The sequence below is a fragment of the Dendrobates tinctorius genome, unplaced genomic scaffold, assembly GCF_039654945.1.
Source record: "Dendrobates tinctorius isolate UK_male_01 unplaced genomic scaffold, ASM3965494v1 ptg000103l, whole genome shotgun sequence".
In the NCBI taxonomy this organism is placed as follows: Eukaryota; Metazoa; Chordata; class Amphibia; order Anura; family Dendrobatidae; genus Dendrobates; species Dendrobates tinctorius.
The window spans coordinates 14590011-14662099 of NW_027361771.1; positions in this window are offsets into that span (position 1 = coordinate 14590011).

Below are 72089 nucleotides of genomic sequence, written 5' to 3' on the forward strand. Positions count from 1 at the left end.
GAGGGTAAACTGATAAAATTTGTGATGGCACAAAGCTAGGAGGGATGGTTAATACTAGAGAAGAGAGAGAGAGGATTCAACAAGATATAAATAAACTGGAGCAGTGGGCAGCAACTAACAGAATAGTTTTTAACAGGGAAAAATGCAAAGTACTACATCTGGGCAATAAAAATGAAAAAAGCATATACAGAGTGGGAGGAATAGGGCTAAGCAACAGCACATGTGAATAAGACTTGGGTATACTAATAGATCACAGACTGAATATGAGTCAACAGTGTGATGCAGCAGCAAAAAAGGCAAATGCAATTCTAGGATGTATTAACTGAAGAATACAGTTTAGATTACGTGACGTCATTATTGCCCCCTACTCCTCTTTGGTCAGACCTCATCTGGAATACTGTGTCCAGTTTTGGGCGCCAAATTTTAAAAAAGACATCAACAAACTGGAGCAAGTTCAGAAAAGAGCAACTAGAATGGTGACCGGTCTGCAAACCCTGTCTTATAAGGAAAGGTTGCAGGATTTGTGAATGTTTAGCTTGCAGAAGAGAAGACTAAGAGGAGACTTAATAGCTGTCTACAAATATCTCAAGGGCTGTCACATTGCAGAAGGATCATCTTTAATCTCATTTGCAAAGGAAAGACTAGAAGCAATGGGATGAAACTCAATGGGAGGAGACACAGATTAGATGTTAGAAAAAACTTTTTGACAGTTAGAGTAATCAATGAGTGGAACAGGCTGCCACGAGAGGTAGTAAATCTTTATTTTTATTTAAATCTTTATTTTTATATAGCGCTAACATATTCTGCAGCGCTTTACAGTTTGCACACATTATCATCACTGTCCCCAATGGGGCTCACAATCTAAATAATAGGTAGTGAGTTCTCCTAGAAGTCTTCAAACAGAGCCTGGACAGACATCTGACTGGGATGATTTAGTGAATCCTGCATTGAGCAGGGGGTTGGACCAGATGGCCCTGGAGGTCCCTTCCAACTCTACGATTCTATGATTCTATGATTCATCACTGATCTTCAACAATATCATAATCACTATTGCTCATGAATTATCTAATGTATTGTGAATAACTTTTTTCTCAGCAATTTCAACAGGCCTTCCTTCCTCTGAAGCCACATGAATTGATGGTCAATGGATGATGGATTGTTGGAGGCTGGAGCATACTGCTTACAAATGATGGCTAGCAGCCATAGCCTGCCCCTTGAATACTATGCTTTTTAGTAGGGATACAAAAGCCCAACTAGCAATTCTGCCAATTAATTTGTCTCATGACAATAAAAAGTGAGTGGGTGGATTGAGAACTGGTAAGTAGGTCCTAGGCTCATGACAAAGTACAGGGTGGGCCATTTATATGGATACACCTAAATAAAATGGGAATGGTTGGTGAAATCAACTTCATGTTTCTGGCACATTAGGATATGGGAGAGGGGAAACTTTTCAAGATGGGTGGTGACTAGTGTTGAGCATTCTGATACTGCAAATATCGGCTATCGGCTGATATTCGATGCATCGGAATTCCGATACCGAGTACCAATATTTTTACAATATCGGATAACAAAATCGGAAGTTCCCATAATGAAATGAGCCACTGTTGTGGCTGTGATTGGCTGCTGAAATGATGTCATCATGATGCGCGGTCTGTGCGCATCATGATGCGCGGTCTGTGCGGGCCTGCTGGAGGTCTTACGGGCCTGCCGGGGGTCTGTGCCGGCTGCCGGGGGTCTATACGGACGGCCGGGGGTCTGTGCGGGCCTGCCGGGGATCTGTGCCGGCTGCCGGGGGTCTGTACGGGCCTGCTGGGCGTCTGTGCCGGCTGGCGGGGGGTCTGTGCGGACTGCTGGGGGTCTGTGTGGGCCTGCTGGGGGTCTGTACAGGCCTGCTGGGGGTCTGTGCCAGCTGCCGGGGGTCTGTGCGGACTGCCGGGGGCCTGTACGGGCCTGCCGGGGGTCTGTGCCGGCTGCCGGGGGTCTGTGCAGGCTGCCGGGTGTCATTGTGTCTATGTGCAGGCATCGTCTGATGGGACTACAAGTCCCATCGGGCTATGCCTGCTACAATGACAGTGATTGACACATTAGCCAATGATGGGAGAGTAGTAGCCCCATCATCCGGCTAATGTGTTGAATGTAAAAAAAAAAAATATATATATATATATATATATATACATACTAAATAGATACTACATATATACTACATTCATACAACATACATACATACTACATACATACTTCATATATACTACATTCATACAACATACATACTTACTACACATATACTACATTCATACAACATAAATACATACTACATACATACTACATATATACAACATTCATACAACATGCATACATACTACATACATACTACATATATACTACATTCATACAGCATACATACATACTACATACATACTACATATATACTACATTCATACAACATACATACATACTACATACATACTACATATATACAACATTCATACAACATACATACATACTACATACATACTACATATATACTACATTCATACAGCATACATATATACTACATACATACTACATATATACTACATTCATACAACATACATACATACAACATACATACTACATATACACAACATTCATACAACATACATACATACTACATATATACTACATTCATGCAGCATACATACATACTACATATATACAACATTCATACAACATACATACTACATATATACAACATTCATACAACATACATACATACTACATACGTACTACATATATACTACATTCATACAGCATACATACATACTACATATACAGTATACTACATTCATAAAACATACATACATACTACATATATACTACATTCATACAACATACATACATACTACATACATACTACATATATACAACATTCATACAACATACATACATATTACTTTCATACTTCATATATACTACATTCATACAACATACATGCATGCATACTACATACTACATACATACTACATATATACTACATTCATACAACATACTACATACATACAACATACATACAACATGCTACAGACATACAAAATACATACTACATACTTACTACATACATAGAACATACATACAACATGCTGCAGACATACAAAATACATACTACATACATACTACATACAATACATTCATATATTCATACAATACATACATATAGACTACTACTGCCCCATCATTGGCTAACGTGTCAATCACTGTCATTGTAGCAGGCATAGCCCGATGGGACTTGTAGTCCCATCGGACGATGCCTGCACACAGACACAAGGACCCCTGGCAGCCCGCACAGACCCCCGGCAGGCCTGCACAGACCCCCGGCAGCTGGCACAGACCCCAGGCAGGCCCGTACAGACCCCCGATAGTCTGCACAGACCCCCGGCAGCCGGCACAGACCCCCGGCAGGCCCACACAGACCCCCGGCAGTCCGCACAGACCCCCGGCAGCCAGCACAGACCCCCGGCAGGCCCGTACAGACCGCCGGCAGTCCGCACAGACCCCCAGCAGGCCCATACATACCCCCGGCAGGCCCGTGCAGAACCCCAGGCAGGCCCGTACAGACCCACGGCAAGCCCGCACAGACCCCCGGCAGGCCTGTACAGACCCCAGGCAGTCCGCACAGACCCCCGGCAGCTGGCACAGACCCCCGGCAGGCCCACACAGACCCCCGGCAGCAGGCACAGACCCTCGGCAGTCCGCACAGACCCCCGGCAGCCAGCGCAGACCCCCGGCAGGCCCGTACAGACACCCGGCAGTCCACACAGACCCCCGGCTGGCTCGTACAGACCCCCGGCAGGCCCGTGCAGTCCCCCGGCAGGCCCGCACAGACCCCAGGCAGGCCCGTACAGACCCCCGGCAAGCCCGCACACACAGACGCGCACAGTGTCTGCCCACGCACCGCCCACACTCTTCCCCCCTCCCGAACAGGATGTGCAAGTACAGAAAGGGTTTTTTTTATTCCGATATTTCTGTCCCATTGACTTGAATTGGACTTCCGGTATAGGAATCGGCGATACCCGATACTTTTTGGGTATCGGCCGATCCAATCCGATCCGATATGTCTCAATATCGGATGGTATCGCTTAACACTAGTGGTGACCATGGCGGCCATTTGTAAGTCGGCCATTTTGGATCCAACTTTATTGTTTTCAATGGGAAGAGAGTCATGTGACACATTACTCTTAATGATAATTTCACAAGAAAAACAATGGTGTGCTTGCTTTTAACGTAGCTTTATTTTTTCATGAGTTATTTACAAGTTTATCACCACTTATAAAATGTGTTCAAAGTGCTGCCCATTGTGTTGGATTGTCAATGCAACCCTCTTCTCCCACTCTTGACACACTGATAGCAACACTGCAGAAAAATGCTAGCACAGGCTTCCAGTATCCATTGTTTCAGATGCTGCACATCTCATATCTTCACAGCATAGACACGCCTTCAGATGACCCCAAAGATAAAAGTCTAAGGGGGTCAGATCGGGAGACCTTGGTGGCCATTCAACTGGCCCATGACGACCAATCCACTTTCCAGGAAACTGTTCATGTAGGAATGCTCGGACCTGACACCCACAATTGATGGTATGGTGTGGTATATGGGGTACAAAGATAGTGGGACCATTCTTCATCAATGGATACCTCATTGAAAGTGGATATCTGAAATTGCTACATGATGTGTTCCCTCTATATGCACTGAAGATGGCATGTTCCCTGAGTTTTTCCAGCAAGATGGTGCACCACCTGTTAGGGACTGCGGAACGCACCAAATAACATGAAAGGAGATATGAGATGCGTTCGCAGCCCGGGGTCCACCGTGCAGAGATGGAACCTGCTGCTGAGTAATGGTGGAACAAGATGGTGGCTAAACGCTTGCTCACACGTGGGTTAACTTCACCCAGTGTGAATAAAGGCAAACTCTGTTACTCCACAGAGCTGCTGAAACAAACGCCGGAGCCTGTTGAACTCACAGAGCTTGGCTGAGCGAGCGCTAATTAGGGATCACAGAGCCCTGTCCTAGAGACACCGGACTAGAGCTCCTTTAGACCATCAGCGCTCGGCGCCGCGGCTGTGGTGCCAGCAAAAAGTAATAATATATTTAATCCCACCAAGAGCACACAGTGCCGCTTTGGCGGACGCCACTAACCACCCAGGATGGGAAGGAAAGCGCTAGAGGTGCGCACGGCGTCGCACGGCGGTCACAGCTACCTGGTGCGGTACAACAGTGCCTGTAGCAGGGAGGCATAGTCGGCCGCTAGTGTGCGTAGACTAATGGGGGCACAGTGGCTAGAGCATAGCCACCCATTGGCGCTGACTCTCACTTTGAATCCCTAACCAACATGCGTATCAAAGAGAGGAGAGTCTTAATGAGTCAGTCACCAGTTACATGCATTCATCATCATACACACAAATAAGCATCTATACTAGCGCATGGCCGAGCGGCCATGCAACTCTTTTATAGTGGCGTTCTTCCGGGACCTTCCCTGTGGTGGACCAATCCGAGCAGGAGCGGGACCTGCGCATGTGACCTCCAAAGAGAGGTCGTCCCACGGGCATGCTCAGTACCCAAAAGATAGGACTTAGTCCCAGAAGCGTCTACTTGCTGCTGACTCAGGCATGGAGTTCTAGCAGAGCCAGAAAGAGCAACCAGACGCCTAGCATCAGCCTGGGCAAGACGCCTGGAGCGGTGACCCTGCTGAGCAGGAATCTCTGCGGCTGCAGAGAAATGTGAGACCACAGAGAGCATGGCTCGAGATTCCCCCGTGCAGTGGGCAAAACTTGATGCCTACCACCACCACATTATGGGTGTCAGGTCTGAGCATTCCTATAAGGAATCTGACCCCCTTAGACTAGCATTTCTTCTGCAGTGTTGCTATCAGTGTGTCAAGAGTGGGAGAAGAGGGTTGCTTTGACAATCTAACACAGTGGGCAGCACTTTGAACACATTTTATAAGTGGTCATAAACTGGTAAATAACTCATGGAAGAATAAAGGTATGTTAAAACCAAGCACACCATTGCTTTTCTTATGAAATTCTCAATAAGATTGGTGTGTCACATGACCCTCTTCCCATTGGAAAAAATAAAGTTGTATCCAAAATTGCCAAATTCAAAACGGCTGCCATGGTCACTCACCATCCATCTTGAAGCGTTTCCCCCCTCCCATATACTAATGTGCCACAAGCAAGAAGTTGATATCACCAACCATTCCCATTTTATTTAAGCGTATCCATATAAATGGCCCACCCTGTACATCCAATTTGGTCAATTTCCTGCAATTCTTTTTCTGTTAAAACTAATTCCAAATGATAATAGTATAAGTTGCATTTACAGTGGTACTATAAAAGCCAATGCAATAGTGCCATACACCATACAAAACAATGATTTTTGCCTTAGTGCTTCCGATACTTTTTTCATTATCTAAAATAGTGCCATATAGCATATGGAACAGATCACAAAACGAGGACTAAAAATGAAACTCTACTGATATAATGGGATCTTAGAATGAAGGCAAAAATTAAAACACCCAGAACAAAAAATACTACATCTAATATATTTTATGACCTGCATGATTTTTAAAGACAGCACCAAGTCTTTTAGGCATAGAATTAACAAGTTGGTGACACTTTCATCCTGTTCTTCAGAAATGCTACAGATGTGTGTTTTGGATCAATATCTTCTTGGAAAAGTCACATCTACCAAAAGCACGGAGTGATCTTTTTCAATATATAGCAGTACTTTTATGAATTCATAATACCATCAATGAAATGTAGCTCTCCAACACTAGGAACACTCATGTAGTGAGACATAAGGACCCTGCCATCACCATGTTTAATGGTAAGCATCATGCATTTATAAAAAATGCATGTCTACCAAGGTCAAGGAGTGATGGTAGCACTTTCTATTTAAATATAGAGCAGTATATCTGTGAATTCATAATACCATCAATGAAGTATAGGTCCCCAACACCATCAGCACCCAACCTAGCCCCAAACCTAGAATCTAGGAAGAGAAACTAAATCGTTTGTGGTAATAATGTTGTGCAGCCAGCCACATTTCAGAATCTAATTCCTTTCTGCTAATAGTGTGGTGCATCCAAAAGTCCAAATTTCAGAATCTAAATTGTTTATGCTAATAGTTTGGTCCAGTCAGGAGTAGTGTTGAGCATTCCGATACTGCAAATATCGGGTATCGGCTGATATTCGCGGTATCGGAATTCCGATACTGAGTTCCGATATTTTTAGCATATCGAACACCGGAATCGGTAGTTCCCATAATGCTATGAGCCAGTTTGATTTGATTCAGCCAATGAGGAATCCTAAGAAGTGTGGGCACATCCTGTTAGGCATGTAGGCATGTTAACTAATGGCATGGCTGTGATTGGCTGCTGAAATGATGTCATGATGCACTATAAAAGCCGCCACCGCCATTTTGGGTTCATTCTACTGTGAATTCAGTTAGGGACAGGACGCTGCTCTTCTGACTCTGAGGGATAGTTAGAGATAGCAATTTACTATATTGTGCTTTATCCAGGCTACTGTAGCAACCCCTGTGTGAAGTTTTCTTTTGCCTTGCAGCGCTGTTCACAGCTGTCTGCAAGGTCTGTGTGTGTGAGTGCAGCTCACGGTGTAGTGTGTTCTGCAGCCACCTCTGGCTGTAGGCCGCTCAGCGTGCATTACTGCCTTCCTACATATTTTTTTTTTTTTTATAGCTGCTCATTTTTACTGATTTCTCCTATTATTGTGCATCCATCCGTATGCATCTACATTGGTTGCAAACACTATATAGGAGTAGATAGCGGAGCCTTTCTGCAGCCTTTCATGCTAGTGCACAGTTCTCTGCACTGTGGTGTTCACGGCTGTCTGTGAGGTCTCTGTGGGTGAGTGCAGCTCATGCTGTAGTGTGTTCTGCAGCCACCTCTGGTTGTAGTCCGCTCAGCATGCGTCACTGCCTCATACATTGTCCTTTTTTGCTGTAGTGCTGCTTCTTTTTCCTGAATTTCTCCTATTAGTGTGCTTCCATCCGTATCCAGCTAGATTGGTTGCAAACACAATATAGGAGTAGATAGAGGAGCCTTTTTGCTGGCTTGTGCCCTGCAGCCCCAGCCAGATTAGTATTAGCCTATTTTTTGGAGCCTCATCTATTGCATTGTAGGTTACCTTCCTGCATTGTAATAGCTCCAAAAAGTTTGTGATATTATCGCTTTTACATCTTTGGTCACATCCTTTTTGTTTTTTTGAAAAAAAACACGTAAATAAAGTTCACCAAACACTCCACTTTACAGTTGTGTAGGCCAAATTAGCTCATATTAAAGTGTAGTCCACACACTTTATAAAATTAGTGTTTCTTATATCTGTTAGCAGCTGTTCAGGAATAAGCACACTATGCCCTTAGTACTTTTCTGCCTATCTTTATCAGTCTACCAAGATGAAGAAGGCAGGGAGTAAGGCACGTGGTCGTGGGCGTGGAGTTTCAGCAGGGAGAGGACGTGGGGATTCTGTGCCTGCTGTGGGCACCAGTGACTCAGCATCCTCCAGTTTTAACAGGGAACAGTCCTTTATGCGCAGCTTTGTAGGATCTCGCCGTACCCCACTGCTGCGGGAGGAACAAATTGAAGCCGTTGTCGGATGAATGGCAGCTAATGCATCGACTTAAATTACTTCCATATCCTCTCAGGTCCAGAGCACTGAAGAGCAACCATCTGTCTCTTCACCACCTGAAAAAATGGCCCAGGCAGTCAGAGAGCCCTGGACAGGAGCCATCTCATTCTCTACTTCTGTTCTCTGAATCTGCTGGCTTGGAAAGAGGGGGCCAGCCAAGCAGCATTCTAGAATGTGAAGAAGAGGGAGTATGCAGTGATGCGCAACAGCTTTGTCTCTCTGAATCTGAAGAGGCGGGTGGGCCAGTGCCTATGGTCAGCACACCTCAGTATGCATCTGATGATGAGACTCAGGTGCCACTTTCTGGTGCATACTGTGCTGGTGAGACTACCCAGGAGAAGCAGGTGTTTGAAGAGGGTAGTGTAGATGATGAGGTCCTTGACCCATCATGGCGTGAGAAACAGGAAGGTGGTGGGAGCAGCTCTGAGGAAGAGATTCCCTGAACGGCCAAGACAGGAGAGAGAGGGAGGGGGCAGACTTGATTGCCTGTAGCCTCCACTTCGGCACCAATTAGGAGCATTCCTCTTCCAAAACCCAAAGAACTTGCAGTGCGTGGTCCTTTTTTGTCACAGTTGCAGATGACATTTGCTTTGTCAAATGCAAGCTGTGTAATCAGAAAGTCAAAAGAGGGAAAAGTGTCAGCAACGTCAATACCACAAATATGTGGAAACATGTGCGGACCAAGCACATGGTGGAGTTACAAAGACACACTGAAGACGTAGGCCAACCTACAGCACCACCTACCATCTCTTCAGCTCGTGTTGTAGCCTCTTCCTCCAGCTCACAAACAGCTGGTTCGGCTTCCTCACAGAATCGCCATGGAAGAACCTCTGGCACTGTTGTACAGAGACCCAGTGTCATTACACCCACAGCATCACGTTCCCTGTCAGCCTCACACTCCCAGGCCACTTTACAGCCATCGGAAACACAGGCATGGGAGAAAAGGCGGCCATACTCAGCAAACCATCCCCGAGCACAGGATCTGAATGCTGGCATTGCAAAAATACTGGCCTTTGAAATGCTCTCATTCAGGCTGGTGGAGACTGACACCTTCTGTAACTTCATGGCATTGGCAGTCCCACAATACAATGTGCCCAGCCGCTTTTATTTCAGCAGGCAAGCCGTCCCTGCCCTGCAAAAGCATGTGGAGGGAAAAATTAAACATGCGCTACTAAACGCCGTCAGTAGCAAGGTCCACCTGATCACCGATGCGTGGACCAGTAACCATGGACAGGGACGATACCTTTCCCTCACTGCCCACTGGGTAAATGTTGTGGAGCCGGGTACAGATCTTGAGAGTGGCGCTGTACGTGTTCTGCCAACTCCAAGGATTGCAGGAATCCAGTCTGTACACATTGACTCCTCCTCATACTCCAGTTCCTCAGAATCAGCGCTGCAGGAGCCGTCACGGTTTACCTCCACATGGACCCATGAACACTTACCTGTTACGACCGATATGAGCACCGCCGAGGCCAAACGTCAACAGGCCGTACTGAAATTAATTTCTTTGGGGAATCGAAGCCACACAGCGCAGGAGCTCTGGAATGCCATCAAGCAGGAGAGTGACGTGTGGTTTGTGCCAGTGAATCTCCAGCCAGGCTTGGTAGTGTGTGACAATGGCCGAAATCTGGTGGCAGCTCTGGGCCTAGGCAACCTCACTCACATCCCATGTCTGGCACATGTGCTCAACTTGGTCATGCAGAGTTTTTTGAGGGACTATCCAGATCTTGATGCACTGCTGCACAAGGTCCACATAGAGTGCACTCACTTGCTGCGTTCCAGCATGGCAAGATCATGCATTGCAGCTCTGCAGCGCCGATTCCGCCTTTCGGAACATCGCATCATATGTGACCTACCCACCAGGTGGAATTCAACATTACATATGTTGGAGCAGTTGTGTGAGCAGCAGGCAGCAGTAATGGAGTACCAGCTGCATCAGGCGCAAACATGTTGCACTGCGTGCCGTTCACACTTCACCACCACTGAGTGGGCCTCTATGAAGGAGTGCAGATGATGCACTAGTCAGCATGACTGTCCCCCTTATCTGCCTGCTTCAAAAAACACTGCAAGCACTAAGGGAGGAGGTTTTGGAAGAGGTGGAGGATGAGGAGTCACAAATGCCATCTGCTTCTGGACAGTCTGCGCAACGTGGTTCCTCACAAAGGCCTAGGCAGGGGACACTTTGTGAGGAGGATGAGGAGGAGTCAATGGAGGAGGAAGACATCTCTCCAGAGGAGGGAGGTACACAGTGCTCTAGTAGTCAGTATGTAGAGTGAGGGTGGGGTGATGCAGAGCAGGCAGAGATGACGCCTCAAGCAGGGGACAGCGTTTCTTGGCCAGTTGGGAGTCTGCAGCACATGGTTGATTTCATGCTGCAGTGCCTGATTATTGGGTGTACACCCTCCTAGATCCTCGCTACCGGGACAACTTACAAAGCCTCATAACACCATTGAACCAGGAGCGTAAAATGCGGGAGTACCAAGACACACTGGTGCATTTCATCATGTTCTCCATTCCACCCAAGAGCAGTGCTGCTAGTGCTTTACAAAGCAGCTCTGTGCATCGAGGCAGTGGAGGAAGCTCTGCACAAAGAGGGAGCAGAGGCAGCGCCTCAGCACAAGGCAAGACCAGTATGACCCAAATGTGGCAAAGTTTTATGTGCCCGCCACAAATGTCTACACCATCACAGATGGCTCCAGTCAGCAGGAGGCAACGTTTCCGTCAAATGGTGACAGACTACATGTCTTGCCCTCTCAATGTACTCCCAGACAGCTCTTCCCCCTTCAAGTTTTGGGTCTCTAAGCTGGATACATGGCCAGAGCTTAGCCAGTATGCATTGGAGGTGCTGGCTTGCCCTGCTGCTAGTGTATTATCGGAACGCGTCTTTAGTGCCGCAGGTGGTGTACTAACAGACCGTCGCACACGACTATCCTCCGATAACGTTGACTGGCTTACTTTTCTGAAAATGAACAAGGCCTGGATCTCGCCGGAATTTGCCAGTCCTCTTCCTGATTAAATAATTGGTTGGCAATAGAGTTGAGCGAAACGGGTCGAAAAATTTCAAAAGTCGCTGACTTTTGGCAAAGTCGGGTTTCATGAAATATTCAGTGGGCCTCACACAATCCAAAAGTGTCCAGTGTCCACAAGTGTCTGCAGAAATTCAAAATCTTACTTATCCTCTAGTCACTTTGGTCACAGCTGTGCCATTGAGCCTGTGACATAGCGCTCAGATATTCAGTGGGCCTCACACAATCCAAAAGTGTCCAGTGTCCACAAGTGTCTGCAGAAATTCAAAATCTCACTTATCCTCTAGTCACTTTGGTCACAGCTGTGCCATCGAGCCTGTGACATAGCGCTCAGATATTCAGTGGGCCTCACACAATCCAAAAGTGTCCAGTGTCCACTAGTGTGTGCAGAAATTCAAAATCTCACTTATCCTCTAGTCACTTTGGTCACAGCTGTGCCATTGAGCCTGTGACATAGCGCTCAGATATTCAGTGGGCCTCACACAATCCAAAAGTGTCCAGTGTCCACAAGTGTCTGCAGAAATTCAAAATCTCACTTATCCTCTAGTCACTTTGGTCACAGCTGTGCCATCGAGCCTGTGACATAGCGCTCAGATATTCAGTGGGCCTCACACAATCCAAAAGTGTCCAGTGTCCACTAGTGTGAGCAGACATTCAAAATCTCCCCTGTCCTATAGACACCTTGTAGCTTGTTTTACATTACTATATAGTTTGTTGGATTTTGTCTACATTTCTACCAAAAATGAGGAAGGCTGGTGGAAGAGGCCGTGGAATTGGGCGGGGGTTGGCAGCTGGTAATGATGGTGTTGGTGGTGGATCTGATGGTAGTGGCAAGAGCAAAATATGACCGAATGCAGGAGGTGTTGAGCCTGCGTCATCGTCTGGCTCCATAAGGCTTCGAAGGCTTAGTTTTCTAGGAGTTGGCAAACCGCTTTTAAAGCCAGAGCATCAGGAAAAAGTTTTGTCTTACATTGCTGACTCAGCCTCCAGCTCTATCGCCTCCTCTTCTTCAGTTGTAAAAAGTAAAAGCACTGAGTCGTCATTGGAGGCTCATGTTCATGAACCACACCTTTCCTTGTGTCCTTCACCCCAACCAAGATTGAAGGATGACGCAGGCCATACTACTGATTACTCCATGGAGCTGTTTTCACATACCATGCCTGGATTATCAAGTGAAATGGTGAATTACCCAGGCCAAGATGAATCTGACATGGAGTGCACTGATGCACAGCCGCTGATGGATGATTCTGCTGGTACATTCACTCAGAGCACTACATTGTCCTCGCAGTGTACAGAGCCAGATTCTGACCCTGATGAGACTCAGGTGCCCCTTCCCGCACACTATACCACCATACACGGTGACACAGAGGAAGGTGCACATGACATTGAAGAGGAGGTGATGGATGACCCAGTTGTTGACCCAGATTGGCATCCATTGGGGGAAGAGGGTGCTGCTTCCAATAGCTCAGATGAGGAGCATCCACAGCAGACATCGACATCGCAACAGCTGTTATCTGGCAGGCCCGGAGCACTCCAAAGACAGGTTCCAAAAATCAAAAGAGTTGCTGGACAGCTTGTCCAGAGGGTCAAAAGATCACAGCGTGCTAGGCCGCAAAATGTCTGCCAAAGTAGGAAGAGTGCAGTGTGGCACTTTTTTGAACAAAATCCTCATGATCAGGCCAAGGTTATCTGTAAGAAGTGCGCAAAGACCTTTAGCCGAGGGAAAAATCTGAAAAATTTGAATACCAGTTGCATGCTTAGACATTTAAACACCATGCACTTGCAAGCGTGGACACAACACCAAACCTCAAGTGCCACATGTGCAACTGATCACAACGAAGGTAGTCAGCAACGCTACATTGTTTCCCCCACTGTAAGCCCACCGGTTAGCACAGCAGCAAATGTTGAGGTGTCGTTGCAAGGCCACAGCAGTCAGGGAATCCCACTGTTATATCAACGAAAGGCTGATTCTAGGCCATCAGAAAGAACACCAACTCCATCACCATCATCAACCCTCTCTCAGTCCGCCCTGTCCACCGCTACTTCCACCATATGCAGCTCTCAAGTCCAGCTCACCCTCCCAGACACTATGAGTAGGTCAAGAAAGTACTCAGTCTCTCATCCGCGTACACTGGGTTTGAACGCCCACATTGCCAAACTAATCTCGTTTGAGATGATGCCCTTTCGGTTGGTGGAAAGCGCAGCTTTCCGTGAACTCATGGCCTATGCAGTACCACGCTATGACCTACCCAGTCGCCACTTCTTCTCTCGCAAAGCCATCCCAGCCCTCCACCATCATGTGAAAGACCGCATTGTCCATGCACTCAAGCAGTCAGTGAGCGGAAAGGTGCACCTCACAACTGATGCATGGTCCAGTCGGCATGGCCAGGGCCGTTACGTGTCCATTACTGTGCACTGGGTTAATGTGGTGGATGCAGGGTCCACAGGGGACAGCGGTGGTGGGACAGTGCTGCCTAGCCCACGGTATAGGAAATAGTTGGCTGTAGGCGTTCGACCCTCCTCCTCCTCCTCCTCCTCCAGAAGCGAAAGCTCGTCCACAGAGCGCAGTCGTACGAGCACTCCATCTGCAGCTGCCACTGTTGCACACGAGGTGTCCCCCTATCGAGCAGCTAGTGGAAAGCGTCAGCAGGCTGTGTTGCAGATGATGTGTTTGGGCGACAGACAAACCGCCGAGGTGCTGGCCGAGTACTTGAAGCGACAAACTGAGTCATGGCTGGGCAGTGTACATCTTGAGGCAGGCAAGGTAGTTAGTGATAACGGCCGTAATTTTGTGGCAGCCATAGCCCTTTCAAAACTCAGCCACATACCTTGCTTGGCTCACACCTTGAACCTGGTGGTGCAGTGCTTCCTCAAAAATTATCCGGAGTTAACAGCCCTGCTCCAGAAGGTGCGAAGACTGTGCGCGCACATCCGCCGGTCGCCTGTACACTCCGTTCATATGCAGAAGCTGCAGCGATTCCTCCACCTTCCCAACCACCGCCTCATTATCGACATTGCAACAAGGTGGAACTCCACCCTGCACATGGTGGAGCGGCTGTGCGAGCAGAGGCAGGCCATAATGCATTTGTGGGAGGATACACGGCCAGGCACTTTGAGAGCAGACATGGAGTTGACAGGTGTGCAGTGGTCGAAGCTGAAAGACCTCTGTAAAGTCCTTCAGTGTTTTGAGGAATGCACACGGCTGGTAAGCGCAGACGACGCCATCCTAAGCATGAGCATCCCACTTATGTGTCTGCTCATGCAAACTTTGACGCACCTTAAGGAGCAGGCTTCTGCAGCCAATGTTGACGAGGAGGAAGAGGAGGAGGGAATCCTTGATGACATTCAGCCATTGTCTGCTCAGGGACCTCTCCTGGATGAGGTGGAGGAAGAAGAGGAGGAGGAGGAGGAGGATGATGGGGATGATTACTTAGGGGAGGAGGATGCATCTCGTGGGGCAAGTGAAAATGTTGGCGTGGCAAGGTCTGGTACAGGGTTTGTACGTGACTGGAGGGATGTGGATTTGCCAGAAAGTGCTCCTCCAACCAGCACTCGCAGTGCATCATTGACACCGGGAACATTCGCCCACATGTCAGATTATGCCTTGCAGATCCTAAAAAGGGACCCCCACATTGCCAAAATGATGAACGATGACGACTACTGGTTGGCCAGCATCCTGGATCCACGCTATAAAGGCAAATTACAAAACATCATGCCACAGGAGAACCTTGACCTAATATTGGCTAATAAACAAGCAACTCTGGTAAATCGGTTGCTTGAGGCATTCCCAGCACACAGCAGCGGTGATGGTTCTCACACGAGCCGTACGGGCCGGGGTCAGCTTGGCAGAGGTGTTCGTGGTGCACACAGCAGAAGTGGCGTTGGAGACAGGGGTTTCATGACAATGTTGTGGACTGATTTTTCAAGTACCGCTCACACAACTGGTAATACTGCATCGATGGAAAGTGACAGGAGACAGCAGTTGTCAACTATGGTTACAAACTACTTTTCCTCCCATATCGATGTTCTCCCACACAGGTCATTCCCCTTTGACTATTGGGCCGCTAAACTGGACACCTGGCCTGAATTGGCACAATATGCCTTACAGGAGCTCGCTTGCCCAGCTGCAAGTGTGCTATCGGAAAGAGTCTTCAGTGCAGCTGGATCAATCCTGACAGAAAAAAGGACCCGTCTGTCAACCCAAAATGTGGATGATCTAACCTTCATCAAAATGAACCACGCATGGGTTTCCAAGGATTTTGTCCCACCTTCCCCTGATGACACATAGGGTGACAGAAAAATGGCTTACTTTGGTCCACCTCTTCCTGGGACTTGACCTATTTCACCTTTTGCATCAGCTGAATGTCCAACATCAACATATGCCACTTTCTAAAACTCCCTAACTGTGCTGCCTCCCCCCCCCCCATGGCCGGGGTCACCACCTAGCGCACGACACCGTGCGAGTGCCGTTGCCCTGGACAGGTGGGTAGGCCGACTCTTGGGCGCGGGCACTGGCACAGGGTCCCTCATAGTGCAATCAAGTGTCTCTGACGGTGGTGGTGCACACCCGCCGTCAGACACACCGCTGTACTATGAGGGGCCCAGTGCAAGTACCGACGCCCACGAGTGGGCCTCCCTTGCTTGGGCAGGGCCCCAGCATTTGCAATCTTTACCTCTCCCTGCTCCTCCGCTGTGTAGTCTGGGCCGTCAAATCCATACTGTGCCTGACACCGTTTGAGCCTGCCTCCTGATGTATAGACATATATTTTGAATGTGTACGCTATCCATACATGTTATCTGGGGATACGGTACCCTTTCTCACCTTTGTGCAATCACGTGCAATCCATACTGGGCCTAACACCGTCTGAGCCTGCCTCCTGATGTATAGACATATATTTTGAATGTGTACACTATCCATACATGTTATCTGGGGATACGGTACCCTTTCCCACCTTTGTGCAATCACGTGCAATCCATACTGGGCCTAACACCATCTGAGCCTGCCTCCTGATGTATAGACATATATTTTGAATGTGTACGCTATCCATACATGTTATCTGGGGATACGGTACCCTTTCTAACCTTTGTGCAATCACGTGCAATCCATACTGGGCCTAACACCGTCTGAGCCTGCCTCCTGATGTATAGACATATATTTTGAATGTGTACGCTATCCATACATGTTATCTGGGGATACGGTACCCTTTCTAACCTTTGTGCAATCACTTGCAATCCATACTGGGCCTAACACCGTCTGAGCCTGCCTCCTGATGTATAGACATATATTTTGAATGTGTACGCTATCCATACATGTTACCTGGGGATACGGTACCCTTTCTCACCTTTGTGCAATCACGTGCAATCCATACTGGGCCTAACACCGTCTGAGCCTGCCTCCTGATGTATAGACATATATTTTGAATGTGTACGCTATCCATACATGTTATCTGGGGATACAGTACCCTTTCTCACCTTTGTGCAATCACGTGTAATCCATACTGGGCGTGAGAACGGCTGGCGAGCTGTTAAGCAAGCTACAGCACCTGTGGTTTGCACACGTAAGTTTTTCATTTTTTCAGGAATGACGGTTCGGCCTAATTCCGGAACTGCGGTTGACCTGCACTTACTGAGAAATCGTTGTTCGCGGGTAATAATTGTAATCAGTGATCCCCATCACTAACGTTGTTCAGCGGGTTATCTGCACCTGTAAGCGACAAACGCTGGCCTTTTCAGTGTAGCGCACATGCAGCCACGGACATGTAAGGGCATGACACACCAGTTATTGGCCAATCTCATGTGCCAGAGCCTCACGTGTCCCTCTAGTAAGCCGGACTCGGACCTTGGGGCATGACGGAGTCTCGTTCGTTAACGGAATTAAGCTTGCAATGTGTGCATCTGTTCTGTAGCTGGCATGGTTGAGGTTTCCCAGGTGGAGTCGAATTTAACCGTAGGCTCCACTCCTGGTGGTGCCCTTCTGGACATTCCTTTAAGGTTCAGCTTTGCAACCATACTGCCCACGTAAAACAAACACTTTGGCATCTTTCACACATCAGGTTTTCGCCGTCAGGCGCGATCCGTCGCTTTTGACAGAAACCGGATCCGGCGAAATGCAATGCCGGATCCGGTTTCCCCCCCATTGACTTGCATTTGCGCCGGATCGCGCCGGATGACCATGTGTTTCATCCGGTTTTCGCCGGATCCGGCAATGTGTCGCAATGTGTCGCGATCCGGCGTCTGGAAAAAACGTCTACTGTAACGTTTTTTGTCTCCGGCGAAAAAGCCGTACCCGCCGGATCCGGCGGGTCCGGCTTTTTCACACAATGAAAGCCTATGAGCGCCGCAATGCGCCGGATCCGGCGAAAGCCTGATCCGGCGGCCGGATCCGTTTTTTTTGTCTGAGCATGCTCAGTAGCTCTGCCCACAGGAGATATATAAAAGCAAGACAATGGGACCCTCAGCCACACCCAACATGCCACCCAAGCCAAGAACCAGGAGCAGGAGAAGGCAGCAGACATCTGCAGCAGCAGCACCATCAGCACCACCCCAAATGGAGCAGCATGCTGGACAACGGGAGGGGAGTCCTGAAGCAGATGAGAGACGGTAATTATCAAATCCCCCATTCCTCCAAACTAGGGCCATGGAATATCAAGATATTCGTTGGCCCTTTGTTTCTCTTTATTCAACAGCCGCCAAAGAGATGCAGCAGCAGCAGCAGAAATGGCATCACTGGCAGCAGCAATACCCACAGCCATGGAGTCTGGCCATCAACAGGACAGCACATCTTCCTCTGGGAGCCCTCCCTCGCATCGTCAGCGTTTGACGTTAAGTTTTTATTTCCAAAATCCATCATCTCTGTAATATATGTCTATTCATTGCCTTTTATTTCAAAACAGGAATCACAAGATGAAGAGGAGCTCCCAGAAGAAGAAGGAAGGGGTGGACAGACACCTGGAGTGGGCTCACAATTCGTAAGTTTTTTGCATCAAACGCAGAAACACAACATCACACTACACACAACACATAGAAAACAATGTTCTGCAGACCACACACAGCAAACAAATGCCTACATCCAAACACATAACATTTTTTGTTTTCTTCTCTAGTCTTCCCAATCTGGTGCTCGGCCAAGAGGTCCTCGCAGTGCCTCCCAGGGTCGTCGGCGACAGCAACGCGGCGGTCACCAGCGTGTAAGTATAAATATTTTTGCTTTGTTTTTTTGCACTTTTTATTTCATTTCTTTTGTGGAGGCTAATTATGTTATTTTTGTCTTTTTCTTTAACAGCCTTCACAGCGTGCTCCCGACTCTGACGGTGAGGATGGAGGGATTGATGTGGACCGCCTCATCGATCTCGTCAGAGAAAGGGAGCCGCTCTGGAATATGGCTGACCGCCGCCACGCTGACCTGATTGTTACCCGACGACTCTGGGAGGAAATCTGTTCTCTCCTTGTGGGCCGCTGGGAGGACCTCGAAGCTCGGGCCCAGATTAAAGAGCGTAAGTATATACAGTACCGGTTGCTTGATGTAAACCAGTGTTTCCCGAACTCCAGTCCTCGTGGTCCCCACGGATCATGTGTTCAGGATTTCTATTTACTATGGAAATCCTGAAAACATGACCCCTGGGGACCATGAGGACTGGAGTTTGTGAAACACTGATGTTGTATACTAACCACTCCTTTCTCGTTTCAGGGAACAGAATTGTGAATCGGTGGCGGTCTGTGAGGGATCGTTTCAAGAAGGAGTTCAATAAAGAGATGCGGGCCCCGAGTGGATCTGGAGGACGCAGGAGCAAGTACAAGTACGCAGAAGCCCTGTCGTTCCTCCGGGAAACAATGCTCACCAGAAGGTAAATATTACACACCACATGTGAAAAAAAATGTTAGATGTAACTTTTTTTTCAGCCAGGGCCATACCATGTCAGTATTTTAATTGTTTTTTTTTCTCTTTATTACACAGCACGGTGAGCAGCACTCGGGAGCCTGCACGATTGGACCCTTCTGAGGCGATCCCTGAGGAGACCGGCACCGAGGGACACTTCGACCGCCCCGGTACATCTGCACCTTCCCAGCCTTCCCACACATTCGACCCATCTGTCCCATCCACCAGCACAGGAACATCGTGGCCGCCTACATTACATGAAGCTGCTGGTGAGGAGATCGCTTTCCCTTTACCCCACCCTTCTGCCCCTGCCACCTCTAGTACACCTGCGGGTACTGGGCGGCAGCGGCAGAGGGGTCAGGAAAAGAGTTATGCGCAAGAGTTCTTGCATCTGAATGCATCTTTCCAGAACTGTCTCAAAGTCTTGTCAGAGCAAATCTCCGCAGGCTTTCAGCAGATCAACTCCAGCATTCTGGAGGTGAAGACACTTCTGCAAACCATGCATTCAGAAGCAAGATCTTCGCCAAACCACACCTTTTTCAGGTCTGTTGTGGAGCGCATGGCAACACTATCTCCTACCCAGCAGATGCATGTAATGCATTCGTGCCACGGTGCTCTACAGCAGGTTACCTCCCAACCTCCACCTCCCACCACTGTAGTTCCTCCACCTGCACCCCCTCCAGCCACTTTTCATCCTCCCCCTCCTATTACATCTGCACCCCCTCCAGCCACTTTCCATCCTCCCCCTCCTATTACATCTGCACCCCCTCCAGCCACTTTCCATCCTCCCCCTCCTATTACATACCAGCAACCTCACCAGTACCAGACATCTCCCCACTTCCAGCAACCTGCCCCGTACCAAACTCCTTCCCCGTACCAAACTCCTTCCCCGTACCAAACTCCTTCCCCGTACCAAACTCCTTCCCCATACAACTTTCCATCAACATCATCTGCTCCTACAGTCCCTGCCCAACCCTCCACTCCACCGCCCACCACCTCTTCTGCCTCCCACATGTCCACCCTTTCTGTAGCTTTTTCCACACCTTCACCTCTAACTGTTCCTTCCCCACCACGATCCCAGTCCTCTCTCCACACACCCAGTGTCGAAGTGTCCCGCAGCCCCTCCAGCAGTATTTTCACCCCACAGTATACCGATTTGTAATGTTTTTTTTTTGTAATAAAAATGCCCATTGGGTTTAAAACCTTTATTAAAAAAGTTTTTTGCACTTTAAAAACAAAAAAAAAAAAAAAATTTAAATAAAAGTTAAATTATCGTTTCACAATGGTTGTCTGTCATTTCTTTCTGCGGCGAACTATGTTTTAAAAAAAGGTTACATACAGGGTATTTCAAAGGTAAAAAGGTATTCAAAACCAGGTATATAACTGTGGGTAAATTTTAGCTTTTTGCCACAGTTGTGTTCCTGGTTGTGTTTGAAGCAAAGTATTTCACCTAAAAAGTTGTGTTTATTGTTGCTGATTTCCTACCAATGTACACAACTTTTGTTAAAAGGTGAAATACTTTGCATAAAACACAACCAGGTACACACCTGTGGCCTAAAGGTAAAAATAGTAAGACCATGACAGGATAGCCAACTTTGGTTGGCAAAGGTATATACTGTTGGTCCAGAAGGTACACAAGTTTGGTTAGGGCACAAATCTTTCACACTCTGTCATCCCAGTGTACTCTGCCTTGAGGTGACATAAAGTATAGTGGAAAATTGTCCCTGAAACCGTCACAGAACTTCTAGTGGTAATATTTCCAATGGCAACATCCATCTTCGCCAGTAACTTGCTCTTCTCTCCAACCTGCACTTTCTTCTCTACAACCTGTCAAAGAAGGGCTGTAGGAACATGCTATATCTAGTTTTCCAATAGCCAATCCCGTTCGGAAGGCCACAAGGGTCAATTTTAAAAACCGGATCCGGCGAAAAAACGGATAGAAAAACGGATGAACCGGATGAGACGGATCCGGTTTTGTCTGTCAAGAACAAGACGGATCCGGCAGAAAACCGGATCCGGCACTTCAGGTTTTACAAAACATTTGCCGGATCCGGCATTCCGGCACGACGCCGGATCGCGCCTGACGCCGAAAACCTGATGTGTGAAAGTAGCCTTTGCCTTCATGAACGCTGTTTGGAGGGTCATGACTCGTGGGAATAACGCCGCCCAATCAGTTAACCTGCTAGAGAGATCGTTCGTTGCTCCCAAGCATGACATCACACTCCCTAGGAAGAAGGTAATGCCACTGTGGCGACTGTACTCCTGGGGGCGACACAAGTGCACTGATGCCCAGCCACTGCTCGATGAATCTGCTGGTACATTGACCCAGACCACTACATTCCCCTCGCATGCTACACGGCCTGAATCTGACCCTGATGAAACTCAGGTTACCCTTCCCATATACAGTTCCATCTTACACGGTGACAAAGAGGAAGCTGCAGATGAAAGTGCAGGTTCGGCCCACCCGCCATCAGACACACCACCGTACTATCAGGGGCCCTGTGCCAGTGCCGTCGCCAATGAGTGGGCCCCCCCTGCTTGCTCAGAATCACAGCACTTGCAAAGTTGAAATACTGTGCAGTGAGATGGAAGATGGGGACGACGAGGAGTCCAGACAAGTACAGGGATTCCCTAGCGAGACTTATTTGATTGTTTTCAATGTTGGGACAGCAATTTTTGGGGAGCACTATACTCTGGAGAATGATAGATGGGGCCCACCATACACTGGAACATTCCAAAGGTGGACATCAGACACTGGAGCAGCATTTACAGGGCCCATTATACACTAGAGCATTAGAAATGGGGCCCATTATGTTTGGAGCATTATTTGGGCCCATAAGAGAGTGGAGCTTCATCCATGGGGACCAACATATACTGTAGCATTATGTGGAGCTCATCATATACTGTTTCAAACATTCTGTATGGAGAAATAGATGGGCCTCGTCATGAGATGTAAAAAGTGAAGTATTTTTCATTGTACTATACCGCTATTTCTCTGCCGTATCGGAGCATGATGAGTTGTGGTATGTGTTAAAGGGGCGCTCTTTCACCCAGGGCACATGAAAACCTGGAGCCAGCCCTCCCCCCCCACAACTGTAGCCAAATAACCCCCATTTTTCAGTGCGTAACTTGTATTATGAAGTTAATTAAGGTTGACAAGCTTAAGTAAGAAGAATTGATGCTTTTGCCATTCAAATGGGCACTGTTGGTGTGTTTCCTGTCCTCCTCTCACTGCCGACTTTTATTCCCCATTGACTTACATTGGGTTTCGTGTTTCGGGACGACCCCGACTTTTCCCTATAACCGGACGATCTTGCTCGACCCGACTTTTGGAAAAGTCGGGTTTCACGAAACGAAACGCGACCCTAAAAAACCAAAAGTCGCTCAACTCTAGTTGGCAACAGTATCCAGGTCTCCTGTTGTGTTCATGTTTCTACCACCTGAACTGTAATCCCTGTGCTCCAACACCGCCAGTTGCTGCTCAGAAGTGCCATCTGCACAGAGAAAAACTAGCTCCTGTGTTAGTGGGGTTCAGTAACGTCAGCTGCTCCCCTGCTTTGTGTACGGCAATATCTCCTGCTCCCTCCACATTCATCCCAACATCAGATATTAAACTTGCTCCAAATAGGCCTCAGCCTACACGATGATTGACCCTGTGCTAGAACACCGCCAGTTGTTGCTCAGAAGTGCCATCTGCACAGAGAAAAACACTAGCTCCTGTGTTAGTGGGGTTCGGTAACGTCAGCTGCTCCCCTGCTGTGTGTCCGGCAATATCTCCTGCTCCGTCCACATTCACACAACATCAGACATTAAACTTGCTCCAATTAGGCCTCAGCCTACACCCTAACTGACCCTGCGCTCCAACATCGCCAGTTGTTGTAAAGAAGTGACATCTGCACAGAGAAAAACACTAGCTCCTGTGTTAGTGGGGTTCAGTAAAGGGCCGGTCACACTAAGCGATATCACTAGCAATATCGCTATAACGTCACTGGCTTTTGTGACTTAGCAGCGATATTACTAGCGATATCGCTGTGTCTGATACTTACCTCCGACCGCTCCCCCGCTGATTATCGCTGATCACGCGAGAACATCCTGGACTGTTTCTCGTCGTCAGCTTCCTGCTGGGCTTCCTGTGGCACCGACGAGTGGATGCGGGCGGGAGGACGCAGGATCACCTCGTCTGACAGGTAAGTAGCGACCCCCGACCCCTGCGATGTCGCTGGTGAGATCTACCTGTGTGGCAGCTCACTAGCGACCACTTAGCGATGCACCAGCGATCCTGACCGCGTCATATTGCTGGTCGGGATCGCTGGTGCATCGCTAAGTGTGACAGTACCTTAACACCAGCTGCTCCCCTGCTGTGAGTCCGGCAACATCTCCTGCTCCCTCCACATTCACACATCAGATTATAAATTTGCTCCAATTAGGCCTCAGCCTACTCCATGATTGACCCTGGGCTCCAACACTGCCAGTTGCTGCTCAGAAGTGCCGTCTGCACAGAGAAAAACACTAGTTCCTGTGTAAGTGGGGTTCAGTAATGCCAGCTCCTCCCCTGCTGTGTGTATGGCAACATCTCCTGCTCCCTCCACATTCACACAACATCAGATATTAAACTTGCTCCAATTAGGCCTCAGCCTACTCCATGATTGACCTTGGGCTCCAACACTGCCATTTGCTGCTCAGAAGTGCCGTCTGCACAGAGAAAAACACTAGCTCCTGTGTTAGTGGGGTTCAGTAACGCCAGCTGCTCCCCTGCTGTGTGTCCGGCAACATCTCCTGCTCCCTCCACATTCACACAACATCAGATATTAAACTTGCTCCAATTAGGCCTCAGCCTACTCCATGATAGACCCTGGGCTCCAACACTGCCAGTTGCTGCTCAGAAGTGCCGTCTGCACAGAGAAAAACACTAGTTCCTGTGTAAGTGAGGTTCAGTAATGCCTGCTCCTCCCCTGCTGTGTGTACGGCAACATCTCCTGCTCCCTCCACATTCACACAACATCAGATATTAAACTTGCTCCAATTAGGCCTCAGCCTACTCCATGATTGACCCTTGGCTCCAACACCGCCAGTTGCTGCTCAGAAGTGCCGTCTGCACAGAGAAAAACACTAGCTCCTGTGTTAGTGGGGTTCAGTAACGTCAGCTGCTCCCCTGCTGTGTGTACGGCAATATCTCCTGCACTGTCCACATTCACGCAACATCAGATATTAAACTTGCTCCAATTAGGCCTCAGCCTACACCCTGATTGACCCTGTGCTCCAATACCGCCAGTTGTTGCTCAGAAGTGCCGTCTGCACAGAGAAAAACACTAGCTCCTGTGTTAGTGGGGTTCACTAACGCCAGCTGCTCCCCTGCTGTGTGTCCAGCAACATCTCCTGCTCCCTCCACATTCACACAACATAAGATATTAAACTTGCTCCAATTAGGCCTCAGCCTACTCCATGATTGACCCGGGGCTCCAACACTGCCAGTTGCTGCTCAGAAGTGCTGTCTGCACAGAGAAAAACACTAGTTCCTGTGTATGTGGGGTTCAGTAATGCCAGCTGCTCCCCTGCTGTGTGTACGGCAACATCTCATGCTCCCTCCACATTCACACAACATAAGATATTAAACTTGCTCCAATTAGGCCTCAGCCTACACCCTGATTGACCCTGTGCTCCAACACCGCCAGTTGTTGCTCAGAAGTGCCGTCTACACAGAGAAAAACACTAGCTCCTGTGTTAGTGAGGTTCAGTAACGCCAGCTGCTCCCCTGCTGTGTGTCCGGCAATATCTCCTGCTCCGTCCACATTCACACAACATCAGATATTAAACTTGCTCCAATTAGGCCTCAGCCTACACCCTGATTGACCCTGTGCTCCAACACTGCCAGTTGTTGCTCAGAAGTGCCGTCTGCACAGAGAAATACACTAGTTCCTGTGTTAGTGGGGTTCAGTAACGTCAGCTGCTCCCCTGCTGTGTGTATGGCAACATCTCCTGCTCCCTCCATATTCATCCAAACATCAGATAATAAACTTGCTCCAAATAGGCCTCAGCCTACTCCATGATTGACCCTGGGCTCCAACACCACCAGTTGCTGCTCAGATGTGCCATCTGCACAGAGAAAAACACTAGCTCCTGTGTTAGTGGGGATCAGTAATGCCAGCTGCACCCCTGCTGTGTGTCCGGCAACATCTCCTGTTCCCTACACATTCACACAACATCAGATATTAAACTTGTTCCAATTAGGCCTCTGGCTCCACTCTGTCTCTAGTATTTACCCTGGGCTCCAACGCCGCCAGTTGCTGCTCAGAAGTGCCGTCTGCACAATCAACATTTGCTCCCATGTTACTGGGGTTCAGTAACATCAGCTGATCCCCGGCTGTGTGTCCGGCAATTTCTCCTGCTCTGTCCACAGTAGTGGGAATGTGGACAGAGCAGGAGAAATTGCCGGACTAACAGCAGGGGATCAGCAGACATTACTGAACCCCAATAACACAGGAGCAAGTGTTGACTGTGCAGACGGCACTTCTGAGCAGCAACTGGCGGTGTTGGAGACCAGGGTAAATACTTGAAGCCAAAGGCCTAATTGGAGCAAGTTTAAAATCAGTAGTAGTCTACAACAGATATTAATCTTGATCCAATTAGGCCTCTGTCTCCACTCTGTTTGTACTATTGACCCTGGGCTCCAACACCGCCAGTTGCTGCTCAGAAGTGCCATCTGCACAGTCAACATATGCTCCAGTGTAAAGCCCCCATTACACACGGCGATATCGCTAGCAATATCGCTGTAAAGTCACCGATTTTGTGACGTTGCAGCGATATTGCTAGCGATATCGCTGCATGTGATACTTACCTCCGACCGGCTCCCCCGCTGCTCATCATTGATCGCGCGAGAAGCTCCTGGATCATTTCTCGTCGGCCACTTCCTGCTGGGCTTCCTGTGGCGCCGATGAGCGATGCGTGGAGCCGGGCAGGAGGACGTGAGGATCGCCGCGTCTGACAGGTAAGTAGCGACCCCCGTCCCCTGCTATGTCGCTGGTGAGATCTGCCTGTGTGGCAGCTCACTAGCGACCACCTAGCAATGCACCAGCGATCCTGACCGCGTCATATCGCTAGTCGGGATCGCTGGTGCATCGCTAGGTGTAACGGTACCCTTATTGGGGTTCAGTAATGTCAGCTGATCCCCAGCTGTGTGTCCGGCAATTTCTCCTGCTCTGTCCACACTCACACAACTACAGATTTTAAACATGCTCCAATTAGGCCTCTGTCTCCACTCTGTTTGTAGTATTTACCCTGGGTTCCAGCACTGCCAGCTGGTTCCCAGCAGTGTCTTTGGCATGGGTACTCCCTCCTGCCCTGCCTGGTTCCAGCACGCCAGCTGTTTCCGGGTAGTGTCAACGTCACTTTGCCTCCAAAACTTTGTCCTGTCGTGTTGCGGTCGGGTTAGCCGACTCTATGGTGCCTGCAGTTTAGATGCTTCCTATGTGGGCTGCGGGATCTGGCAATTAAGGCTGGTTCTGTAGTGCCAATAGGACAAGCACCCCCTGTAGGACTATTGGGTTTCGGTAACTGCGGCCGGCTCGCGGCCTTGCAATGTTGTTTTTCAGGGGTACTTTCTGCTACCCATCCGGGTTCCAGCACCATCAGCTGGTTCTCGGCAGTGCCATTGGCTCTTGTTCCTTCTGCTGACCCTCTGGGTTCCAGCACCGTCAGCTGGTCCTCGGTAGTTCCATTAGCTCTTGTAGCTTCTGCTACCCATCTGGGTCCCAGTACCGTCAGCTGGTTGTCAGCAGTGCCTTTGGCTTAGGTGCCTCCATCTTGGTATTCGAGTTCCAGCAATATCTGCTGGTCCTTGGTAGTGCTTTCTGGCACAGGTACCTCCTGCTTAGTAGCCGTGTTCCAGCACCGTCAGCTGGTCCACGGTAGTGCCATTGGCTCTTGTTCCTTCTGCTGCCCCTCCAGGTTCCAGCACTGTCAGCTGGTCCTCGGTAGTTCCATTAGCTCTTGTAGCTTCTGCTACCCATCAGGGTTCCAGTACCATCAGCTGGTTCTCGGCAGTGCCTTTGGCTTAGGTTCCTTCTTCTCGGTATCCGAGTTCCAGCAACATCTGCTGGTCCTTGGTAGTGCTTTCTGGCACAGGTACCTCCTGCTTTGTAACCGTGTTCCAACACCGTCAGCTGGTCCTCGGTAGTGCCATTGGCTCTTGTTCCTTCTGCTGCCCCTCCGGTTTCCAGCACCGTCAGCTGGTTCTCGGCAGTGTCTTTGGCACAGATACTCACTTTTGCCCAGCCTGGTTCCAGCATGCCAGCTGTTTCCAGGAAGTGTCAACGTCACTTTGGCACCAATACGTTGTCCTGTCGTGTTGCGGTCGGGTTAGCCGACTCTATGGTGCCTGCAGTTTAGATGCTTCCTATGTGGGCTGCGGGATCTGGCAATTAAGGCTGGTTCTGTAGTGCCAATAGGACAAGCACCCCCTGTAGGACTATTGGGTTTCGGTAACTGCGGCCGGCTCGCGGCCTTGCAATGTTGTTTTTCAGGGGTACTTTCTGCTACCCATTCGGGTTCCAGCACCGTCAGCTGGTTCTCGGCAGTGCCATTGGCTCTTGTTCCTTCTGCTGACCCTCTAGGTTCCAGCACCGTCAGCTGGTCCTCGGTAGTTCCATTAGCTCTTGTAGCTTCTGCTACCCATCTGGGTCCCAGTACCGTCAGCTGGTTGTCGGCAGTGCCTTTGGCTTAGGTGCCTCCATCTTGGTATTCGAGTTCCAGCAATATCTGCTGGTCCTTGGTAGTGCTTTCTGGCACAGGTACCTCCTGCTTAGTAGCCGTGTTCCAGCACCGTCAGCTGGTCCACGGTAGTGCCATTGGCTCTTGGTCCTTCTGCTGCCCCTCCAGGTTCCAGCACTGTCAGCTGGTCCTCGGTAGTTCCATTAGCTCTTGTAGCTTCTGCTACCCATCAGGGTTCCAGTACCATCAGCTGGTTCTCGGCAGTGCCTTTGGCTTAGGTTCCTTCTTCTCGGTATCCGAGTTCCAGCAACATCTGCTGGTCCTTGGTAGTGCTTTCTGGCACAGGTACCTCCTGCTTTGTAACCGTGTTCCAACACCGTCAGCTGGTCCTCGGTAGTGCCATTGGCTCTTGTTCCTTCTGCTGCCCCTCCGGTTTCCAGCACCGTCAGCTGGTTCTCGGCAGTGTCTTTGGCACAGATACTCACTTTTGCCCAGCCTGGTTCCAGCATGCCAGCTGTTTCCAGGAAGTGTCAACGTCACTTTGGCACCAATACGTTGTCCTGTCGCATTGCGGTCGGGTTAGCCGACTCTATGGTGCCTGCAGTTTAGGTCCTTCCTATGTGGGCTGCGGAATCTGGCAATAAAGGCTGTTTCCGTAGTGCCAATAGGACAAGTACCCCCTGTAGGACTGTGGGTTTCAATAACTGCGGCTGGCTAGTGGCCTTGCAACATTGTTTTTCAGGGGTACTTTCTGCTACCCATCCGGGTTCCTGCACCGTCAGCTGGTTCTCGGCAGTGCCTTTGGCTTAGGTGCCTCCATCTCGGTATCCGAGTTCCAGCAACGTCTGCTGGTCCTTGGTAGTGCTTTCTAGCACAGGTACCTCCTGCTTAGTAACCGGGTTCCAGTACCGTCAGCTGGTCCTCGGTAGTGCCATTGGCTCTGGTTCCTTCTGCTGCCCCTCCGGGTTCCAGCACCGTCAGCTGGTCCTCGGTAGTTCCATTAGCTCTTGTAGCTTCTGCTACCCATCCGGATTCCAGTACCGTCAGCTGGTTCTCGGCAGTGACTTTGGCTTTGGTGCCTCCATCTCGGTATCTGAGTTCCAGCAACGTCTCCTGGTTCTTGGTAGTGCTTTCTGGCACAGGTACCTCCTGCTTAGTAACCGGGTTTCAGTACCGTAAGCTGGTCCTCGGTAGTGCCATTGGCTCTTGTTCATTCTGCTGCCCCTCCGGTTTCCAGCACCGTCAGCTGGTTCTCGGCAGTGTCTTTGGCATGGTTACTCCCTTCTGCCCAGCTTGCTTCCAGCACGCCAGCTGTTTCCGGGAAGTATCAACGTCACTTTGGCACCAATACGTTGTCCTGTCGTGTTGCGGTCGGGTTAGCCAACTCTATGGTGCCTGCAGTTTTGGTACTTCCTATGTGGGCTGCAGGATCTGGCAATTAAGGCTGGTTCCGTAGTCCCAATAGGACAAGCACCCCCTGTAGGTCTGTTGGGTTTCAATAACTGCGGCTGGCTCGCGACCTTGCAACTTTGTTTTTCATGGGTACCTTCTGCTACCCATCCGGGTTCTAGTACCGTCAGCTGGTTCTCGGCAGTGCTTTTGGCTTAGGTGCCTCCATCTTGTTATCTGAGTTCCAGCAACGTCTGCTGGTCCTTGGTAGTGCTTTCTGGCACAGGTACCTCCTGCTTAGTAACCGTGTTCCAGCACCGTCAGCTGGTCCTCGGTAGTGCCATTGGCTCTTGTTCCTTCTGCTGCCCCTCCGGTTTCCAGCACCGTCAGCTGTTTCTCGGCAGTGCCTTTGGCTTAGGTGCCTCCATCTCGGTATCCGAGTTCCAGCAACGTCTGCTGGTCCTTGGTAGTGCTTTCTAGCACAGGTACCTCCAGCTTAGTAACCGGGTTCCAGTACCGTCAGCTGGTCCTCGGTAGTGCCATTGGCTCTTGTTCCTTCTGCTGCCCCTCTAGTTTCCAGCACCGTCAGCTGGTTCTCGGCAGTGTCTTTGGCATGGGTACTCCCTCCTGCCCAACCTGGTTCCAGCACGCCAGCTGTTTCCGGGAAGTGTCAACGTCACTTTGGCACCAATACGTTGTCATATCGTGTTGCGGTCGGGTTAGCTGACTCTATGGTGCCTGCAGTTTAGGTGCTTCCTATGTGGGCTGTGGGATCTGGCAACAAAAGGCTGTTTCCATAGTGCCAATAGGACAAGTACCCCCTGTAGGACTGTTGGTTTCGGTAACTGCGGCCGTCTCGCGGCCTTGCAACGTTGTTTTTCAGGGGTACTTTCTGCTACCCATCCAGGTTCCAGAACCGTCAGCTGGTTCTCGGCAGTGCCTTTGGCTTAGGTGCCTCCATCTCGGTATCCGAGTTCCAGCAACATCTGCTGGTCCTTGGTAGTGCTTTCTAGCACAGGTACCTCCTGTTTAGTAACTGGGTTCCAGTACCGTCAGCTGGTCCTCGGTAGCGCCATTGGCTCTTGTTCCTTCTGCTACCCATCTGGGTTCCAGTACCGTCAGCTGGTTCTCGGCAGTGCCTCAGCCTTCTTGTACCTTCTGCTACATTTCCAAGTTCAAGCATTTTGAAATGGTTTTTGGTAATCACTCTGGTTCTCCCTGACGGCGACCCTGAAGACCACCCCAAAGAAGACCAAAAAGATGACCCTGAAGAAGATGACCAAGAGGACAAAGAACATGAAGACAACCACCAAGATACAGAACAACAAGAGACAGAAGACCAAGAAGCAGAAGAACAAAAAGCAGAAGAACATTAAGCATAAGACTAAAATTCAGAGCAAAAGATATTATCTAAATTATAAGCAGAAGAAGAATAAGCTGTGTATGGGGGTGAGTCCGTTCCTCCTCGTGGTGCCCCTGGAAAATGCCTGCTGCTGCAGGCCAAACTGAACTCGGACAAATCCTGTTGTAAATCTTTTGTGACAGGCAGAACGGAAGGTGTAATCTTCAAACTTTTATAGATAACAACTACAGGAATGCCTGTCACAAATAAGAATATGATGAAGAAGAAGAATAGGAAGAAGATGAAGAAGTAGAATATGAAGAAGAATAATAGTTGAAGAAGAAGAATATGAAGAATGTAAAAAAAAGAATAATTGGAAGAAGGTGAAGAAGAAGAAGATGAATAAGATGAAGAAGAAACTTATGAAAACGATGCTGCTGCTGCTGCTGCTGAGGATCATGAAGAAGAAAGTGTGGGAGAGTAAAAAAGGTGAAGAGCATGGAAGTAGTGAAACATACATACAGTATCTGACAAAATATAAAAAAGGTTTACATAGTCAATATCTTTGTAACTCCGAACGTCTTAAAAAAAAAATAATTCCTGCTATTCCATTTGATTGGGCTAAACCTCTATGCCTTTAATGTCTCCTCCACCTCCCCCAATACATTCTACATTATTCTTAGTTGTTTTTCTTCATGTAGAATTAACCTACCAGGAAAGAAAGGGTTTATTTTAATTCCGATATTTCTGTCCCATTGACTTGCATTGGTTTCCGGTATTGGAATCGGCGATATCCGATACTTTTTGGGTATTGGTCCGATCCAATCCGATCCGATATTTCACGATATCGGAAAGTATCGCTCAACACTAGTCAGGAGTCCACATTTCATAATCTAAATCCTTTGTACAAATTGTGTGGTCCAAACATCAGTCCACATTTCAGCATCTAAATCTGTTTTGCTAATTTTGTGGTCAAGCCATACTGTCTCATAAAATAAATAAATATTGTTAATTTACTGACAGGTGACGGCCTAAGGTTGTGAAACAGCTGGTTAAGAGAGGGGAAGAGTACATCCAACATGAGTGGAAAAAGCAAGGTTGCAGTGGAAGGGGGAATAGGCTTCGTGTTCGAGGTGTACGTCGGGTAGGTGGTAATGTTACTGAAAGCTTGGAGCAAACACTGGCTCGTCCTATACAAAAACAACTGACAACGTCTTTTACTGGACGAGCTACACCACTCTCCTTCTTTGGCAGCCGCACAGCGGTAAGCCTTGTAGATGAGGGCCAGAAAGAGCATGTGCTCCAGTGGATAGCAAGTACTGCAGCAATTGGCCTCTCCTCCTCTTTAACATCACACACAGTACAGTCCTCAGAAGTGGCACCTGAATTCCTCTTTTTTTCCCCACATCACAACTCTCCACCTGCCCAATTGACTCAGACTACAAATAACATAATTGCGCAGCATGGATGCAAGGGACAGGACCTGGGACAGGGCATTGACCAACATTTATATCTTAAACATTGATGAGTAACAGGTGGATGAGTGACAGGTGTAGGCCTGGTGCTCTGAGAGCCCTGCCAAATTCGCGTAACACACATGAAGGAGAAACAACTTGGAGTCCAAACATTTTTTAAAAATATTGCCATACATCACTAAAGTGGCATCAGTTTTCTCATGGTAAAAACAGTATAATTGCACAGCATTTTGACAACTTCTGTTACTGGATGGGCTACTCGACTCCCCTTCTTTGGCAGGAAAAGGGTATACATAATAAAAACAAGTACAATAATCTTAAACAATATAAGTCACCAACTGGTACATGGAGGAGAGAGGAACTTGCCCGTGAAGGTTCACAGTCTACAAGGGAAGGGTGACAATACAGTAGGTTCAGTACAGTAGAACTGAACTTTGTTTCACTACAAACACATTTGCAGTTTTCCACTCATTTTGCTTCAGCTTCCATATTAGAGACCACCAGTGTAGGGGGAGGGGCAATATAGCAGAACTTGCAGCAATGTGTGAGGACAACTGAAAATGTGTTTGTAATGAGTCAGCTCTGCTATACTGTGTTGGTTATGATGAGGCACTGTTCTGGAGCTGAGCTCAAAGCACTGTGAAAGGACAACTACTGCTGCAAATGTGTTTATAATAAGACAAATCCCAGCTCTTCTATACTATGTTACTTGTAATCAAACATAGCACTGCAGTAAGATCAGGAAAGCAAACTGTCAGCCATTACATGCTTCACACTGGTAACAACACCTTTTATTTAAAATAAGCTCTGGAGGCAGATTCTTAAGAAGATCTACAGTGGTGAAAATAAATATTTGATACACTGACGAATTTGCAAGTTTTCCCACCTACTAAGCATGGAGAGGTCTTTAATTATTATCATAGGTACACTTCAGCTGTGAAAGACAGAATTTTAAAATGAAATCCAGAATATCACATTGTATGATTTTTGCATAATTAGTGTGCATTTTACTGAATGAAATAAGTATTTGATACAAAAGAAAAACACAGCTTAATATTTGGTACATAAACCTTTGTTTGCAATTACAGAGGTCAGATGTCTCCTGTAGTTCTTGACCAATGTGCCGGGACTGTTGCTGCCCAACACTGATTATCAACTCCGTCCAAAGATTTTCTATTGTGTTCAGGTCTTGGCCACTCCAGGACCTTGAAAAGCTTTTTAATACACCATGCCTTTGTTGCCCTGGCTGTGTGTTTTGAGTCATTGTCATGCTGAAAGACCCAGCCACGATACAACTTCAATGCTCTTACTGAGGGAAAGAGCTTTTTGGGCAAAATCTTGATACATGACCTCATCCGTCCTCCCTTCAATACAGCGCAGTCATCCTGTCTCCTTTGCAGGAAAGCATCTCCAAACTATGATGTTTCCTCCACCATGGTTCATGGTTTGGATGGTGTTCTTTGGCTTGTACTCATCCTTCTTCTTCCTCCAAACATGGCAAGTGGAGTTGATACCAAAAAATTCTATTTTGGTCTCAACTGACGACATGACCTTTTTCCCATGCTTCCTCTTGATCTTATAGATGGTCATTGATTAACTTCAAATGGGCCTTGACATGTGCTGGTGTGATCATTGGGACCTTGTGTACTTTGCAAAATTTTAATCCATGACGGCATAGTGTGTTACTAACGGTAATATTTGAGACTGTGGTACCAGCTCTCATCAGGTCATTGACCAGGTCCTCCCATGTAGTTCTGGGCTGATTCCTCACCGTTATCAGAATCATCCTTACCTCATGAGGCAAGATCTTGAGACCTGTCATTGAGTTCCAAAACAAGGAAGATTAACAGTCATCTTGTATTTCTTCCATTTTCTAATAATTGAGCTAGCAGTTGTTGCCTGTTGTCCTTTAGCCCATCCCAGCCTTGTGCAGTTCTACCAGGCCCGGATTTAGGGCCCTGGGCCACCCACCAAGAGGGGGCCTCCCACCAATATAGGGATAAATATCTCAAAACATGTAAAATACACGTCTCTTTGCTTTGAACCGTTTCTAATGATAGGCAACATTTAACAAAAGAGAAACTATTGAAAGTGTAGGGACCTGTCTAAGGTCCTACATCTCAGTGGCTGGCGCAGAGCGGCAGAGTCATGGCACACCTGCGACAGCATCCACTGACCTGGCTAGCCTGACTTCCTTAGTACCCTGTACCTAATGCTTAGCTTATGGCATGCGGCAGCCTTCTACGATCCCAACAGAAGCTTCTAGGCACTACCTATTCAGCTATATGATCGCTTCCTCGGATTAGATCAGATGAGAGTTTGTTCAGCTACCTTCTAAGAAGGAGGCAGAGCCACAATGTCGGCGTGAGAAGAGGATTCTCCACAGCGAATTGCGGCAGGACTTCACTCTGGAATGGATCTTCAGTCCCTGAAGATCCAGAGGTGAAGTGGTTCAGTCTTCCCAGTGTCATGGGTGGGTGAGTATGATCTCTGTCTGTCCATGTGTGTGTGTCTGTCTGTGTATCTTTCTTGCAGCTCCTGTCCTACAGAGTGCCATACTGTATATACAGGTCCACACTATATCCTGCATTACAGTGTATCTGTGTATACTGTATGTATATAGTGTGGCCTTGTTTACAGTATAGTGCTGTGTATACACTTTATACAGCCTCTATTCTATATACAGCCAGCACAGCAACAGCCTCTGATATATACAGGTAAACAGCCTCTGATATATACAGCTCAGCATCAGCATCTAATATATACAGCCCAGCAGCAGCCCCTCATATACTGTATATATACAGCCCAGCAGCAGCCCCTCATATATATACCGCCCAGTAGAAGCCTCTCATACATATACAGCCCAGCAGAAGCCTCTCATACATATACAGCCCAGCAGCAGCCTCTGACATATAGAGCCCAGCAGCAGTCTTTGATATAGACAGCCCAAATTTCTACAATATAAATACATACATATATACAAATTTTAATCTTTAACTCCCTTTCAGGACTTCAAGGGATGACAAGGTCATTTTGTTACTTTTAGATTACCATCATGGACAATCGTGAAGGAGATAGGCACAGACATGGAACACGAATTTGGGAGTCTGGGGCTTCTAAAAGACTTAAGGCAAAAGAAGCAACAATGAAATAAACAGAAGAGATAGCAGAGACAAGAAAATTGGATGAGTTCTTCACTGTTCATTCAAGGCAAGTGTCAGAAAGGAGTATTGACCTTGTAGAATCTGATCAACCTGACAATGCTTCAGTGGAAATGGTTGTTGATCCTGGCTGCAAAGAAAAGGCTGAAGTAGTAACGTGTACAACTGAAGAACACAAAGAAAAGGAGACTGATAGTGGCACATCTTATGAAGAAGGTGAAGTTGAGGGCCCACCAGGGGGCGATGACATTGGACTTTTGACTTCCATTATTTCGGAACAGATGCGAGATTACTGGCTGAAAATGAGTGTATCAACAATCCAGCACTGTGATGAAAGTTTTTCATTGCACACTCGGTTCAGCAACCTAGAAAGGACTGCAATATTCCAAGAATGTGCACACTTGTGCTTTTTCATCATCAAAATCATAATGGAGAAGTCATAACGAGGAATTGGTTATGCTTCTCTTCCTCTAAAGGATGCATTTACTGCTTCACATGCAGATTGATGATGTGCTTTATTACAGCATCTGAGTCTTCTCAGCTATCGTCTAATGGATTCTTTGATTGGAAACATTCACAAGAACGTATAAAAAGTCATGAGCAGTCAGCTGAGCATCTGAACTCTACAATTGCTTTCAATATGAGGTTAAAAGCGATTGAGCGTATTGATACGGAGCTAACAAAACAGGTCGAGGCTCAGGAGCATTATTGGAGGTCAGTATTAAAAGGAGTAGTAAATGTTATTCAGTTTATTGCTGAGCGTGGCTTAGCATTTAGAGGATAATGAATTGGTTGGATCACCTAGAAATGGAAATTTTCTTGGCATTCTTGAACTCATCGCCCAGTACGACGACTTTCTTGCACAGCATATCAAAACTCAAGCCAATCGCGGCAAGCGTCTTTCAAACTACCTGTCATCTACCATTATGGAAGAAATTATCAATGTAATGGGCGAACAAGTCCTCAGAGCAATTATTTCTCGAGTTAACAAATCAAAATACTACTCGATCTCTTTGGACTCCACACCAGATGCAGGTCATGTTGACCAACTAACCCTTGTATTGAGGTATATGGAGAAAGAAGGCCCTGTGGAACGCTTTGTAACATTCATGGCAAGCAAAGGCCATGGCGCTCAAGACATGTTCAATGCCTTGTTGGAATTTTTGAAGAGACATGACCTAGACCTGGGAAATTGCCGAGGTCAAAGTTATGACAATGCATCTGCACTGAGTGGCAAATACATCGGCCTGCAAGCCAAAGTGAGAGAGCAGAACAATCTTGCATCCTTGATTCCTTGTACGGCACACTCTTTAAATCTGGTTGCTTAAAATGCTGTAGAAAGCTGCTTGAGCGCTGTACATTTTTTGACTTCCTTGAAAAGCTGTTCCTCTTCTTCACAGTTTCAACACATCGCATCAGCTCCTGACTGAGGCTTTGAAAAATATTGACTCAGCAACAGCATTGACTCTCAAACATGTCACAACGCATTGGTCCTGCAGAGCTGACGCTGCTAAGGCCCTTAAGCATGACTATCAGCAGATTAAAGATGTGCTTAAACAGATTGCTGATGACTTTGAAGAAAAAAGCTGTGTACGGTGTGAAGGAGAAGGACTGTTAAGACAAATGAATCATCTTGAAATTAGTATTAACACCACCTTCTGGAATGATATCCTGCAAAGAACAGATGCTACTAGTAAAAATCTACAACACGCAAAACTCGATCTAAACACTGCTGTGGCGTCACTGACCAGCTTAATAAACTATGTCGCATCAAAACTCCTTCAAAATTTATGAGAAGCAAGGCGAAGAGCTGTCTGGTTCATCTGAGTATGTTCAGACGATAACTCGACACAGGCTTTGAAATGTGTGTCTCAATCCATTAGATTATGGCCTTACGGAAGAAGTACAACTCAGCCCTTCTGAAAAATACAGAACAGAAACTTTCTTGCCTATCATTGATCAGTTTATCACTTCTCTTGACCAACGTCTTCAAGCATATAAAGATATATCAAGCAAATTTAGCTTTTTCAGCCATCTGAAAGAACTGTCTTCAGACGAGTTTAAGGCCACAGCAGAGCAACTCGTTAGGCCTTATTTAGATGACTTACACTTACATTTATCGATGAACTGTGTCAGTTTGTAACAATTGCCAATTTATTCAGAGACGAGGAGACAAAAGATATCAGCACTGAACTTTTCATGTACAAGCTTATCATGGAAAAGGGTGTGCAGGACACTTTCCCAAATATTGAGATAGCTCTAAGGATATATCAAATTTTGATGGTAAACTGCAGTGGTGAGCGTTCCTTCTCAAAACTCAAATTAGTTGAAAACCGATTAAGGACATCCATGAAGCAGGAACAACTTGTAAATTTGGCTAACATGAGCATCAAGTCAGATATACTGCGTGAATTGGAATTTAATGACATCATTAGTTATTTTGCAGCACAAAAATCAAGGAAAGTGCCTGGATTGTAAAAAATGAATGATTTTACCTGAATTACTCTGCTTAAATGATTTTTGTAAATAAACTTGCGTTCGTTTCATTTTGTGTTTTTTGCATTGCATATTGCAACACCTTGAAAAATGGGTCTCCCTCCAAAATGGGCCCCAGGCCACCCATCTCTTAAATCCGGCCCTGAGTTCTGCAATAAAATTCAAATGAATTATGTAAAAATCATACAATGTGATTTTAGGTCTCTCACAGTTAAAAGGTATCTACGATAATAAATACAGAACTATCCATTTTTTGTAGGTAGGAAAACTTGCAAAATGGGCAGTGTATCAAATACTTATTTCTCCAACTGTAATTGCGCCAATAGTTGTTGCCTTCTCACCAAGCTGCTTGCCTATTGTCCTGTAGCTCCTCCCAGCCTTGTGCAGGTTTACATTTCTGTCACTGGTGTCCTTAGACAGCTATTTGGTCTTGGCCATGGTGAAGAGATTAGTATAATATTGATTGAGTGTGTGGTCAGGTGTCTTTTATACAGGTAACACGTTCAAGCAGGTACTATTAATATACTTAATGAATGAGGAGTAGGAGGCCTCTTACAGAAAAACATTTTGTTGGAGGAAAACAAAATTTGGTGGCAGCAAAATGGTGCCACGGCATTGCTTGCGCAGTAGCATCTATTCGCAAGCAATAGATGCTACTGCGCATGCGCCGTCACTGGTGCCATTTTGCTAAAGTTAAATTTTTCGTTTTCAAAGCCAACACTCTTTTATGCAAGCGATAAATGCTACTGCACATGCACCGGCGCCATTTTGCTGAAGTTAAATTTTTTTTCAAAGCCAACACTATTATAAGCAGTATGTAAAATACTGTCATAAGCCCATAAGGATGAATAAGTGAACAAAGCACCAAATAAAGACCCGCCCACAGACGGCCCCAGAGCACGAGAATCTCATTAACTAAAAGCTGCAAATACAGATTAGACAACCACAAGACAGATTTCATCCATCAAGGTATCATTTTAATCAGTATAACAGCACCAACCTGACAGTGTATGTAGTTTACTTAGCAAAACTCTGCTGACAGGTTTGCTTTAATTATTCAAAAATCAAACAATGTGATTTTCTGTTTTTTTTTATTGTTAGATTCTGTCTCTCACGGTTGAAGTGTACCTACAATAAAAATTGCAGACCTCTCCATTCTTTGTAGGTGGGAAAACTTGGAAAATTGTCAGTGTGTCAAATACTTATATTCCCCACTGTGTTCTGTCCTCACTAAATGAGGCAGGCTCATGTATCTATGCAGGCAGATAAACCGCTATACCAGGGTCCAATAAGGAGATTGTGGTTGAGTCTGTGCTTTTATTGAACGTAGCTGTAAACAATCATAAGGCATACAATCAGTGTATGATACAGCAGAAATACATATAATACAAATTATACATTGTGCATGAAGGTTTACAAACTAGTAGCTGACCCAATGATACGATTGACTAAGCTAGGCTAACATTAGAGCAGAAATTAACTATACAAAGCATAAATACATACCGGCAATGCAATTGCAAGGGGAATGTGATAGAGGTCCTTCTTCTTGGATACAGGATGGAGGAGAATCAAGGGAAATGGAGGCTGAGCTACCATAATGCATTGCAAAAAGGGGAGGAGAATCAGACACAAGAAATGGAAAATAGGATCGTAAACATGACTCTGGCTGCTAGAGGGAGCCAAAACACTACAGACAAAGTAAACTCCTGAATATGCAAGTTTCTTATATTCGTACTAATGAATAACTGCAGCATTATGCAAACAATTAATCAGGGACAACAAATTAGATGTCGGAGACAGAACACACTGTATGTCCGAACCATAGCTCTAAACCGCTCAGTTACATATTAAGAAAAATAATATCACAGCAAAGGTATATAACAGCATATTATAATTAAATTTCCGTAAACATGTGCTGTTTAATAATGGACAATTACGGATCAGTCATTATCTAACAGAGAACCGGGGTGTGGAAAGCCACACAATTCACGACTTCCAGATCCAAATATTGCAACAAAGATAACTTTATTAAAGACCACATACAGGTAAGGAACAATGGGGGAACATGTGCAGGGGACAATAAAGTGCAACAGTGCTGAAAGACGCGCCAAGACTGAAAAAATCGCACCAAACTCTATCAATGAATCAATTGCTGAAAACAGACTATAAATGTAAATAGTGCCACATTGATATAATAACCGGTAATGTTCATATATGCATTCTCATAATTATGACAATACCCATGAAACAAACTCTAAAGAACTTAGCCCATAAGGTTGTCCATTTTTGGGTGTCCCTTAAAATTAAGGTAACCCCTCTGAGGATAATAAAGCTAATTAACATAATATTAATGCTGACCTAAATAAGGGACAAGAGGGTGATATAGAATTCACCTAACTCAGAATGTAACCATCATGACATCAATTTTCCACATTGTATCACCAGAGAATAGTAATTAGGAGCACATAGCTATATGTGAGACATGCGCTGACTCCGTAGGTGAGAGTACATAATGTACTCCCACAAGACATTACCAGGTGGAAGGAAAGAAAGTAGAGGTATCGATGTTTTACCTGTATGGGCACTGGTGCGGTCAGACAGGCCGGCGGCGTGTCTACCCGACGCGTGTTTCGGAGCGAGGCTCCTTCGTCAGGGTGCGAAAAGGGACATAACTTTTTAAAAACTGTGATAAGCTTTAGCCAACATTAAGTAGCTTTCAATGTTGGAGGTCTAAGTCTTGAAACTCTTATGATCACTGAACTGAAAGGGCAGAAGGGCTTAGTTAATTATTATTGTTATTACTGTAGTGTGAGAAGAGTGCAATATAAATGAGTAAAATAAATTTGTCTGTATATAACGTTGTTTTTATTCCAAAGGCCAACACCGATGTTCTGGCCTGAATTTAAAATGTTATTCCCATGATTAAACGGTATCATCTATCGAAATGAAATATGTGATAACTTGGGGATCTGTATTGGTCCAACTGCTGGGACCACCACCAATTATGAGAATGAGAGTCTATGAATGGACAGTAAGCAGTAGCTATGTAGGAGAAACACCATTCATTATCTAGGGGCTTACCAAGATTAGCTATATATGGCAGTCCCACATAAAATACATTAACAGTGTTACGCTTTTAGAGCCAATGCTCAATTCTGCCAGAGCCTTTCTACTTGAGATCCCAGCAGTTGGACACCCAACAATCCACAGTTTTCACCATATCCTTCATACAGGCGATAACGTTGGAAAATGATGGGGAAAACCCTTTAAGAAATCCTCTTTAATTTAAACTACTGTTTAGTCGCTATAACATATAAAAGTTTTTTCAAAGTTTAGTTCACTAGTCTTCATCTCAAAAGAGTTGTCCGCTACTCAGACAACCCCTTCTCAATTACTTTTCTCCCCCTTAGAATATAACAACAGCCTATACTCTCTTCCTGTACCGGCGTTGTTCCACAGATGATGGCTCTGGATCTGGTGGGGCTCGCATGCCATTATGTCACATGAGTCCTTCAACCAATCAGAGCTGCATTACTCTCACTTCTTTCTGATGTAACTGACAGCGGCTCTCACTTTTTTGGGGGGTCAGTTTAGTCTGAAGGAATTGAGAGTAAAGCGGCCTCTGATCAGCTGTAGGGTTCATGTGTATTACAGCGTCACGTGAGCTCCATGAGAGACAGTGGAATAATAGCTGGAACACTGTCGGCACCAAGAGTGAGTATAGGCTGTTTTTATTTTACACAGGAGAATATATAATAAGGGGTTGTCCAAGTAATTGACTTTATATTTTAATATTGTAGTTAAAGCACAAGTCCAGAAAATAAACTAAAAATAAAACTGAAAAACATAGAGAACATTATACATTTTTGTATTATTTTTTATTGTAATTTTAAAAAAACTTCATATAACTCTATTAAGTGAGGGTTATACATTCAGATAGACCCTGCAATATAGTAAAAAAGGAAAAGGATTGCTTATATAGTATGCAGTACGTCAAATACAGCGCCTAAATTAGATAAATGGACAATCGTTGAACGTTTTTCCTAGAAAAAAAAGGGTAATCTTCAACATAATATGTTCAGTTTAAGAGCAAGAGACCACAAGGTCAAGGCTGCCACACTTAGCAAGTGTCTGTGGCAATAACTTCTGGGCAACTATTTCAAAATGAAAGTATTTTTCTTTAAAACGCACAAAGCGCTGTTTGTTTGCTCTGAACTGTACACACTTAGTTGCAGAGAGGTGAGAAAGTTGGCCCGGAGGTAGTGAAGACTCTTTAACCAATCAGAGGTTTATAAATATAGGTATGAATAACTGCTGTATGATTCCATGATTAATTGAGCAATGATGAGTTGTTAAAATGAATGAACAGACAGGAGAAAAGCTTTGCAGGATTGTAGACTGATTTTCAGCAGCCAGAATTCCTAATGTGTAACTTCATTCTGACCCACTATGAAGTGTTACATGAGTTAATCTGACTCTACATGCTACAATATTAGTGTCAGTAAAGGTATCATGTTCCCAAGGAGCTAAAGAGAAGGCAACTCGACTTCAGTTTGAAAGTGTCAAAATTTCTAATTGTTCCCTATGAATTGATAGAAAACTAAAGGTGACGTAACACTTGATTGCAAAAAATCTATGCACAAATGCAAATGTTTCCTCAACTATTTTAATGGTGTGGGTGGTCCTGAGGAGGATTTTGTGTGTGCACGCTCCCATCAGCTCACTTCTGTGCCTGTGTTTTTCATACTCATGGACAGCCATTGCATGTTATCTTGGCTACTCTCAACTAGTTTTTTATTACATGCCAGTAAAGTTTTTTTTTTAAAGGAAAAATATACCTTTGTACCTTCAAAACCTATTGATAGTAAAATATTAAAAATTGAGAGTTATCAGGGGTTGATACCTTTAATGGCTAACTGAATAGATGGTAACAAATAGCACGCTTTCAAGACTGCTCAAGTCTCCTCCTCAGACATAACTAAACCTAATGAAGAGGCCTAAGAAGTCTTGAAAGCTCAGTATTTGCTACCATCTCTTTAGTTAGCCATTAAAAGGTATAAACACCTGAGGACTCTCAATTTTGAATATGTTAATACTTTACTAAAGTATTTTTTGCTCCTGAGGGTCACATATTGTCAAGTGGCTGTGGGCACCAACCCGATCTCTTAAACTAGGGGCACCCTAGTCTAACCTTGTCCCCCAGATTACTCCTGAATAGTGATTGGCGGGTTCGCCCAAGTTTTTTTGTTAAGTTTGAGTTCGGGGCCGGAGATGATGCGAACTTGGACTTTACAGATATGGAATGGGGCGGGGGGACTGTAAAAAAAAGCATAACATTAATAATAAACATTATAATTATACTTACCTGTCCAGTGACACATCCTTCCATCCCGCTGTCTCCCGGCAGCATCTGCTTCCGGGGCCGCTCATTAATTTCCGACGATATTCACTTCGCTTGGCAGTTTTCTGATTTTTCCGGCAGTATTCGTGAGGTGACAGCAGGATGGGAGGACATGTCGCTGGACAGGTAAGTATAATTCTAATGTTTATTATTAATGGTATGCTTTTTCTACAGCTGGTCCTGGACCCAAACTGGACCCGAACTGTAACACGGGTTTCCCATGGAAACCCCATGTTCGGGACCTTGTGACCAAACACTATGTGCTCGGTACGGGTTCCCTAACTTTACAGTTTGGGTTTGCCCTCCTTACTCTTGAAGGTGTAGACACCGTGTTCTCATTCTTATCTATGCTCCTAACTTAACCTTAATCTGATTCCTCCACTACCCGTGGAGTTGAGGGGCTGAAGTGTATAGGAAAACACCAACCATACAGACAGGGTTAACAGACAGGGATAAAAGAAAGCTATAATCATACAAATATACTCACAAAACAGCAGAGTGGGAAACAGAGGATGTATAAGAAGGAGAAAACTAAATATGAGAGCATAAGGAAAAACACGCAAACCAACTCCTAGCAGCTATGCCCAGAAAAATGCTCCAACTGCCATGTCCAAACATTGATCTTTCTCCTTTACTACCAAACCAGAAAGTAGAACTATCACTTACAACTTACAACTTCCAAATACCAGTTGCGAGCATATATACCAGGGGCGAGTATCCAACACTAATAGCTGAGACAATTCAAAATAGAGAGCTCCAGGAGATCAACTGAACTGATTAACCTTTGCCACAACAGGAAGCCTACACTGTTTAATAGGATGGTGAAACAGTTTTAATAAGTGCGGGAGTTTGTGTAACCAGATGCCGTGATCTTCTGGCCCATCTCTGTTACGAAATCCACGTGACAGTACCCCCCTCAAAGAAGAGACCTCCAGAACCTCAGAACAAGGTTTACCTGGATGTGAATCATGAACAGACCAGATCAACTTAATTGCTGGTACCCAGATTCTCTCTTCAGGACCGTAACCCTTCCAATGAACCAAATATTGACGAAATAGGCGTACGAAGCAAGAATCAATAATCTTTGCTATCTGGAATTCCAGATTCAGTCAAGAATAATTGGGGAATGTGATGGTGGAGATGGTTAAGAGGAAGCAAGACCCTCTGGTGTATTAAAAGCAGTCTTCCACTCATCCCCCTCCTTTATATGGATACGATTATATGCTCCCTTGATGTCCATTTTAAAAAAGCAACTAGCTCCAAAGATCTAGTTAAAGAGGTCTGGAATGAGAGGAAGAGAATAAAGATCCTGACTCGTGATCCAATTAATTGAAATCTAGGCAGGGGCGTATTTCCCATCTTTTTTCTTAACAAAAGCAAAATCCTGCTGCAGAGGGAGATGAGGAAGTTCAGATATGACGCCTAGCAAAACATTCTGAGAAGTCCGTTGGAGCGCCCTCACTCGCCAGGGCCGTGGGGTACTTGGTACTGGGCCGGTTGATCTTCACAACGGGGGTTGTCACGGCGGCGGTGACCCAGTCCGTGGCCCTGGGGCTCCATTACAAAAGGGGTTGTTTCAGTGTGCTTATGGTGGTTTATGTGACTCATGACGCCACCTTTGGTGTTCAGCAATAGAGATGTAAGCCGACGCTGCAGACAGAACCTCTGGGACAGATGGTGTGGTGCAGCAGTGATGTTATAGCCCTCCACAGGCAGGGCTGTAGTCCCAGGGCAATGTAGGTGAAGTGACAAGTAGATGGTGTAGTGTCAGGCGCAAGGGATGTAGCAGTGCTGGGCAGGTTGGCGCAGGAATAAGTGGAGGACACCAGGGCATGTAGTTCCAAAGCTTTACTCACAGTCTGTTGCAGGTACAGGTGCCTGCATCCATGTCGTGTCCTCCGGGTCAGGAGCTCAGCCAACTTCCAGGCAAGATGAAGTACTCCTTTCCAACACTCCGCCAACATATGTGCCTTTTCTGAACGTCTCCTCTTATAGCGCCTTTGAATGAAGTACTCCTACTGTGTTACACTGGTGTTCCTCCTGTCAGATGTTCCTATGAACTCTACTTGTACGGCAGACAGCTGTAGCCTGCTTCGGGGACTCCTTGCTACTAAGTCCCGGCTCACTAATATGTTGCTGTTGTGCCCCCAAGTCTTGTGTGGGAATAAAGTGGTCACCACTTCTATTCCTCTGGTGTCTGCTGACCATTAGTATCCGTACAACCTCAGGGACCGGACCCCGGCCTTGCGCTTAGAACTTGAAAAGGGTTCTCCTCTAACCCTGGTCCTTGTTCTCTTATTCTCCTCACGTTCTGTGCTAATCCTTCTTCCCAATGGAGAATCAAGCTTCCTTTCTCTGTCTCTTTCCCGTGCCAGCAGACCCAGAGCACTGTGGCCTGCTGCAGCACTTCCTTCTTCCATCCCTCTCCCGGGGATCTTCTCTGTCTCACACTCTGTCCTTCTACATCCTCACTCACTGACTGAGTGAAAGACTCACTGACTGATTCAACTCTTCCCGCTCTTTTGTGCGAACTAAACTCCACCCACCTCCCAGCACGTTTCGCGTTCCAAGCAGGGAGCCACCAAGGGGTGCTATGCTACACTCCAAGCAGGGAGCCGCTGAAGGTGCTTTGCTACACTACTTTGTGGTGTGGGGTGCAGGTGTTGGAGTATGGTCAGGTGTCTCCACCTTACCTGGATGGTGGGGTACCACACCTCAGGAGGAGGTGCAGTACCTCTGTGGCGACTGAACCCTCAGGGGCGCCACAACTTCATGGCCTGCCTTTCCTCACTTGAAAAATTATACAACCTGCTCTTAGGTAATTTGACCCCAGAAATTAAATTTAATGGAGCAATCATAAGGATGATGAGGAGGAAGTTACTGACAACCCTGTTCTGAGAACACATCATCAAAATCAGACAGGTATTTCTGCAGGGATCAGATATCAACCCTGGCTAGACGGGTGCCCAAGCCATGACTTTGGCAGTATTCACTCCACCTTACTACCTCCTGAGTCTGTCAGTCCACCACGGGATTGTGCAACATAAGCCAAGGTAGTCAAGAACCATAGAACATGTAACAAATGACTGATCCCAAGTCCATAGTCCCGACCTGCAGATGTATCCCTTGAATGACCTGAGTAAAATACCCCTAGTGCAAGGGTGCAGAATCAATAGCGATTCTAGTAATTTATCTAGACGATTTGTGAGGATTGAGACCCTGGTCCTGGACGAACCGAGGGTCAATCAGATTAAACCCCACCCCACTGTTCAAAAAAGCTGAAATAACCACCCCTCCAACCTGGATTTCTTAGTTTTCTGGTGGCTGTTTGTCCCCTGAAGCCCCCAAAAATAGAGGTGGCTCTTTATCTCTCTGACATAGAAGACTGTCAACTCAGATAGCTAGAGAGATGGCCATTTCCAGGGAAACTGGGGCATCCTTTAATCTCTCAGAAAGCCCCTGAGAGAAGTGACTGCAGAGTGCAGGGTCATTCCACCTAGTATTCATAAACCACCAGCAAAACTCAGCCAGAGAAACATGGTCTGGCTTGTCATAGATAAGACCTAGAGCCAGAAAAAATTTCTTGATCGTCTAAAGCGACTGGGAATCAAACTGGGAGAGAGAATTCCCAGGACTGAGGGTCACCCTGGAAAAGAGAGATTACAATCCCCACACGTTGCTCCTCAATACCCGAAGAATGAGAACGCAATCTAAAATAAAGTTTCTAGGTTTCCCTGAAAACCACAAACTTATCCCAACCACCAAAGAACCGATCAAGCAAAGCGATCTTGAGGGGTTGCCCGGAAGTAGTGGGTCCTAAGCATGGAGTCGATGGGCACTGTAAAGCCACGGAGTGCAAGTCTGCCACCTCCAAGCAGAGTTGTTGTAGATGCCCTGCCAGAGCAGCCACAGGATCCATAATGGATGAAAAAGGTTGGGCCAGCGATAATGTCAGGTATTGTCAAGGGACTACCCAATCCCTCCAACAAGTCTATCCCTGTCCCCTGGATTACTCCTGAAGGTGGAGACGCCGGGTTCTCATACCTATCTATGTTCCTAACTGATCCCTTACCAGTGAAGGAAATAATTATTTGATTCCTTACTGATTTTGTAAGTTTGCCTACTGACAAAGACATGAACAGTCTATGATTTTAAGGGTAGGTTAATTTTAAAATTGAAAAATAGAATATCAAAAATAAAACCAGAAAATCACAGCATAAATTATATAAATGTATTTGCATTTTGCAGTGAGAAATAAGTATTTGATCCCTCTGGCAAACAAGACTTATTACTTGGTGGCAAAACCCTTGTTGGCAAGCATAGCAGTCAGACGTTTTTAATAGTTGATGATGAGGTTTGCACACATGTCAGGAGGAATTTTGGTTCACTCCTCTTTGCAGATTATCTCTGCCATCCAATCCAAACAGGCAAAGAAATCAAACCATAGATGTCCATAAATTAAGTTATGTGTAATAATGAGAAATGACACAGTGAAAAAGTATTGAACACATGAAGAGAGGTGCAAAAGGCTATGGAAAATCATGACACCAGCTGCATCTATAAGTAATTACAAAGCAATCCTATCACTTAGTGAAAAATAATATCAGTTAATTTAACTGATGGTCTATAAAAAAGGTGTATCATTACCAAGGTGCCACACAAGAACATCTCATGATGGTTCAAACCAGTGAGCTGTCTAAAGACCTTTGCAACCTACCTGCAAAATATACTGATGGCGATAGTTACAGAAAAATTTCTAAACTACTGAAGGTTCCAGTGAGTACTGTTGGGACAATACTCTGGAGGTGGAAAGAACATAATTTCATCATAAACCATCCATGACCAGAATCTCCCCACAAGATTTCAGACAGAGAAGTGAAAAGAATTATCAGAAGAGTTGTCCTAGAGCCAAGTGCCACCTGTGGAGAGCTACAGAAAGAACTGGAACCAGCAGGTACAAATGTTTCAAAGAAAACAATAAGTAATACACTCAACCTCAATGGCCTGTGTGCACGCTTACCATGCAAGACTCTATTGCTGAACAAACAACATCCACCAGGATGATGAAGATGGACTATGGTGAAAAGTTCATCAAAATAATGATCCCAAACACACAGCCAAGGAAACTTAAAATTGGTTTCAGAGGAAGAAAATAAAGCTGCTGGAATGACCCAGCAATTACCTGACCTAAATCCAATAGAAAATTTATGGAAGGAACTAAAGCTCAGAGTTCTTAAAAGAAGCCCACGGATCTTTCAGGATTGTGTGGAAGAATGGGCCAAAATAACACCTGAGTAATGCATGCGATTAGTTTCTCCATACATTAGGCTTCTTGAAGCTGTCATAACCAACAAAAGTTTTTGTGCAAAATATTAAATATCAGTAAGCATGTTCAAAACATTTTCCTGTTTCTTTGGTTTGATTTCTTTGCCTGTGTGGATTGGATAGGTTTATACTGACATCTGGTGAGAATTTATTGACAATAAAATCGTTAGAAATATACTTACTTAGAAAATTGATGATGTGTTCAATACTTATTTTTCCACCTGTATATTATCATTTTTAAAGATTATTACTTTAATCCCTTAACAACCGCCGATGCGCCTTTTAACGGCGGCAATTAAGGGTATTTATTCCTCAGCGCTGCTTTTTAACGGCAATAAGGGTATAGCACCCCCAGTGTCAGAAAGTCTCTGGGGTCTCGGCTACTGGGTCTAGCTGAGACCCTAGAGAATATCATCAGGGACAGTTTTTACCGTCCCCTGTCATGTGATCGCCATTATGATCAGGGTTAATAATATTATTGAATGTAGTTTTGCGCACCTTGAGGGGTGCAGTTTTTAGAATGGTGTCACTTTTGGGTACTTTCTGTCATATAGACCTCTCAAAGCTACTTCAAATGTGATGTTGGACCTAAAAAAAAATGGTTCTGTAAATTTTGTTGGAAAAATGAGAAATCGTTGGTTACCTCGTCTTAACCCTTATAACTTCCATGCAAAAAAAATTATGTTTCTAAAACTGTGCTGATGTAAAGTAGACATGTGGGAAATGCTATTTATAAACTATTTTGTATGACATAACTGATTTAAGGGTAAATTGCTAAATTTTCAAAATTTTTGCCAAAGTTCCATTTTTTTCATAAATAAACACAAGTCATATCGAAGAAATTTTACAACTAATATCAAGTACAATATGTCACAGAAAAGCAGTATATCAATAATTGGGATCCATTGAAACGTTCCAGAGTTATTACCACATAAAGTGACAGTTATCAGAATTAGAAAAATTGGCTTGGACACTAAGGTGTTAAAATATCAATTACTTTCACCAATTAAATCCAATTTACTCAAATTCACCAATCTTCAGCATTGGAAATATCTTCATTTTTCTACACATAAATGGACAGTTTTGCACAGTGTACCATAAGGCTGTGTTGACGTTTTTATCTCAGGAATTAAGAGGAGATATTTCTCCTTGTGGAGAGTGCAAAGCTGGGGGAAGAGGACTTATAGGCCATGTAATGCTCATCTGTGAATTCAAATATGCAAAGGACTTGAACTCCACCTACTGGATCTAGTAATCTTATAAAACATTATTGACTCTTTAATGAGCACATGACTTAGGATTAGTGATGAGCGAACGTGCTCGCCACTACTCGTTACTGACCCGAGTATCACTGCACTCGGTGTACTCGGCGAGCACCGAGCAATTCTGAGATTACTTGGCGGGAACTCGTGTCTCCACCCAGTTTTTTTGGCGGACTTTAGAGACCCAATCACGCTGCAGGGATTGTCTGCCAGGCTATGAAATGCCGCAGCCATCTTTGTTGTGGTTGTGCAGTGATTGGCTGGCCGCACAGCATCATCAGGGGTATAAGAGACTGGATGCCGCTCTGCTCGGTGCATTCAGCTCTGGATTGAGAGAGAGTAGGGAGAGCGGCTGCCTTGATAGGGTCAGAATTAAAGATTTATTAGTTAGTGTGGGGTCTACCATCCTAAATACTCACATCCAGCTAAACCAACAGTCCTTCTAAGGACTAATTCCGGAGTATATAGGTTCCAGTATTAGGTAGGCAGGGTAGTGTACGTCGCTCTATACACATCAGTGCAAGGCCTGCAGGCACAGTATGTGTGTATATAGATCATTGCATACATCAAGAGGGTCCATTACTTTCCTGTGTTTTCTTTTGATGCTGCTGCTACCTGTGGGATATATTAGCCATATATAGCTAGGCCCAGGTGTAATTGGAATACAGGTCACACATTTTTTGGTGTGGTATCTCGGTGCCAGCTCATATCTGTGTGTGCTCAAAGTTTGGCAAGTTTACGGCTGGTTTCTTTTTTTTTGCCTGGCTGTAATTTTTGGTTAAAGACAGCAGTATTTAGCCAAAAAAAAATACAGGAATACAGGCCACACATTTGTTGTAGTGGTATTGTTTCTCTTATTCATTCTCGTCTCGACTATTGTAACTCTCTTCTAATCGGTCTCCCTCTTAACAAACTCTCCCCTCTCCAATCTGTCTTGAATGCTGCAGCTAGGATCATATTCCTCACCAATCGTTACACCGATGGCTCTACCTTGTGCCATTACACTGGCTACCCATCCACTCCAGAATTCAGTATAAACTTATTAGGCCGGGGTCACACTAACCGACGCAAAATACGGTCCGTATTTTACATGCGTAATACGGATGAATGACCCCTAAATAGTGCTCCGTATGTCATCCGTAAGTAAGGTGTGGTATTTTGCGCATGTCAGCATCCGTATGTAATCTGTATGGCATTCGTATGGCGAGATTTTCACGCAGGCTTGCAAAATGGACATATAATGGAGCCCTATGACAGGGTTTCTAACAGAAACCAAAGAATAGATATAGACACATAGAATGCATATACAGTGGGGAAAAAAAGTATTTAGTCAGTCAGCAATAGTGCAAGTTCCACCACTTAAAAAGATGAGAGGCGTCTGTAATTTACATCATAGGTAGACCTCAACTATGGGAGACAAACTGAGAAAAAAAAATCCAGAAAATCACATTGTCTGTTTTTTTTTCATTTTATTTGCATATTATGGTGGAAAATAAGTATTTGGTCAGAAACAAGCAATCAAGATTTCTGGCTCTCACAGACCTGTAACTTCTTCTTTAAGAGTCTCCTCTTTCCTCCACTCATTACCTGTAGTAATGGCACCTGTTTAAACTTGTTATCAGTATAAAAAGACACCTGTGCACACCCTCAAACAGTCTGACTCCAAACTCCACTATGGTGAAGACCAAAGAGCTGTCAAAGGACACCAGAAACAAAATTGTAGCCCTGCACCAGGCTGGGAAGACTGAATCTGCAATAGCCAACCAGCTTGGAGTGAAGAAATCAACTGTGGGAGCAATAATTAGAAAATGGAAGACATACAAGACCACTGATAATCTCCCTCGATCTGGTGCTCCACGCAAAATCCCACCCCATGGGGTCAGAATGATCACAAGAACGGTGAGCAAAAATCCCAGAACCACGCGGGGGGACCTAGTGAATGAACTGCAGAGAGCTGGGACCAATGTAACAAGGCCTACCATAAGTAACACACTACGCCACCATGGACTCAGATCCTGCAGTGCCAGACGTGTCCCACTGCTTAAGCCTGTACATGTCCGGGCCCGTCTGAAGTTTGCTAGAGAGCATTTGGATGATCCAGAGGAGTTTTGGGAGAATGTCCTATGGTCTGATGAAACCAAACTGGAACTGTTTGGCAGAAACACAACTTGTCGTGTTTGGAGGAAAAAGAATACTGAGTTGCATCCATCAAACACCATACCTACTGTAAAGCATGGTGGTGGAAACATCATGCTTTGGGGCTGTTTCTCTGCAAAGGGGCCAGGACGACTGATCCGGGTACATGAAAGAATGAATGGGGCCATGTATCGTGAGATTTTGAGTGCAAACCTCCTTCCATCAGCAAGGGCATTGAAGATGAAACGTGGCTGGGTCTTTCAACATGACAATGATCCAAAGCACACCGCCAGGGCAACGAAGGAGTGGCTTCGTAAGAAGCATTTCAAGGTCCTGGAGTGGCCTAGCCAGTCTCCAGATCTCAACCCTATAGAAAACCTTTGGAGGGAGTTGAAAGTCCGTGTTGCCAAGCGAAAAGCCAAAAACATCACTGCTCTAGAGGAGATCTGCATGGAGGAATGGGCCAACATACCAACAACAGTGTGTGGCAACCTTGTGAAGACTTACAGAAAACGTTTGACCTCTGTCATTGCCAACAAAGGATATATCACAAAGTATTGCGATGAAATTTTGTTTCTGACCAAATACTTATTTTCCACCACAATATGCAAATAAAATGAAAAAAAAACAGACAATGTGATTTTCTGGATTTTTTTTTCTCAGTTTGTCTCCCATAGTTGAGGTCTACCTATGATGTAAATTACAGACGCCTCTCATCTTTTTAAGTGGTGGAACTTGCACTATTGCTGACTGACTAAATACGTTTTTTCCCCACTGTATATATACTAGCTGAAGAGCCCGGCGCTGCCCGGGCATAGTAACTAACTGTGGTTAGTTATAACAAATTATAATTATCCTCCATCCTAGGACGCTCTCGGGGTCCTGATGTGTGACTGTGCCAAATTTTGTGGCTGTAGCTGCGACGGTGCGGATGCCAATCCCGGACATACATACATACATACACACACTTGAGCTTTATATAATAGATATATATATATATTTACATTTCATAGAGTTCTACTTAGTAGAATAGCCACTAAATCAATTGTCGGCTTCTGTAAAATCATTACAAAGCCCGACATGAAATGACACATGGTTTACATACAGCAAACCATTTCATTTCATTTAGTTTTTTATATGTCTTTGACTAATAATTAGATTAGGTATGTGTGTAAAATTTAGGTGTTAAATTGAGGGGTTAATTCGTTGAAAAAAATTGCGTGGGCTCCCGCTGTAATTTCTCCACCAAAGAGGGAAAGCCAGTGAGTGAGGGCAGATATTAATAGCCTAGAGAGGGATAATTGTTTTTGCCCCCCCTGCTAAAAAAATCTGCCCCCAGTCACCCCAGAGAAGGTGCATCTATAAGCCACTCTATTCTCATTGCCCTGTAGCGGTGGTTAATGGGTTAATAAGAATGGGTTAATGTCACCTTGCTATTGAAAGGTGACATTAAGCCGGGTTAAAAATGGAGAGGTACTCGCTCATCCCTATTGATGATTGCTGTGTACCTGCAGACAGGCAGATCTTAGTAACCTCTTGTCACGACAATGGAAAATATGTATGATTTTCCCTATTATCACACCTTCCGGAACATTCCAGAATCTTCTATTCAAATACTGAACTCTGCTATACCAGTTGTGAGGGTTTGACCCCCCTTCCTTTCCTCTGCCTGCATCTTCACTCACAGCCTGTAACATGAGACTACAGCTCTCCTCACTCCTTCCTGGCTCCCTCCTCCCCCCTCAGGAATGTTAATTACCCAGAGCAGTCTTTGTCCAAAAGAAGCCATGTGCTCCATATATATATATATATATAGCTGAAGAGCCCGGCGCTGCCCGGGCATAGCAACTAACTGTGGTTAGTTATAGAAAATTATAATTATCCTCCATCCCATAGTCCCGTGCCCATATACCCATCATACATATCCACGATCCCATAGGCCCGTGCCCATATACCCATCATACATATCCTCCATCCCATAGTCGAGTGCCCATATACCCATCACACATCCTTCATCTCATAGTCCCATGCCCATATACCCATCATACATATCCTCCATCCCATAGTCCCGTGCCCATATACCCATCATACATATCCGCCATCTCATAGTCCCGTGCCCATATACCCATCATACATATCCTCCATCCCATAGTCCAGTGCCCATATACCCATCACACATCCTCCATCCCATAGTCCCGTGCCCATATACATATCCGCCATTCCATAGTCCCGTTCCCATATACCCGTCAAATATATGCTCCATCCCATAGTCCAGTGCCCATATACCCATCACACATCCTCCATCCCATAGTCCCGTGCCCATATACATATCCGCCATCCCATAGTCCCGTGCCCATATACCCATCAAACATATCCTCCATCCCATAGTCCAGTGCCCATATACCCATCACACATCCTCCATCCCATAGTCCCGTGCCCATATACATATCTGCCATCCCATAGTCCCATGCTCATATACCCATCATACATACCCTCAATCCCATAGTCCCGTGCCCATATACCCATCACATATCCTCCATCCCATAGTCCGGTGCCCATATACTCATCACACATCCTCCATTCCATAGTCAACCATTATGACATCATAATGAGCGGCGGCGGGGCTTGCAACCTATGATGACATCAGCGTCGCCATGACAACCATTGTGACATCATAATGAGGGGCGGGGCTTGACGCGCACACACTGCTTCCCCAGTATGCAAATAGGGGCATTGTGACATCATAATGAGGGGCGGGGCTTGACGCGCACACACTTTTCCCCCCAGTATGTAGATAGGGGCAAAATTGTTTGGTGAATTGGAACGTGCGGGGTTAAAATTTCGCCTCACAACATAGCTTAGGACGCTCTCGGGGTCCAGATGTGTGACTGTGCCAAATTTTGTGGCTGTAGCTGCGACGGTGCGGATGCCTATCCCAGACATACACACATACACACACACATACATACATACACACATACATACACACTTTGAGCTTTATATATTAGATATATATATATATAGGAGATAGTAAAGCGGGCATAACTTGGGCCCTGTCAGTAACAGAAATATGAAAATGACATATTTAGGATGTGCATCGACGAAGCTCCATAGCCCGTGTTTTTCCCGGTTCCAGCGCCAACAGAACCAGAGAAATGGATTTCTCTTGAACAGGGTGGAATAGCTAGTCCGTGTCTGGAGTCCTTGGAAAGCTAATTTCAATATAAGATGAGTGATGTGTCTGCCATTACTCTGCTAAGTTCTCAAGCCAAGTAATGATTATTAGAAGTTTTCAGAACCAAATCTCTACTCTGGAAAAAGGGGAGGGTGGTGGTAACTCAACCCACTTTGGTGATGTCACAGCCTTCAAGTATAAGTTACTGCTAGTCAGCCCAATTCATAGTTGCTGCATGGACGCTGTTGTCTCATGACCCCACATGCATTGGGATGTGTCGCCCATCCCCCCAGCCTGGTTTGCCTGAGATGATCTAAGCAATATGTGAGTGTTTTTTCTTCTTTAACTCTGTTTTATTTGTAATTGGTTTGTACATATTTTAATTGTCTCATATTGTAAAATCTTTTTATACCTTCTGTAAACACTGCCTACCTTTTACAGTAAAATATAAAATTATTAGTTCATCTCCATGTTCTATGCCGAATCTTCACGTGCCTAAAGTTAATTACACTACTAATTTGGGTTGGCTTCGGACCATCTTTATTAATTTTAAATATTAATAGAGAAATCGGAAGCTGATAGCAGCGAAGTGTGCTCTGGGCTAAGTGGGCATGCTGGCAGTGATGGAAGGGGTTTTATAAGCTGATTGTCTAGCTGCGGCCAGAGCCTTTATAATTCCCTCGCTGCAGTGGGCCTAATAGCCAGTGCACAACAGTGGCCCATCTGGCGACTAATTATCCTAGATGCAGTTCCCAGACTGACCTGAGGGTAAAGGGGGCGCCGGAGAGCTGCAAATTCCAAAGCGGATCCAAAAGTTGGATATACATAAATCCTGGCAGTGTGTAACACAGTGTTGGCAGTGATGGGATAACTAAAATAAGCCCCCCTGTGGTAAATTGATAGGTCAAGACTAGCTTGCTGTATTTCATCACATTGTGCACATGTGATAGCCGTTTGCGGCCAAAGGTCATAATCCCCTATCGTGACACCTCTAGTTTTATTAAGTCTGAATATCTCTTCTTCAGGACTGTGCTGTGTTTCTGCCCTGAGGTAATTCTTCCTCCTAGAGGTGCAATGGTAGTCTTCCTCATATGAAGACTATTAACTCCTCTATTCGTGCCAGTCCCCTTTTTAAGCAAAGCCAAAAAGGAGAAAGTAGGTAATTCATTCACCTACAAAGTAACTTCCTCTTCTCAAGATGTCCATCCACCAACTACTACTTCAAATTTAAAACTCTCCCCCAGGACTTGGCTCCTCCCCCTTCTATGTGAATGTAGAGCTGCAGTCATTGGCTGACTACCCTAAGTCATTTTTCCAGAACAGAGCTGGGTCACCTGATCAAGCCGGGGAGGAGAAGATTAACCCTTTTTGTGCTGCCTGTCAGCAGGTCTCACAATGTATTTAAAATGCACAGTCCACTTAAAAATACACAGCATTTATATGAAAACACACTATATATACGGTATCCTATAGAAATGGCCGCTTTGTGAGATACCACAGTAGCACACTGCAAAAACAGTTCAATGTAGGCCTGAAATGCCACAATTGTTAGCCCACAGATTGATGAGGCGTGTGACATACATACTACACTGTAATATATGTGGCCTGTATTTTTATAGCAAAATAATGTCAAGAACAAGGGTAACACTGTAAGGGATGGGATTTTTCTGCTGCACATGATAGATCCCAAGCCTTGTCTGGTGCTGTGGTTGCCCATTCAGGCTCAGCCACTGGGATGACTGCTCATCATAGACAGTAGACCCAGTGCCTTGCCCAGGATCATGCTGCAAGGGTAGTTGCTGCTGGCTCTCCAGCTAAGCCTATGGGGACTACTGGTTTACACATGCAATGCTGTTATCTGGAGCCTAAGTCCAGATTTCATCATACTGAGCATGTCCAGTATGTGGCACATTGTCATTGGTGCTCGGACATCACCTGCTCTGGTTATGTGGTAGCTTCTTATTGGTCCACAGGCAAGGTTCTGTCTAGACTTGAGCTGTATGTATAAATGGTCCTCTGTTGCGCACACCTGTGTGCTAGTATCATGTGTGTTTGGTGTGTTGGTGGCTACTTTACCATCCTGTGCGCACTTGCACTGCGAGTGTTTGTTTAGACAGGCAGTGTAGAGTGGGATCTCCTGCATGAACTTAGCATCTGCACCTGGTGTACTCAGGTGGGTGTGCTAAAGCACAACTGTGTGTCAGAGCAGGTTCAACCACCATCTTTGTCTTCTCTGGGGGGGGGGTTAAGTTATAGGGACACCAAGTAGTATTTTATTTTCTATACTCCTGGGCAGTCTAACAAGGTATAGTCCTTTGTGCGTTGTTTTATAGTACCGCTCTGTGGTGTAACAGAGCTTGGTACTTTGTGCTCTGTGCACAGTGAGTGACATTTAACTCAGTGTGCTTAAAGTATTTTCTCGCAGCCTTGCTCCGTCATTGTGCTAGCTGTGGTTTCTCCATCACCACAGGGTGGACCCCGGGTTGCGAACGCACCTTATTATTATTTCTTATTTGGTGTGTTCCGCCAATCCTAACAAACACACAGCAAAAACAGTTGAATGGAGGCCTCAAATACCACAATTTGTAGCCCACAGATAGATGAGGCATGTGACGGAGATACCACATTGCAAAATATGTGGCTGGTATTTTTATTTTTTTACAGCAAAATAGTGTCTAGGGTAGCACACAGCAAAAACAGCTGAATGTAGGCCTGAAATGCCACCTTTTTTAGCCCACAGATAGATTAGTCGTGTGGCGTAGATACAACACTGTGAAATATGTGGCCTGTATTATTATTTTTTTAAAGGAAAATAGTTGCAAGAACTAGGTAGCACAGAGCAAAAACAGTTGAATGGAGGCATAAAATGGGACAATTTGTAGCCCACAGATAGATGAGGCGTGTGACGTACAAACCACACTGTAAAATATGTGGCCTGTATTTTTTTTACAGCAAAATAGTGTCACTAACTAGGGTAGCACGCACCAAAAACAGTTCAATGTAGGCCTGAAATGCCACAATTTTTAGCCCACAGATAAATGAGGCATGTGGCAGAGATACCACACTGTAAAAAATGTGGCCTGTATTATTATTTTTTTACAGGAAAATTGTGTCAAGAACTAGTGTAGCACACAGCAACAACAGTTCAATGTACGCCTGAAATGCCAATATTTTTAGCCCACAGATAGATGAAGCGTGTGACGGAGATACAACACTGTAAAATATGTGGCCTGTATTTTTATTTTTTTACAGGAAAATTGTGTAAAGAGCTAGGGTTATGTATTTGTTGCACTATTTTTTCAGAGTGCAGGCAAGCCCAAAAACGTCTTGTATAGCATGAGGGGTGTTGACACTGGGATGCATTGAGAGTGTGCTGGCCAGCCCGCCTAATCGAAAAGTAGGGGCATGACTAATAGACTGTGAACCAGACACTATGCAGTACCCTTTTTTGAACAGCACCCTATGCGGGCCTTTATTGTGCAATTGCATACTGGGCAGTCACCCCCTCCAGGAATGGGTAGGTGGAGAGTGGCTGTTGATCAAGCATTTTGTGCCTGTGTTGCTAACATCTTGCTATATTGGCTGGCTGCACCCAGTAGTGCATTTGTTCTAAGATCTGAGCAGGTAAGCCGTGCTGCCTTTTTTCTGCTGCTTAATATGAATTTTTGGAGGTTTTTAGCTTTCTTTTGTGGCTTTGCTAATAGTTTAGTGTTAGGGACTTGTAAGCATGGGGACCCTAGACAAGGGTTACGAGCTTATGTATTTTGGCCAAAATATCGACCAATACCCAACTATTTATGTATTTTTTGCACTATTTTTTCAGGGTGTAGCCAAGTCCAAACACGTCTGGTCTCGCATGAGGGGTGATCACACTGGAATACATTGAGAGTGTGCTGGCCAGTCCGCCTAATCGAAAAGAAGGTGTGTGACTAATAGGCTGTGAACCACACACTATGCAGTACCCTTATGTGAACAGCACCCTATGCAATTGCATACTGGGCAGTCACCCCCTCCAAGAATGTGTGGGTGGAGAGTGACTGCTGATCCATTATTATTGTGCCTGTGTTGCTAACATCATGCTATATGGACTGGCTGCACCATGTACTGCATTTGTTCTAAGATCTGGGCAGGTAAGCGGTGCTGCCTTTGTTCTGCTGTTTAATAAGAACTAGGGTAACACACAGCAAAAACGGTTGAATGGAGGCCTCAAACACCACAATTTGTAGCCCACAGATAGATGAAACGTGTGATGGAGAAACCACACTGTAAAATATGTGGCCTGTATTTTTATTATTTTACAGCAAAACAGTGTCACTAGCTAGGGTGGCACACAGCAAGAGAGTTCAATGTAGGCCTGAAATGCCACAATTTTTAGCCCACAGATAGATGAGGCGTTGTCACAGTCCAATTCTTGGATCTGTGTCAGATTCTGGATTCCCTCATTTAAACCTTTTTTTTCCTTTCAGGCCTTTGGGGCCTTAATATGGTTTTTTGCCTCCAGTGGCCACAGGTGTTATTACATGTCTGATAGTTTTCTTTGCTTTACCTTTTGCGCCCGGTGGTCACTGGGGTTATTACATGTCTTACCTGCTGATGTGACCACTCCTCCTTTGCTATATAAGGTCCCATGTTGTATCAGCTGGGGTTGGTGATAGCAGGTCCCTGGTGGATTTCCACCACGGTGAAGTTAGCAGCTGGCTCTGAGGTGTTTAGCCACTGCTGAAAGCTGATCTGGTGCTGAAATCTGCTGCCCGGTGACTGCAGCAGAGAAAGATAAGGAAGGTAGCAGCTGGGACTTAGGTGTCGAGCAACTGCTGAAAGCAAAGATGGTGAAGGTAGCAGCTGGCTGTTACTCAGGGTACCGCACTAGGCAGAGCGGAGTTCTCCGGAGTGGACCCTCTGGGCCGTGGCACCGAGGGACCCCGAACGAGCAACCAGGTGTGGCTGACCCCTATACAGGGACCGTTAGGCGCAGGTCCGGGGGTTCGAATGCCACGGTAGCCGCAACCAAGAGGGGCGGCTCGGACTGGATCCGGTAGACTGGACTGGAGCAGGACAGCGAGCTGGAACCCGGGTTGGTATGGCTTGTGATGGACAGCAGGTACGGAGTCGGGTAGGCAGTGCTGGAGCAGGTACGGAGACTGGGCCGGAACAGGTACAGACCCAGGACTGGAGCTGGTACGGACCCAGGACAGGGACAGGTGCGAACATGGAACAGGAGCAGGTGCGGAGACAGGACTGGAACCGGTACGACCACAGGACTGGAACAGGTACGGACACAGGTCCGGAACAGGAACGGACACAGGACTGGAACTGGTGCGGACACAGGACTGGAGCAGGAACGGACACAGGACTGGAGCAGGAACGGACACAGGACTGGAACAGGAAGGGACACAGGACTGGAACAGGAACGGGCACAGGACTGGAACTGGTGTGGACACAGGGCTGGAGCAGGATCGGACACAGGACTGGAACTGGAGGAGACAAGATAGATTAGCGCAAGGAGCCTGATGACAGGCGAGCGCATGGACCCAAAAGTGCTGAATGAACAACAGCGGTCAGGCGCCTCCATTAAGGGAGGATGACCTGATATAGCAGCCGCTGCGCTCCCATTGGCCCGGCGGTGCTATCAGGGCCGGGCGCCGCCGGAGGCTGGGTCAGATGGGCAGAGCCGACCGCGGCCTATGGCGCATGCGCGAGGCCCGCGGTGATGTCACCAGCCGCGGGCCGCACAGAGAAGGAAGCCGACGTTGGGGCTGGGAGGAGCGCGGCTGCTGGACGCGATATGGCCGCGCGCGCTGGGACACCTGACGGGGAGCGTGGCAGGGGACCCGGGGGCCGAAATGGCAGGGCCAGGGGCCGTGACAGTACCCTCCCCCTCATGCCGCCCCCTACTGCGATTGGCAAAAAATCTCCTGAGAATGCGGGGGGCGTTGATGTTCTCCCGGGGCTCCCAGGATCTCTACTCAGGACCAAAACCCTCCCAGTCAACAAGGAAAAAGGTTCTCCCTCTAACTCTCCTCATGGCAAGAATATCCCTTACCTCGAAGGTGTCATCCGAACCCACCGGCAGAGGAGCTGGAGCAGGAGCAGGGTGAAACTGATTTAGGACCACAGGTTTCAGGAGAGAGACGTGGAAGGTGTTCGGGATACGGAGCGAAGCAGGCAACCTCAACATGTAGGCGACTTCGTTGACACGTTCCAGGATCTCAAAAGGACCAATGTACCGGGGACCCAGCTTGTAAGAGGGTAGTTTCAGTCGGATGTACTTGGACGAAAGCCAGACCTTATCCCCAATGTGAAACGGTGGGGGGGTCCAGCCTTCTCTTGTCTGCGTGTCTCTTCATTCGCTCGCTGGCTCTCTTGAGGGCAGCGTTGCTTTCGGACCAGATCTCAGAGAATTCCTGGAACTGGGAATTGGCTGCCGGTACCTCGGAGGCTGGGGTGACAGGAAGAGGTACAGTTATGGCCAAAAGTATTGACACCCCTGCAATTCTGTCAGATAATACTCAGTTTCTTCCTGAAAATGATTGCAAACACAAAATCTTTGGTATTATTATCTTCATTTAATTTGTCTTAAATGAAAAAACACAAAAGAGAATGAAGCAAAAAGCAAAACATTGATCATTTCACACAAAACTCCATAAATGGGCCAGACAAAAGTATTGGCACCCTCAGCCTAATACTTGGTTGCACAACCTTTAGCCAAAATAACTGCGACCAGCCGCTTCCGGTAACCATCAATGAGTTTCTTACAATGCTCTGCTGGAATTTTAGACCATTCTTCTTTGGCAAACTGCTCCAGGTCCCTGATATTTGAAGGGTGCCTTCTCCAAACTGCCATTTTTAGATCTCTCCACAGGTGTTCTATGAGATTCAGGTCTGGACTCATTGCTGGCCACCTTAGAAGTGCTTTCTCTCAAACCATTTTCTAGTGCTTTTTGAAGTGTGTTTTGGGTCATTGTCCTGCTGGAAGACCCATGACCTCTGAGGGAGACCCAGCTTTCTCATACTGGGCCCTACATTATGCTGCAAAATTTGTTGGTAGTCTTCTGACTTCATAATGCCATGCACACGGTCAAGCAGTCCAGTGCCAGAGGCAGCAAAGCAACCCCAAAACATCAGGGAACCTCCGCCATGTTTGACTGTAGGGACCGTGTTCTTTTCTTTGAATGCCTCTTTTTTTCTCCTGTAAACTCTATGTTGATGCCTTTGCCCAAAAAGCTCTACTTTTGTCTCATCTGACCAGAGAACATTCTTCCAAAATGTTTTAGGCTTTTTCAGGTAAGTTTTGGCAAACTCCAGCCTGGCTTTTTTATGTCTCTGGGTAAGAAGTGGGGTCTTCCTGGGTCTCCTACCATACAGTCCCTTTTCATTCAGATGCCGACGGATAGTACGGGTTGACACTGTTGTACCCTCGGACTGCAGGGCAGCTTGAACTTGTTTGGATGTTAGTCGAGGTTCTTTATCCAACATCCGCACAATCTTGCCTTGAAATCTCTTGTCAATTTTTCTTTTCCATCCACATCTAGGGAGGTTAGCCACAGTGCCATGGGCTTTAAACTTCTTGATGACACTGCGCACGGTAGACACAGGAACATTCAGGTCTTTGGACATGGACTTGTAGCCTTGAGATTGCTCATGCTTCCTCACAATTTGGTTTCTCAAGTCCTCAGACAGTTCTTTGGTCTTCTTTCTTTTCTCCATGCTCAATGTGGTACACACAAGGACAAAGGACAGAGGTTGAGTCAACCTTAATCCATGTCAACTGGCTGCAAGTGTGATTTAGTTATTGCCAACACCTGTTAGGTGCCACAGGTAAGTTACAGGTGCTGTTAATTACACAAATTAGAGAAGCATCACATGATTTTTCGAACAGTGCCAATACTTTTGTCCACCCTCTTTTTTTATGTTTGGTGTGGAATTATATCCAATTTGGCTTTAGGACAATTCTTTTTGTGTTTTTTCATTTAAGACAAATTAAATGAAGATAATAATACCAAAGAATTTGTGTTTGCAATCATTTTCAGGAAGAAACTGAGTATTAACTGACAGAATTGCAGGGATGTCAATACTTTTGGCCACAACTGTATGTTAGGATGTTTGCCAAATACTAGGAAAAAAGGTGATTTGGTAGAGGATTCGCCGGCATGATTATTATAGGCGAGCTCCGCCCATGGAAGCAGCTCAACCCAGTCATCTTGATGGGCGTTGGAGAAATGCCGAAGGTATGCAGTCAGCGTCTGGTTAGTTCGTTCCACTTGCCCATTGGTCTGCGGATGATAGGCAGATGAAAAATCCAAGGAAATGTCCAGAAGTTTGCAAATCGCCCTCCAAAATTTAGCCGTAAACTGTACTCCACGATCGGACACAATTCGTTGAGGAAGGCCGTGTAATCTAAAAATCTGATGAACGAAGATCTTGGCTAAACCAGGTGCGGAAGGAAGGCCACTTAACGGAAGGAAATGCGCCATCTTAGAAAAGCGGTCCACGGCCACAAGGATCACCGTACAGCCAGACGAGCGGGGCAGATCGGTGATAAAATCCATGGCAATACTTTCCCAAGGAGACTTCGGTATCGGTAACGGAAGCAGCAGGCCGAAAGGAGAACAACGCGGTGTCTTATTCCTTGCACAAGAAGAACAGGAGGCGACGAAGTCCGCCACATCCTGACGGAGAGTGGACCACCAGTAATACCGTGTTATGAGGGCCAGAGTTTTCCTAATTCCGGCATGGCCAGCCACTTTGGAGGAATGACCCCACAGAACAACTCTCCTCCTGACGTTCTCTGGCACAAGAGTTTTGCCCAGGGGTGGAGACAGCAGCGTCAGCGGAGCCACTGTGATTATCTTCGTGGGCTCGATAACATGGGAAGGTTCCTCCCCAGATTCAGACGGCTGAAAGACCCTGGATAGGGAATCGGCTTTAGTGTTCCTGTCTCCGGGGCGAAAGTGCAGCTCGAAATCAAAACGAGCAAAAAACAAGGACCATCTAGCCTGTCGAGGATTGAGTCTCTGGGCGGACTGGAGGTAGGCTAGATTCTTGTGGTCAGAATAAACAACAAATGGATGGACGGCTCCCTCCAGAAGGTGACGCCACTCCTCCAATGCCAGTTTGATGGCCAATAACTCGCGGTCGCCAATCGAGTAGTTACACTCAGCTGGGGAGAAGGCTCTGGAGAAAAAACCACAGGGACGTAGGCGGCCCGAACCGGTTCTCTTGGATAAGACAGCCCCAGCGCCAGTCGAGGACGAGTCCACCTCCAGTACAAAGGTTTGTCACTCTCCGGACGGATCAAAACGGGAGCCGTGGAAAACGCTTGTTTTAGCGACTGGAAGGCCTCTTCGGCTTCGGGTGTCCAAGAATTAGTAGGGATCCCCTTACGGGTAAGAGCAGAGATCGGCTTTGAGAGTGTGGAAAAATGCGGAATGAATTGCCGATAGTAGTTGGCGAACCCCAAAAAACGTTGGATGGCTCTTAAGCCAACTGGATGAGGCCACTTGAGAATGGCGGAGAGTTTTTCAGGATCCATCTGCAGCCCGGCATCAGAGACGATGTAACCCAGAAAAGGCAGGGAGGTCTGCTCGAACAGGCACTTCTCCATTTTGGCGTATAAATGATTCTCCCGAAGATGCTGAAGAACAAGACGGACGGTCCTCCTGTGAGAAGGAAGATCTGAGGAGAAGACCTGGATGTTATCCAGGTATACTACGACACAGGAGTACAGGAGGTCCCGAAAGATTTCATTGACGAACTCCTGGAACACCGCCGGGGCATTGCACAGACCGAAGGGCATCACCAAGTACTCGTAATGGCCGTCACGGGTGTTAAAGGCGGTCTTTCATTCATCGCCGGCACGGATGCGGATGAGGTTGTACGCCCCCCTGAGGTCCAATTTGGAGAAGATGCGTGCCCCTCTGAGATGGTCAAACAACTCCGGGATAAGAGGGAGCGGGTACCGGTTCTTGATAGTGATGCTGTTCAATCCTCGATACAAGGGCGCAGAGAACCGTACTTCTTTTTAACAAAGAAGAACCCGGCGCCCGCAGGAGACAAAGACTTCCGAATGAATCCCTTGGCGAGGTTCTCCGTGACGTATTCAGACATGGCTGCGGATTCCGCAGGAGACAGGGGATAGATCCTGCCCCTAGGAGGAGTAGAACCAGGGATTAACTCGATCGGGCAATCGAAGGACCGATGTGGCGGGAGAACCTCCGACTCCTTCTTGTCGAAAATGTCGGCGTAAGCCCAATAGGCTGAGGGAAGTCCCGAGAGCTCCTGAGGTGGGCGGGTGGGAACGACCAGATGAATTGGGTTCAGACAGCGACCATGACACGGATCTCCCCAGCGCAAGACCTCCCCGGTCGACCAGTTGAGTACCGGCTGGTGTGTCCGTAGCCACGGGAGACCAAGTAGGATGGCATGAGACAGGTCGGGCAATACGTAGAAGGCCACTCTTTCTCGGTGGAGAGCGCCGACTTGCAAGACAACCTCCTCCGTGACCGCGGTGATGGATTCCTGAAGCGGTCTGCCGTCAACGGAAGCGAGAAGCCGGGGGTTCCTCAGGGTGACCACGGGAATGCGATACTTTTCCACCACTTCACGCCGGATGAAGTTGCCTGCTGAGCCCGAATCCACATAGGCCACCTCGGACCCACGCCTCTCCCCTGAAAGTAAAAGAACAGAAAGTGTAAGGGGCTGAGAGGATTCATAATCACCTAGGACGGCCTCTCTTACCTGGCCTAGGTGGAAGAGTTTCCCGGTCTCTCAGGACAAGAGCGGATGAAGTGGGATGCGCTTCCACAATATAGACAGAGGCCCTGCTCCCGCCTCTCCCTCTGACGTCTCTCAGTCATCCGGACCCGATCTACCTGCATAGGCTCGGGAGGCGGCGTATGTACAGGACCAGGCGCGCGTGGGCTAAAGGACCGACTAGCGGTCGGAGCAGGCCGAATGGGTCTCCTGTCCCTCGCTGATTCCCGGGCACGCTCCTGAAACCGGAGGTCAATTCGAGTGGCCAGGGAGATGAGGTCCTCGAGGGTGGTAGGGGTATCCCGCCCCGCTAACTCATCCTTAATTCTGCCTGACAATCCCCGCCAAAAGGCCCCGACCAATGGCGCGTTATTCCACCCTAACTCAGAGGACATGGTGCGGAACCGAATGCCGTACTGACCGACAGTAAGGGAACCCTGGTGGAGGTTGAAGAGTGATTCTGTAAGCGAGGCTATTCGTCCAGGCTCATCGAACACCTTACGAAAGGTGTCCAGAAAAACCGGAATACTAGAGACTATGGGATGGTCCCTCTCCCAGAGCGGATTTAGCCAGGACAAGGCCTCTCCCTCCAGATGGGACATGATAAAGGCCACCTTGGCTCTATCGGAGGGATACTGGTGAGGCTGGAGCTCGAAATGAAAGCCACACTGGTTTAGGAACCCCCTACACTGTTTGGGGTCCCCACTGTACCGGGGTGGTTTGGCCAAGCGGGGAGAGGGAAACGGAGCGGGATTAGGGAGGGCGGCCGAGGCTGCGGCGGCGGACTGGAGATCTCCCAGGCGACTGTCTACCGAGGCCATATAGGACAAAATATGGGACTGAGCGTCCCGCTGCTGGCTCAACTCCTGCTGGAGACCAGCCAGCTGAGCGGCATTCCCGGGATCGGCTGCCTGGAGGGAGGACAGACGGGACTCCATGGACTCCCCAAAAACCAGGGGAAGAGTCTTGAGGAGATCATTTGCATATTCCCAGTGCCTTCTGGGATAAGTGAAGAGTCTCCGCGAGCTCAACGATCACTGGGTTTTGGCCTTGCAGCTGAAAAGAGGAAATCGGAAAACCAGGGGAAGAGTCTTGAGGAGATCATTTGCATATTCCCAGTGCCTTCTGGGATAAGTGAAGAGTCTCCGCGAGCTCAACAATCACTGGGTTTTGGCCGTTGCAGCTGAAAAGAGGAAATCGGAAAACCAGGGGAAGAGTCTTGAGGAGATCATTTGCATATTCCCAGTGCCTTCTGGGATAAGTGAAGAGTCTCCGCGAGCTCAACAATCACTGGGTTTTGGCCGTTGCAGCTGAAAAGAGGAAATCGGAAAACCAGGGGAAGAGTCTTGAGGAGATCATTTGCATATTCCCAGTGCCTTCTGGGATAAGTGAAGAGTCTCCGCGAGCTCAACAATCACTGGGTTTTGGCCGTTGCAGCTGAAAAGAGGAAATCGGAAAACCAGGGGAAGAGTCTTGAGGAGATCATTTGCATATTCCCAGTGCCTTCTGGGATAAGTGAAGTGTCTCCGCGAGCTCAACGATCACTGGGTTTTGGCCGTTGCAGCTGAAAAGAGGAAATCGGAAAACCAGGGGAAGAGTCTTGAGGAGATCATTTGCATATTCCCAGTGCCTTCTGGGATAAGTGAAGAGTCTCCGCGAGCTCAATGATCACTGGGTTTTGGCCGTTGCAGCTGAAAAGAGGAAATCGGAAAACCAGGGGAAGAGTCTTGAGGAGATCATTTGCATATTCCCAGTGCCTTCTGGGATAAGTGAAGAGTCTCCGCGAGCTCAACGATCACTGGGTTTTGGCCGTTGCAGCTGAAAAGAGGAAATCGGAAAACCAGGGGAAGAGTCTTGAGGAGATGATTTGCATATTCCCAGTGCCTTCTGGGATAAGTGAAGAGTCTCCGCGAGCTCAACGATCACTGGGTTTTGGCCGTTGCAGCTGAAAAGAGGAAATCGGAAAACCAGGGGAAGAGTCTTGAGGAGATCATTTGCATATTCCCAGTGCCTTCTGGGATAAGTGAAGAGTCTCCGCGAGCTCAACGATCACTGGGTTTTGGCCGTTGCAGCTGAAAAGAGGAAATCGGAAAACCAGGGGAAGAGTCTTGAGATCATTTGCATATTCCCAGTGCCTTCTGGGATAAGTGAAGAGTCTCCGCGAGCTCAACGATCACTGGGTTTTGGCCGTTGCAGCTGAAAAGAGGAAATCGGAAAACCAGGGGAAGAGTCTTGAGGAGATCATTTGCATATTCCCAGTGCCTTCTGGGATAAGTGAAGAGGCCAGGAGCCATTTGGTGAGCTGCATTTCTTGCTACATGTTCACAGACTTACCAGTGGAAAAGCCAAACTTCACATGCCACAAATGCAAGCTTGTGTCCCTGTTGGAGGAAAAGTTGCAAAATCTCGAAGAGAGGTTAGCTACGTTGAAGATCATTAAGGAAGGTGAAGAGTTCTTGGACAGAGCAGAATTATCTCTTCATGTTACAGAAAGAGAAGAAATTCGAAGTGCACCTGAAGAAACAGAGGAATGGAGACATGTGACCCAGAGAAGCAGGAGGATCAGGAGGCAGTCAGCACCCATACTGCTCAGAAACCAGTACCAGGCTCTCACGCAGGAAAACAATGAAGAAATACATCAGGATAAGACTTTGCCAACAAGCAGCAACCTTGTACGCCTTCAGAGTCCTCCTGGATGGAGAAAGAAAAATGTTGTGAAGAAGAAACGGAGAGTGGTGGTCATGGGGGATTCCCTGTTGAGAGGAACTGAGGCCGCTATCTGCAGACCGGATATAACTTCAAGAGAAATGTGTTGTCTTCCAGGTGCAAAAATTAAAGATGTGTCTGACAGGATATCAGGACTCTTCAGACCTACAGATGACTACCCATTCCTGCTACTACATGTGGGGACAAATGACACTGCAAGAAACGACCTGGAAACCATCTGCAGAGACTTTGAAGACTTAGGTAAGAAAGTGAAAGAACTGGGAGCGCAGGTGGTCTTCTCTTCCATCCTCCCAGTGGATGGCCATGGAACAAGGAGGTGGAATAAGATTCTGCAGGTGAACAACTGGCTACGTCGATGGTGCCGTCAGCAACGATTTGGATTTCTGGATCACGGAGTGAACTAGTTATACGATGGACTACTTGCTAGAGATGGGGTGCACATTACGAAAACTGGTAAGCATGTATTTGGAAGTCGCCTTGCTACACTTGTAAGGAGAGCTTTAAACTAGAACAACATGGGAAGGGAAGCAAAAGACCAGAAAAAGCCATACACCTGACAAATGCTATTGAGAACTCTGCTATTAGAAGTGGAAAGGAAGAACAAAGACGAAAGAATCTAATTAATAAAAATATTGGAGAAAGAGAAACCAATCACAAACTAAAATGTTTCTATACTAATGCACAAAGCATGGGCAACAAACAAGGAGAATTGGAACTACTAACACAGGAAAAGAAATATGATGTCATTGGAATCACTGAAACTTGGTGGGACAATACACATGATTGGAATACAAGACTAGAAGGATACAACTTATTTGCAAGAAACAGACTTGATAAACGAGGAGGGGGTGTCGCATTGTATGTTAGAAACGCGTATATCTGCACAGAGATTGAAGCTTCAGAGACTGGGAGTTCTGTGGAAACTGTTTGGGTAAGAATACAAGGACAGAACAATGGAAAGGACACCATTGTAGGCATTTACTACAGGCCGCCTGTGCAAGCTGAAGCTATGGATGAACTCTTTATGCATCAAATGGCCAAGTTCTCCAAAAAATATGACATAGTTGTCATGGGAGATTTCAACTATCCAGACATTTGTTGGGAATCTCTCTCAGGCAAAACTAACAGGTCAAGGAAATTCTTATCCTCTCTTGCTGACAACTTTATCTTCCAAAAGGTAAGGGAGAAAACAAGGGGAACTGCTACCTTGGATCTAATCCTTATAAACAGGGAGGAAATGGTTGAGGAGGTAAAAGTGGCTGGGACCCTAGGAGGTAGCGACCATGCTATTTTAGAATTTTGGATAACTAGAGGCGGAAGACCTGTGAAGACTCAGACGTCAAGGTTAGATTTCAGAAAGGCAGATTTTAAGGGATTCAGAAAGAGAATTGGAGGGATCCAATGGCTGGATATCCTTAAAGACAAAAATGTCCAGGAAGGATGGGAAATCTTGAAAAATGAAATTCTCAAAGCACAGTTGTTAACAATTCCGAAAAGAGGGAAGAATAGGAAGCAGTTAAGGAAACCAGGATGGATGAACACAGAACTTAAGCACATGCTAAAAAGGAAGAAAAAAATGTTTATAAAATGGAAAGAGGGAGGCATATCTAAAGAAGAATATAATGCTGTCTGCAGAACCTGCAGGGCACAAATCAGATTAGCTAAAGCTGAAAATGAATTGAGGCTTGCAAGAGATGTCAAAAGCAATAATAAAGGATTTTGGGGATATGTCAAAAGTAAAAGAAAAGTCAAAGATGCTATAGGATTTTTACAGGATGAAAATGATGAAATGGTAAGACAGGATGTTGAGAAGGCTGAACTTTTAAATTCCTATTTTGCATCTGTTTTCTCTCAGAAAGGAAATGTAACATCAACTGTTATTCACTGTCCTATTAAGGGAATAGAAGAATCCAGGATATCTATAAACAGAAAGATAGTGAGGAAACACTTAGCTAGCCTAAATGAATTCAAGTCTCCAGGTCCAGATGAATTACACCCCAGAGTACTGAAGGAGATAGCAGAAGAAATTTTTGAACCCCTCTCTATAATCTTTGAAAATTCTTGGAGAACAGGAGAAGTGCCAGAAGACTGGAGAAGAGCAAATGTTGTTCCTATCTTCAAAAAGGGGAAGAAGGTGGACCCAGGTAACTATAGGCCGGTGAGTCTGACTTCTATACCAGGAAAGATCTTTGAACAAATTATTAAACAACATGTATGTCAATACCTGGATAAGAATGAAGTGATTAAACAGAGTCAGCATGGGTTTGTAACTAATAAGTCATGTCAGACTAACTTAATTTCCTTCTATGACGGTATCACTGATTGGGTGGATCAAGGAAATGCTGTAGATATAGTATATCTTGACTTCAGCAAAGCATTTGACAAAGTCTCTCATACAATCCTTATTGAAAAAATGACTAAGTATGGTATGGACAAGGCAACTGTTAGGTGGATTCATAACTGGCTTAGTGATCGGACCCAAAGAGTGGTCGTAAATGGCTGCACATCCAGTTGGAAGAATGTCTCAAGTGGGGTACCACAGGGCTCTGTCCTGGGCCCTGTATTGTTCAACATCTTTATCAACGATTTAGATGAAGGCATTGAGGGTAAACTGATTAAATTTGCTGATGACACAAAGCTAGGAGGGATAGCAAATACTAGAGAAGAGAGAGAGAGGATTCAAAAAGATTTAAATAAACTGGAGAAGTGGGCAGCAACAAACAGAATGGTTTTTAACAGGGAGAAATGCAAAGTACTACATCTGGGCAATAAAAATGGAAAAAGCATATATAGAATGGGAGGAATAGGGCTAAGTGACAGCACATGTGAAAAAGACTTGGGTATACTAATAGATCACAGACTGAATATGAGTCAACAGTGTGATGCAGCAGCAAAAAAGGCAAATGAAATTCTAGGATGTATTAACAGAAGCATACAGTCTAGATCACGTGAAGTCATTATTTCCCTCTACTCCTCTTTGGTCAGACCTCATCTGGAATATTGTGTCCAGTTTTGGGCACCACATTTTAAAAAAGACATCAACAAACTGGAGCAAGTTCAGAAAAGAGCGACCAGAATGGTGACCGGTCTGCAAACCCTGTCTTATGAGGAAAGGTTGCAGGATTTGGGAATGTTTAGTTTGCAAAAGAGAAG